We start from the raw sequence: 67,429 nt of genomic DNA, 5'->3' as shown, positions 1-67,429 counted from the left end.
ATCTTTGATCTCTGTAAAGCTAAGTTTGGCAAACTGGTGGATCCCAAGACAAATCTAATCCACAGACCTGCTTAATTTGTCCATAGTTTTGTTTTCATTGAATTGGTATATGTTTAAATAGAGTAGTCAGACTCAAATTTCCCAAATGTCCCTAGCACTCCTGTTATCTTACACTGAGTCCATTTCACTCATTTGTTTTATATGTGACCTTTGCAGACATGTAAGTTTCTTTTTCAATCTGCAAATGTGGATCTACAAATTTATTTATATACTGACATTTGAGTTTTTAACCCCTGACATAAACAGTCAAAATGTACAAGACCTCTTCATCTTTGGAGTCAGAACTTCTAAGTGTTTTTAACACTGTAAGTGGTACAGAAGTCTGACAGACTATGTGTCTTGAAGACTGATGGTTTAGAAAATAATCACCACAGTTAACCTCTAAATCAGTCAATGCACGAGAAGGGAAAGATGCTAAAGCAGAGCGTGTCTCCTTCCCTTCCTCCAAACCAGTCATCCCTACCTCCCCATCTGGTTCTCTCTCCACCCACCCCTTTGGAATCTTTAGGTCTGACTCTTGTTGAGATTAGCCTTGGCTGACATGTGACTGTGACTTTGGCAGGCTAACCTTATAGCGTGTGAAAGAGATAATTAGAAAGCCTGTTATCACATGAACTCTTGAGCATGAGATAACTGTTCCTAGTGGGGGTGGAGCAGTGTTCCAGTACCAGTGGGGAGCTGGAATGGTCATTAGGAACTGTTGTTGGGCACAGACAATGAGATTTGGCATGGAGGCCATATTTTAGTTGGCATAGAGAGTCACAGTCTCCTCTCTGATACACCAGAGAGCAGGTGCCAGCTAGCAGGACTAAGACTAAGCCTACCTGTGGTGGATATTGGGCTTCTGGTATCCTACTTGGCATAAATTTTATAGGCTTTTCATACATAAAGCTGGTAGAGCTCAGCAAGTAGGAGATGACCGTTATTACCCTTCTGGGTGCATCACTGGTACCCAGTCAAAGCATGTTGATTGAAAGGATTTATTGGAAGTAATTCCAATCTACCCAGTAGAAATAGAATTTGGTTTCAAGTTGTGGTTCTGGAGTTGCACACCTAAAAACATTGAAACAACTTCAAAACTTTCAGCATGGTGTGCCACACAGAATATTCTTGAAAACTCTCCAGTGTTATTTGGAAAATTATATCTGCTGTTTGGTCAGGTTTAAAATTTCCTGGGTTTTGAAGTAATGTTGAATCCTAAACAGTGTGCTTTCAAAAGCTTTGACTGTTACAGGGCATTAATGTGATCTATAAATAAGAAGACAGCTGTATTTGAAAAAGGAAAAAAAAGTGCCAAGTTTTTATGTTATAAAAGGTAAGATTCCTTCTCTGTTTTAGCAACAGTTGTATTCCTTAGGAACACAACTCTGAGCAAAGATATCTCAGGACAAGGCATGAGCAGGGAAGCAGGACAGAACATCATCCTGGCTATGCCCCTGCTGTCCTCTGCTGGGGGACTGTCCCAATCGCCTGTTCCACAAAGATAGCATGCTACATAAGTGATGGTGGCAGAAAGGCAGTTCACAGCAGAAATGTCCCCTGGGAGGCTTAGACATATAAGCTCCATGGAGAAAGAACCATGTTTATGATACTGTTCTACACTGTGACTTAGTCTGCATGGCATATGATTGATGCTTATGCAGTGGAGCAAAGGGGGTCCCAATTTCAATTTCATCATCTAGATTCTGAGCAAGTTGAGAAATACACAAAACAGTAAATATGGGCTTTAAAAGATCACTTTCTTGCTGATGGAGGCCATCCTAGAAGACTGAGTTTAATGAGCAAGTGAAATGTGTCTGTTAAATGAACTGTAAAAATTAGACAGACATGCCCACTTCAATATAAGCAGCACAGAACCAGGGCAGGCTGCCCACACAGAGGAGCAGAGAACACCTACTCCCAGGAGTACAATTGCTCCCAAGAGAAAGGAGGACTGTGTTGAGTTGAGCTTGTCTAGTAATCTACCCAAATGTACCCATTAAGTAAGTATTCATCACTTGTGGTGCTCAAGAAATATTCTGTGAAGGCATACATGCATGGTACCTGTGGAAAGTGGAATGTGAACTTGAATTTCAAAAGGTCAGGAGCCTCTGTCCATGGGATTCTCCAGGCAAGAATACTGGAATGGGTTGCCATTTCCTCCTCTAGGGGGACTTCCCAACCCAGGATCGAACCTGAGTCTCTTTTGTCTCCTGCATTGGCAGGTGGATTCTTTACCACTGCACCACCAGGGAAGCTCCCCGTGATAATTGGTATAGCCCAAAGACTGCTCTTCATGTTGGCCTGAATAGCCCTGGGGTAGCCAGAATGGGGTATTGGTGTAAAGACCACTTTGGAGCTCACAGTAAGTTTCTGGAGTACGAGGCTTTGGATCCTCTCACATGTAAATAAGGGCAGATAAAGGCTGCTTTGATTTCTCAAGAGGATGTCATAGGAGAACATCTTTTACCCTGAGACAGGGAAAACTCAACTGGCAGTCAGGGCAAAGGGTTACTGATACAACTTAAATTAGAGGGATCAGCTAATTCTTTCCTCCCATACCAAAGTGGATGAAGAGAAAGAGATTCATTAAGCCAAAGCAAGTTTCAAGTTTTGTTTTGCTTTGGGTTATTGGTAGGACGCCTGTTGATGTCACTCTCTATTTAGCCATGTTTCTCACTGAATTAATCCAAGGCAACAAAAAGAAGTGACAAGAGGCCTCATGCTATTAGAAGGAGATCCTCGGAAGGAGGCTACTTTGTCCGTAAAGACCTCTATGATTGGGAGCCACAGGCATGAAAGGAAAAACATTTGAATCTTCTCCATTTTTCTAAAGTACTGAGTTCATTCATTGAAAATGATACAGAAGACTTCCCTAGTGGTCCAGTGGTTAAGATTCCATGCTTCCAACGTAGGGGGCCAGGTTCACTCCCTGGTCAGGGAACTAGATCCCACATGCTGCAACTAAGACCCAATACAGCCAAGTATATAATAAGTATTTTTTGAAATATTTAAATAAAAATAAATAGTTTTTAAAAAGTGATTAGAAGGGATTGTCATTGTGTGTCCACATTTTTGAGGTCAGAAGCCTAGCAGGTTCTGCACTGGCACTATTTTTCCTTTCAGGTAAGTTGTGTGCAAAGAAGTCACACCGACACCCTGTGCCCTGGTATACAACCCAGAGTTCTAGATCATAGCAAAGCAGAGTTGACAAACTTAACATTCCTTCATGGTCGTCTCTCACATTTCATCAAGTTCTGTTTTTGCTCACAGACTTAGATGAGACCAGCCTTGTTAACTCTAAATGAACTCTGAGAATCACATCTTCCTGGGCCTCAGATTTGCATCAAAAGCCTAATGATTAATGCAGTTTTCTGTCACAACCATCTCTTTTTCTCTTTTTTTCCTCTGACATTTCTTTAATTTTCTACAAAGTACTACAAAAAGTTCTGATTATATTTTCTGATCATTCTTTTGGACTGTAGATAAAGAGTATGGTCAATTTTAATTTAGGGGCTGCCATTATCCAGTTCAGACCTTGAATTCCAGGACATTATTCAGAGTCTTCATCTCTCCACATATGTTCTCATGAGATGGTTCTCTTACTCCATGCTAGATAGCAATAGATTCAGTTTTTTTTTTCTTTACTTGATGACTATCAGTATCTTCTTGATCCTGCTTAAGCTTTAGAGTGAATTAAAGGGACTGCCTTAGTTTTGATATTCATAAATGGGCATTAATTCCACATTTATGGAGAGCCTACTTAACAACACACTTTGGGCTTCCCTGGTGGCTCAGATGGTAAAGCATCTGCCTGCAATGCGGGAGACCCAGGTTTGATTCCTGGGTCGGGAAGATCCCCTGGAGAAGGAAATGGCAATCCACTCCAGCACTCTTGCCTGGAAAATCCCATGGATGGAGGAGCCTGGTAGGCTACAGTCCTTGGGGTTGCAAAGAGTCAGACACGACAGAGCAACTTCACTTTACTTTGTATCAGGCTCCATACTCTTTAAGCTGTTTACATACACTATCTCATTTAACACTTACAACACCCCTGTAAGGTGATGGTATCCTCCCAATTTCCGAGATGAAGAATCATCTCATTAAAGAGATGGAATCACTTGGCCAGGTTCCATAGAGAATAGATGGTAGGATTCACACCAAAGTCTTCTGAGCTGCCAAGCCTCATAAGCTCTTTCTCATCATATGGTCATCTGCTTCCAGCTACCTTTGTGGCCCATCTCCAGATTAGGGGGACTGAGTCCTGCTTTATGCAATATTTACTTTGTTTCTTTTCCCAGTTAAAATACAAGAAGCTGCCCATCACAGTAGGATTGGGCCCCTTAATGGTAAAAGTTGCTCACTGATTTCCTCTTCCAGTAAGAACAGCAGGATCCTCTTTTTGTTATCTGCTTCTTTGTCTGGAAACTACCAAGTGTGAAGAGATGGAACATCATTAAACTACACTTTAAAGCTTCCTTCCATAACTGCTGAAACTAACAAATGGCCTTGTTTGGCAGAGCTTCCAGACACGAACTGAGGCTTGTACCATGACAGAACTTTGGAGCCATTTTAATCTAATCATCAACAAAGCTGTTTTTTGTTATAAATGGAGACTTCAAGGAGCTTCATCCAGGCCTCAGATTCAGAGGGATATCCACAGATCAGAGTTCAGGTCAAGTCCAGTGGCTCTGGGAGTCCTGACCACCCAACTCACCCATCCTGATTTGGGGGGGTCAGATGTCAGACTTCCCTGGTGGCTCAGACGGTAAAGCGTCTGTCTACAATGCGGAAGACCCGGGTTCGATCCCTGGGTCAGGAAGATCCGCTGGAGAAGGAAATGGCAATCCACTCCAGTACTATTGCCTGGAAAATCCCATGGACAGAGGAGCCTGGTAGGCTACAGTCCATGGGGCCACAAAGAGTTGGACACGACTGAGCGACGTTCCTTCCTGTTCCTGATGTCAGGGAAATAGGAGAGCAGGAGGGTTGTGATTCCTTGATATGTGGGTCGAACGTCCCCAAAGATTGCGTTCTGAGGACACTCATCCACACATGTGCATTAAGAAAAGAGAATAGAAGAGTGGAGCATCTGGGGAAAATGAGCCCAGAGTTACCCAGTGGATTCCAGAGTTCTGGCAGAGTCAGCCGTCACAGTTCCAGGTGTGGCCTTCTAGCCCAGCTGACCTGAGATAAATGATCTATTATAGGGTGGCTCTCATATTACCCACTGGGGAGTTTCTGTAACTCTGGTACAAATTGATGTTTTTATTTTTGTAAACAGGAATCTTGTACAAATGTGCTCTCATTAAAAAAGAGAATGGTGAATCCTTTTGTCAGCAAAAGAGATCTTTTGTCATGCAAATAAGCTCCCTCCAATCTATCCTCATTGTTTCTGAGTTTTGTGTTTAGGATTTTCTTAAAGAGGATGTACTAGTAATGCCTCAAATCACAAATGTTGTGTTTACTTATCAGCTATTCATTTGAGAACACAGCCCACCTAGAAATCCCTATCCCATTGTTTCTCTTTATTGTTAATGAGTCTTGCCAAATACTGACTGTATTCTAGATCCCCTTCGCCTTGTCACATCAAGCTTTGGAGACTTTGCAGGAGATTTTCAAAACTAACAAGGACAAAAATCAAGCGGATCATGAAATAAAAGGGAAGGCAGATGTCAAGGATCAGGACAATGACACTGAGATCTCTGGTTTTGCTTTTGTTTTTGTTTTTCCTTTGAAAAAGGAAGTAAGCGGTCTGTGCATTACAAGTAGTGGCACAATGACTTTTCTCTTTCTCAGTTCTCAGGCTGGAGTTAGGGCACCAAAATCTTGTAAAAAGGAATCTTTCAAAATCCAAAAGCTTTGCTTTTTGTTTTTTCAACTTCAAATGTCTGATGGGTGTTGATGCCTCTTTGTTTCTTAGCTGGCTCACTTGCCAACTAATTTATCCTGTGGCTCCCTCAGGATAGCTGAGGCAGAAACCAGGCATCTGGACCAGATGCCTGATATTGAGGGTAAAGGCCTCTGAAAAAGAAAGGAGCAATTTTGAAATGAGATTGGAAGGACAGTAAGTTTGAGCTATAGCATTGATCACTCTAGCTGGGTAGTTGTTGTTCAGTTGCTCAGTTGTGTCTGACTCTTTGTGACCCCATGGACTGTAGCACACCAGGCTTCCCTGTCCTTCACCATTTCCTGGAGCTTGTTCAAACTCAAGTCCATTGAGTCGGTGATGCCATTTAAACATCTCATTCTCTGTTGCCCTCTTCTCCTGTCTTCAATCTTTTCCAGCATCAGAGTGATTTCCAATGAGTCAGTTATTTGCATCAGGTGGCCAAAATATTAGAGCTTCAGCTTCAGCATCACTCCTTCCAATGAATATTCAGGATTGATTTCCTTTGGGATTGACTGGTTTGATTTCCTTGTTGTCCAAGGAACTCTCAAGTGTTTTCTACAGCACCACAGTTCAAAAGCATCAATTCTTTGGCACGCAGCCTTCTTTATGGTCCAACTCTGACATCCATACATGACTACTGGAAAAACCATAGCTTTGACTATACAGACCTTTGTCAGCAAAGTGATGTCTCTGCTTTTTAATATGCTGTCTAGTTTGTCAGGGCTTCCCTGGTAGCTCAGCTGGTAAAGAATCCACCTGCAAGGTGGGAGACCTGGGTTCAATCCCTGGGTTGGGAAGATCCCTTGGAAGAGAGCATGGCCACCCACTCCAGTATTCTTGCCTGGAGAATCCCCAGAGAAAGAGGAGCCTGGCAGGCTACAGTACATGGGATCACAAGGGAGTCGGACACGACAGAGCAACTAAGCACAGCACATAACAGCAATAGGTTTCTCACAGCTTTTCTTCCAAGGAGCAAGTGTCTTTGAATTTCATGGGTACAGTCACCATCCACAGTGATTTTGGAGCCCAAGAAAATAGTCTGTCACTGTTTCCATTGTTTCCCTGTCTATTTGTGATGAAGTGATAGGACCAGATGCCATGATCTTGGTTTTCTGAATGTTGAGTTTTAAGCTTTTTCACTCTATTCTTTCACCTTCATCAAGACGCTTTTTAGTTCCTCTTCAATTTCTGCCCTTGGGGTGGTATCATCTGCATATCTGAGGTTATTGATATTTCTCTGGGCAATCTTGATTCCAGGTTGAGCTTCATCCAACCTGGCATTTTGCATGACCTGGGTTTGATCCCTGGGTTGGGAAGATCCGTTGGAGGGGGGCATGGCAACCCATTCCAGTATTCTTGCCTGGGAAATCCCATGGACAGAGGAACCTGGCAGGCTACAGTCCATGGGGTTGCAAAGAGTCAGACACCACTGAGCGACTAAGCACAGCACAGCACCCTGCATATAAGTTAAATAAGCAGGGTGACAATATACAGCCTTGACATACTCCTTTCCCAATTTTGAACTAGTCTGTTGTTCCATGTCCAGTTCTAACTGTTGCTTCTTGACCTTCATACAAGTTTCTCAGGAGGCAGGTAAGGTGGTCTGGTGTTCCCATCTCTTTAAGAATTTTCCAGTTTGTTGTGATCCACACAGTCAAAGGCTTTAGTATAGTCAACGTAGCAGAAGTAGATTTTTTTCTGGAATTCCCTTGCTTTCTCTGTGATTCAGCATACATTGCCAATTTGATCTCTGGTTCCTCTGCCTTTTCTAAATCTTTTGTACATCTGGAAGTTTTCAGTTCACGTACTATCGAAGCCTAGCTTAAAGGATTTTGAGCATGACCTTGCTAGCATGTGAAATGAGTCCAACTGTGTGGTAGTTTGAACATTCTTTGGCATTGCCCTTCTTTGGGATTGGAATGAAAACTGACCTTTTCCAGTCCTGTGGTCACTGCTGAGTTTTCCAAATTTGCTGCCCTATTAGGCCCCAGAAAAGGTAATGGAGACCAAGTAGATTGTTCTAAGGGTGTGGCATCAAATTATAATTGGTCTTTAAAGTTATTTGTGAATTGAGCTAATGAGTTCTTCAGAGGAAGTGCCTTGCTGACTGAGAGGGTATTTTCCCCAAATTCCTGAGTAGGTCCTGGAGCCCAGAACATCAGGCACAATTCCCTGAAGAAGTCTCTAGACTCATTACATTTGGTCTTATCTTCCTTACCTGTAAACTATATGGTGTTTTTTAGATGCCAAACTGGGTAGGTAATTTTCAGTTACGTTCCTAATAAATTCAAACACAACTAGAAAGTAAGAGGAAACCATTTTGTCCAGATGTTAAGTGAAGTCACTCAGTCGTGTCCGACTCTTTGTGACCCCATGGTCTGTAGCCTACCAGGCTCCTCCATCCATGGAATTTTCCAGGCAACTGTACTGGAGTGGGTTGTCATTTCCTTCTCTGGGGATCTTCCCAACCCAGGGATCGAACCCAGGTCTCCAGCATTGCAGGCAGATGCTTTACCATCTGAGCCATCAGATGTTAAGTAGTCACTAATGACATCTTTGAAACTAAACTTGATGAGAATCCTCAAAGGAGACATTAATGGATGAATTTGTGTACTATGAAATATAAATCCACCCTCACTTACACTCTGCTTTCCTGTATAAGAAAATAACAACTAATTTGGAAACAAATTGTGATCCTGAATTTGGTTTACTTAATTATGAGTCTCTGTGGTTTGAAATAACTGCTCATTTCTCAATGACATCTGCATCATCAAATTTCCTACCTAGGATAGACCTGACAATTTGTGTCTGCCACTTTAGTAATCCAGCCTGATGCTTCATTTTTGTGTATCCATGTGGGAGTGAGGGAGGTTTTTGGGAGGTACCTAAAAAGGAGGGTATCTGGAATACTAAAGAATAAGATGAGCTGCTTGGAGTCTAATCACATTTTGCTTTGGATAATTTGCTTGTTCATTTATTTATATAATTCTATGATTATAATGGTGTCAGAAACACATTTGATAGTGTAGGATTGAAAATGGCTATCATTTCTGAGCCCTTGAAAAGTAATTGTAAGAATAAATTGTAGCTAATGCCTAACTATTAGCCTTCAATAAAAGGCAAACAACATGAAGCCAGCATGAGGACCACATTAGCGATAAGTGGTAGTTAGAAAAATGATGCCTGGAACAGCAAGCAGTTGGGAGTTACCCTGAGATCTGAAGGACCAGATGAACTGTACTCAGTAGGTTCCGCTCAGCCACTGGAGTTTTCAACACGTGGGTGGGTCTGGGAAAAGGGCAAGGGGATGTGTGAAGAATTTGAGGTTGGATTCTGCAACTTAACTATGGTCGTATTATACGGTCAGCTCAAGGGGGAGCAGAGCTGATTCTTTGTTGTCCCAAATCACCTCTAGTTTCCTAAATCTAATGGACATTTTCCCATCCTCATTTTACAGGGCATCTGCCCCAGAGCTACTGTTGATGACCCCCACTTTTTAAAAAATTATTTATATTTTAATTGAAGGATAATTGCTTTACAGAATTTTGTTGTTTTCTGTCAAACATCAACATGAATCAGTCATAGGTATACATATGTCTCCTGCCTCTTGAACCTCCCTCCCATCTCCCTCCCCATCCCACCCCTCTAGGTTAATACAGAGCCCGTGTTTGAGTTCCCTGAGACATAATGCAAATTGCTGTTGGCTATCTGTTTCACATACGGAAATGTAAATTTTCATGTTGCTCTCTCCATACAGCTCACCCTCTCTCCCCTCTCCCTGTGTCCATAAGTCTATTCTTTATGCCTGTTTCTCCACTGCTGCCTTGCAAATAAATTCATTGGTACCATCTTTCTAGATTTCATATGTATGTATTAGTATATAATATTTATCTTTCTCTTTCTGACTTACTTCACTCTATAAAGGCTCCAGGCTCATCCACCTCATTAGAATTGACTCAAATGCATTCCTTTTTATGGCTGAGTAATATTCCATTGTGTATTTGTACTGCAGCTTCTTTATCCATTCATCTGTCAGTCAGTGGACATCTAGGTTGCTTCCCTGTTCTAGCTATTGTAAATAGTGCTGCAATGAACATTGGGGTACATGTGTCTTTTTCAATTTTGATTTCCTTAGGGTATATGCCTAGGAGTGGGATTGCTGGGTCACATGATGGTTTTATTCCTAGTTTTTTAAGGAATCTCCACACCATCTTCCATAGTGGCTGTATCAGTTTACATTCCCACCAACAGTGCAAGAGGGTTCCCTTTTATCCACACCTCTCCAGCATTTGTTGTTGGTAGACTTTTGGATGATGGCCATTCTGACCAGTGTGAGGTGATATCTCATTGTAGTTTTGATTTGCATTTCTCTAATAATGAGCAATGTTGAGCATCTTTTCATGTGTTTGTTAGCCACCTGCATGTCTCCTTTGGAGAAATGTCTGTTTAGGTCTTTTTCCTACTTTTTGATTGGGTTGTTTGTTTTTCTGGTATTAAGTTGTTTGAGCTGCTTGTATATTTTGGAAATTAATCCTTTGTCAGTTGTCTCATTTGCTATTATTTTCTCCCATTCTGAGAGTTGTCTTTTCACCTTGTTTGTAGTTTCCTTTGCTGTGCAAAAGCTTTTAAGTTTAATTAAGTCCCACTTGTTTACTTTTGTTTTTATTTCCATTACTCTAGGAGGTGGATCATAGAGGATCTTGCTTTGATTTATGTCATCAAGTTTTCTGCCTGTGTTTTCCTCTAAGAGTTTTATAGTTTCTGATCTTACATTTAGGTCTTTAATCCATTTGAGTTTATCTTTGTGTATGGTGTTTGGAAGTGTTCTAATTTCATCCTTTTACATGTAGTGTTAGTTTTCCCAGCGCGGCTTATTGAAGAAGCTGTCTTTGCCCCATGGTATATTCTTGCCTCCTTTGTCAAAAATAAGGTACCCATAGGTGCACAGGTTTATTTCTGGGCTTTCTATCTTGTTCCATGATGACTCCCTCCTTGACACCCTCACTTTCCTAGCTCCCAGCCTGCTTTGTTCTTCTTAGCCTTCTCAGTCTGTCCTCTCCCTGACATTAATCTGATCGAGGTGATCAGGGTTATGTCTTCTGTCCTCCGTGCTCACATTCAGTGCCCCACTGAGGAGCTCATTCGTGCCTCACCTTCAATTCCTGCCTCTATACTGAGCTGACAGAATTTAGATTTCCAGCTCCTTTCCTCTAAGCTCCTGATCTATATACGCAACTGTCCACTGCCCTGCTTCCCAGGCATCTCGGTTCAACTCATCTCAAAAGGAACTCCCCGTCCTTCCAGCCCACTCCACACCATCACTTCCCCTGGGGTTTCACATCCCCGTGAATAGCTCTCAGCATCCACCAAGGGTGCCAGCCTGAGAAGGAGTCACTCTTGACCCCTCCTGCTCCCTCACACTCCACATTCAATTCATCGGCAAGGCTTTTCAGTTAGAACTCTGACATCTCTCTCAGATCAACCCATGCATCCCTGCATGCATCCCCTCTTCCCGCTCTCCTCCTCTGAGTGGCTATCACCTCTTCCTGAACAATAGCATCCATGCAGGTCTCTGCTCCCTCACCCTGGTCTGCCTCCCCACCATCCATTCTCTGCATGGCAGCCAGATCTTTCAAAATCCTAAGTCAGGTCATGTCGCTCTCTGGCTTAAAATCCATCAACTGTTCCCCACTGGCCTTTTTACAAGCAAGTCTCCTAATCCTGGACCAAAGACCTTGAGTGACATGGGCCCACTGACCTCATCACCTCATCCTGTACCATTCTTCCTTTTCCTGATTACCCCCAGCCTAACTAACAATCTATCAACTCCTTCAACTTGTCACGAACTTTCCTTTCTTGGGGTCTTCCTTAAAGTTTCCTCTGCCTGTAAGCCTTTCTCCCACATACCACCCTGCCTCCTGCAGTCTCTGCCTAGAAAACTGCACATCCTTTAGTTGTTGTTTAGTCACTAAGTCATGTGTGTCTCTTTCTGCGACCCCGTGGACTATAGCCCACCAGGCTCCTCTGTCCGTGGGATTTCCCAGGCAAGAATACTGGAGCGGGTTGCCACATCCTTTAGAGCTCAGACCAAATGCTACTGCCTTCATGATCCTCCAAGCCGGGCCAAGCCTTCATTATCTACTCTCCTAGCAACCTGGTTCTTTTCTTCCCATCACCTACATACCTAGCCAGTAATTAAAACAGGAAGCATATGGTTTCAATTAGGTGATCCCCTTCACTAGGTTGCAAGCACCTGATTGTCAGGGATGCTGTCTGCTTTTACATCACCAGCACCTCTCTAACACTGAGCATAGGACTTGGCACGAAATTTTACTCAATCCATACTGGTTAAATAAATATGTGAATATTGTTATTTCTTGCCCAGTTGAATATTGTTTGTGATCACTGAGGGCCAAGCCAGCATCCAGCTTGCATACCACTGTAGTCTCTGCTCCCAGTTCCGTGCCTGGCCAAGGAGCAAGTCTGGTTTAGGGGTGGGCATGGCCTCACCTCAGGGACACCTGGACCTGCTGCCAAATGCCAAGCCTGTGGCAGGTCTGGCTCAGTCATCTCTGCAGGACAAGCCACAGCTGGTGAGGAAGATCCCCCTGGAGAGGATTCCTGGGGGCTTTTGGAGCAGGAAAAGTGAAACAAGACTGCCATTTTCCAGAGTCCTCCAGAATAGAGCATTAGTGAGAGTGTTCGTACCACCAGGCCCCGATGGCTCAGCAGGTAAAGAATCGCCTGCAATGCAGGAGACGCAGGTTCAATCCCTGGGTTAGGAAGATCTTCTGGTGAAGAGAATGGCTACCCACTCCAGTATTCTTGCCTGGGAAACCCTAGGGACAGAGGATCCTGGGGGGCCATGGTCCATGGGGTCACAAAGAGTCTGACATGACTGAGGGAGCACTAGTAGGGAGGACCTACTGTCACAGGACCTGGTACAAGCCAGCTTATTTTTATTTATTTATTTATTTATTTATGTTTATTTATTTTATTTTTTAATATAAGTTTATTTATTTTAATTGGAAGTTAATTACTTTACAATATTGTATTGGTTTTGCCATACATCAACATGAATCCACCACAGGTATACACGTGTTCTTTGACCATGCTGCACAGCTTGTGGGATCTTAGTTCCCTGACCAGGGATCAAACCTGTGCTTCCTGCATTGGAAGCACACAGTCTTAACCACTGGATTGCCTGGCAATTCCTGAGCCAGCTTAGAGGGCATGCCAAGCACTGCTGAGAGTTTTTTGGGCATTCTTTAATTTCAGCCTTGAAAAACTCTGTGCAATACGTGATCTTTTATAGGTGAGAAAATTGAGGCCTAACAAGATTAGATAATTTTGTCAGGGTCATATAGCAGTGTCATCTTGAACTCCAGTGTAGACACTTGTTCTCTGGACATAAAATAGACTCCTGCTCATGGGGCCTTGGTGTCCCCAGGTGGACAGTGAAGAGGTTGGACAAGAGTGTCGTCAAGGGCCTTTCTTAGTGTTTCCATCTGGCAGCAACAGCTTGTTTTCCAGGGAGAAGTGGCTGAACTGAGTCCCTTTCAGGGCCAGTTGTCACCTCCTGGGTCTCATTATTCTGTGCAGTCAGCCTGTCCCCGAGATCCCTGCCATGGTACCTTGCATGAACCTCAGCTCCACTCCTGCTGCGAGGAGTGGGGTTGATAGTCATCTGCTGCCCTGGCCCTGCACTCACAGTTCTGCCTCACCCGCCCCCCTCCTTCCCACCCACACACACACAAGCTGACGGAGGTCCCCTCTTCCCTTGGCAAGCCACTTGTCCTGCCTTCATTCTCCCACTCGGGGTTGCTGGGAGGTTGTCAAGGGACAACCTTGCCAGGGGAGCTGACTCTCTCCAACAGTGGCCAGCGTCGCATTTTACAGTCTCCTGGCAGGAATTGCTACCCTGTGTTGTGTGTGTCCTCCGTGCCAGGACATGTGCTGAATACCATCCTCGTGTCTCCACATAGAATCCTTGCCATCACACTGTCAGAGAGAGGCCATCCTTTATACACGAGCAAACCAAACCTCAGGGAAACGACATCACAGAGCTCACCTCTAAAAACAGGCCCCAAGCGTGAGAGGTGGGAGGGAGGTTCAAGAGGGAGGGGACTTATGCAGCTAACTCATGTTGATATATGGCAGAAACCAAAGCAATATTGTAAAGCAATTACCCTTCAATTAAAAATAAATAAGTTAAAAAAAGGAAGTGGCCCCAATGGAGGTCCAAGGCCAATCATTTTCTGCCTATGCTGCTTTCCTGTCACTTCCTCTCCACGTGGGCTTTGGCCAGGGACCTGTCCTCCCTGAGCCTCAGTGTCCTCATGTGTGAAAGGAAGATGATGTGAGCGCCCATCTCATAGGGTTGCCAAGAGGCTCAAAACACAAGCTGTGCAGACCTAGCGCAGAGGAAGTGCTCCATGTGTTGTAGCAATTACATGTGTGGTGGTTGTAGTTAGTGATGTAGCCTTACACCTCTGAGCTGTGCCCACTGAGCTCTTCCAGCCAACCCTCTTCCTCTGAACAGCCAGGAGGCTAGGGTGTAAAAGCCGAGCCGCTTTGTGGCCAGGGAACATGGTGTCTTTTCATCTCTCCACAGTCCCCTTCCCCAGCCCATCCCGTCTGCTCTGGGAGAGCTGGCTTTTGAGTCATGACTCTGCCCAGGTGACGAGAATAATGAGGTGATCCACCTAGTAGGCGACTGAGCCGCTCATGCCTAATAAAAAAGACAAATTCCCAAGGCCAGGCAGCCAGTGCCTTTAAATAAAACTGAAATCCAGTGAAGGAGAGATCTTCACAGTTGTTGAAATCATGGCCTCCTGCACCTGTGGAAGGGAATATGTGGCACTCCCAGGTTGAAATCTAATATGTGGGCTCCTAATCTCTTAAAACTGATTACTTTAATGAATTTTAAAGGTAGAGCTTTAATTAAAACAGGTCTTTGTGGACAGAAAGCATGCTATTTTGTGAGCTTGGTAAATATTGCCTTTTAAACTAGTAAGTTCAGTTACCAGAAATACTACTGCATATAAACAGTTGGTTTTTTTCATCCTGTGCTGTGGAAACATAACTAGATATTGAAGAGAGGCTGGCTGCATTTCAAAGCCTGGCATTTGGCTCTGCAAATAATAGCGACTTAAATGTACAGGACATCTTTCTCCTCTGGAGCACAAAGAACTTTCCAGGCATGATCTCATCCTGTCTTCAGACATTCCCCTCTGAGGCTGGACTGAGGAAGACAGTGTTCATGATGGCAGCAATGCCAGGCCTTTCTGACTCCCCCAAGACCCCTATTGCACCCCCACCCCACCCTGTACATTACAGAGAAGATGGAGACCACCCAAAGGAACATGACAATTTCTTCTCCCTTTCTCCCTACCCAGCTGGTAGGTACCACTTCCTTTTGTTCAGAAGAAAAATAAATAATGTGAGTACTCAGGTTGATGTTATGTGCCAAGCACTGGGCTAAGCATGAAAGTATTATGTCATGTAACACTCAAAACAATCCTGGGGCATAGGTACTAATATTACCCACAAAGGCTCCTCCACTTCACTCACTAACAGCCTTGCTGTGGCCTGCCAGTCCCCCATGCAAGTCCCTCTAGCTCTCTGTTCTCATTCCCTCCCCTTTCTCCTTTGTCTGGAGGGATATCTGAGAGTAGAGGACAGGCTAGAGCAGCATGCCTCACAGTGACAAATTGCTTGCCAATATTTTTTTTTAAAGAGACCCTCTCTTGGGCATCTTCTCTGTGCCAAATTTCATGCCAATAAATTTTAAATTAACTATTTACCTTTCCCAGGAGCTCTGTGAGGAAGGTATCATTATTATACTCATCTTAGTGATGAGAAAACCAAGACTTAACAGAAGCTGAGATCTTCTCCCAAGGCCACAGACTTGGTAAATGACATGTCCTGGCCTTCAAACTAAACTGTCTGACTCCAGAGGCTGCTCTATTTCCATTCAACTCACTGCCTCCCAAAGTCTAGAAATCTGTCTGCAAACATATGTGCAGTTCTGCACCTTTTCCCATTGCACATCTCCCATTGGCCACATTCGTTGTAACTTCCCCTAATAGCAGCATAATTTATAGGCTGAGAGGCAGTGTGTGTGGCTTGTGTCACCTGTCATTCACCTCTAATTACGTGACTCAGCCGTTGAGTGCTTCATTGTCAGAAAGCAGATCCTTTCCATCAGTAGAGTTCTGTCTTCATTCAAGTAACCTCTAATTTGTGAGCCAGCTATTCCCTTTAGATTATTTGGAGAAGGTGTTAGTCATGTCGTGGTCAGTTTCAGGAAACCCACTTATTTTCCTTTTGTCTTTTCTTATCTCCAGATTTATTGTAATGACTTAGGGATTTGCATTCCTAATTGAAAATCAAAGAATGGAGGACTTGACCTTGGAGGATGTTGCAGAGACCCCTAGAACTCACCAATATTCATGTTCTACTCTTCTTAGGCATTTAGTTCAACTGTCGTTCCTAGGCTCCCCTGCAATAAGGTGTGGCCATGTGACTATTCCACACAAAACAAATGTAAATGATGTGTACTTTGTCCAGTTAGCCCAGAACAGCTCCAGGTAATCCTCAATCCCTTTCCCATATCTCAATCAGATTGATGGAGAGAACTCTAAGCATTGGGCTTCCCAGGTGGCTCAATGGTAAAGAATCCACTTGCAATATGGGAGACACAAGTTCGATCCCTCAGTTGGGAAGATCTCCTGGAGAAGGAAATGGCAACCTACTCCACTATTCTTGCCTGGAAAATCCCATGGACGGTCACAAAGAGTCGGACATGACTTCATGACTAAAACAACAACAGCTCTGAGTATGAGAGGAGCCTGGATCCAGGATGACAAGGAGAGAGCTGCCTGACCAGGAACACTTGCACTGGGTTATGACATGGATGGCAAACAACGCTTTTTTCGTTTTGCTACTGAATTTTGAGTTACAGAGGCTAGCTTTACTGACCTTAACTAATATAGAGGAAAGCAATAATTTCTGGATATCCAAAATACAGATGGAAAGGAAGGATGCATAATAAGCCAAGAAAAGCAGAATCATTGATGAGGAGGAATCTGATATACAGTGAATGAATTACCTCCTTTCTCCATGTCCATATATCCTTTTTTAAAAATTTATTTATTTATTTATTTATTTTTAATTTTTACTTTACAATTCTGTATTGGTTTTGGCATAGATTGACATGAATCCACCACATATATCCTTTTATTTCTCTCATCTCCCTCCTGCAAAGGAATCAGCACAACTTTGATCAAGATCATTTCCTCCCCATATAGAGCTGATTAAAAACAGTAAACACCAATGGATGAATGTGCAAACCCATTGATCAACCTCAGCATCTCACCAATTGGTGGAATATACTAGATGGAGATTGTTTGAGGAGGAGTCTAATGTGTGGAGGTCACTGCTAAGCAGAGAGAGGTCTTCCTTTCCCACCACCAGTCCTCATGGGTCTCTGGAGATCAGCTTGTCTTCTTAATCCTCTCAGTGGTGACTCTGACCCATGAGAGTCAGCACAAGCAGAAACATCCCATTGAGGGGAGGGAGTTATGCATATTCAATACCAGAAACCCTCATGGAGCCAGGGCTTTGGGTGGGAATGCAAAGAATCTATATTTTTAACAGGTGACACAGGGGCTCATTGTAACTTTTATCCACTGTGGAGAACTTTTTGTTAGATATGGAGGAGGTTTTTAGTAGATTGTATAGTTGGAGACATGGAGGCCTCAGGGGGTGGGGTGGACATGACCTGTTCAACACCTCCTGGCTGGTCAGTACCAGCAAGAGAACTAGATTAAGGCTGACTGCTCCAGATCCTTTTAAAGCAAGCTTGGGTTTAATCATTTTATAAAAATGAGAAGTAATTTTAATGCAATAAATCTTTTATAGTATGGTAGGCTTGGAGGCATATCTCCTCCCCAACCCAGTGTAAGTTATGGAAATATAACAGGGTGAGTCATCTCTTTGTGTATATACGTTTATTTGAAAGTATCAGAATATTATAAATGTGTTTTTCTGAAATATTAACTTGGAGATTTGCTGGAAATCGTGCAGTTTTTGCCTCTGCTGTGTTATGTTAAAAAAACATGTTCATTGATGAGTGACTAATAGCTGTGTATCTGTTTATCATTATTCAGTCATTAAACATTTACAGAGCACTTGTGGGAGAGTTGGATTAGGTGTTGTTTAGAGGGTTGTGTGGATATGTGGGCCAAAGACATGCCTTGCTCTGGGACACAAGCCCTTCAATTCTCAGGACCCCTCCCCTATATTCCCCCCACAGGAGCCTTCCAGAAAGTCAGAGCAGCTCTGACCACAAAGAAAAGTTCTGCCTTTCCCCTGTCAGCACTGCTTCATCCAGGATCCATCCTTTCAGCTTCATTCCCATAGTCTCCCCTGCTTCTTAGCCTCTTTTGCTTTATTTTTTAAAGTGATTTTAATTTATTGTTATTATTTTTTGACCATGCTGTGCAGCTTATAGGATCTTAGTGCCCAGACCAGGAACTGAACCCAGATCCCTGGCAGTGAAAGCACCAAGTCCTAACCACTGGACCACCAGGGAATTCTCTAGCCTCTTCTATTTTAAATGGTCTCTCTTGCTTTTTATTAAGCATTGAACTTTTTAATTAGTCAAAAATGCCATATTCTTTGTAAAAGGTATATAAAATATAGACAAGAAAATTGAGAAAAAATGGATTAACTGCACCAACCATAAGAAACCACTCAACATTTACTGAACATGCTTTCGTCTTTTTTCCTATGCATATAGAGTCACATGTGTTTTAAATTTATACACATGAAATTATATTTCAGACACTATAACTTGCCTTTTGATCAATTGTGGAAAGATTTCCATGACCACAAATACTTCATTTTTACTTTTAGTGTCTGCATAACATTTTACTGTAAAGAGGAACTATCATGTACTTAACTATATGTTCATGAATATTCAATTATTTCCAATTTTTCTCTGTAATGAATAGTGTTTCTGTATTTATCCTTATATACACACACGTTGTTGTTATTCACTAAGTTGTGTCCAACTCTTTTGTGACCCCATGGACTGTAGCCCACCAAGGTCTTTTGTCCATGGGATTTCCCAGGCAAGAATCCTGGAGTGGGTTGCCATTTCCTCCAGGGGATCTTCCTTACCCAAGGATCAAACCCATGTCTCCTACATTGGCATGTGGATACTTTACCACTGAGCCACCAGGGAAGTCCTATATACACACATTTTTATGTTTATCTTATTATTTCCAAAGAAGAAATTCCTAGAAACTGAATTTCTACATCAAAGGGTATATACTTTTTTGAGGTTTTTAATCCTTATCTCTTTAGCCTTTGAGTCTATGTCCATACCACCCTGAACCTGCCCGATCTTGTGTCTTTAGCTTTTGATCCATCTTCTCCTAAAAATATTGCCTCCCAGATTATTCCATTTGCACTTAAGAAACCTCAGACCAAGTATTGCCCCACCAACCAAGACCTTAGGTCATACAGCCAGCCAGATATTGTCAGAGCAGAAGCTAAAACTTTAATTTTCTGACCCAATTGACTTATAAACATTTGGGTTACCACTAAGGGCTCAGTGTTACCCTGGTGGCTCAGTGTTAAAGAATCTGGCTGTGAATGCAGGAGATGTGGGTTCAATCCCTTAGCTGGGATGATTCCCTGGAGAAGGAAATAGCAACCCACTCCTGTATTCTTGCCTGGGAAATCTCATGGTCAGAGGAGTCTGGTAGGCTACAGTCCATGGGGTTGCAAAAGAGTTGGACACAACTGAGCGAGTAAACAACAACAAAGGGTTAACAATGGCTGCCACTAGCCCACTCTTTCTTGCCAACAGTGATCTGGCTGCTGCCTGGAAGGAGAATCTGGTTTGCAATGGGCCTCTGGCTTATCTTTGAATTTTTACTCATGTCCAAATGGAAATCACATTACTTAAAATACAAACATGATTTAATGATTTTTAAAATGTGTAGCTGTCTCCATTCTAATTGCCCATTAAGGCAAGGAACATGACTATGGAATGATAGGGAAAAAATGATATGCAGATAAATGTGAAGCTGAGAGCAAAGGGATGCAAGAGACGTAGCCTAGTAGAGAAGAGCAAGGAACCATGGTTCTAAGTTTCACTCTGCCACTAAGTCTCTGGATCATTGAGAAATCCTTTTGCAGAGGAGGTTGGACACTGATCTCTAGGCTTCCTGCCAGTTTTAGTGATCTAGGATTAAAAATCAACAGGTTTGAAGTTTACCCCTTTTCCCAGGTTTATAAAGAAGGGGGTGTTTGAGAAGCCTAATAATATACCCTGGACCCAGGGCTTAAAGCTTGAATCAACTGGCCATGAATTAAATGAGCCTTAAAGCACCTTTTTTCACTTTCACTTCACTTTCAAAGCCTGAAAGTGAATAACTTAATGTAGTTCATGGAATCTAAAATGCCATACTAGTAAGATGCTCTCTTATATACCACTAAGAAATGTTTATTTAATGCTTACCATTAAACTACGAAACAATACTATTTTATGTATCAATGATAACTTACATCCTAATCTCAAATTTTAAGATTATCTGGCCTTCACATTCACAGACCCCTCTATGTTGTACAGAGGAAGAAAGCCTGGAGAAGTGACATGAGTAGCCCAAAGCCACAGAGATAGTGTGGGACTAGAACCAAACAGCAATAGAGAGAAGCACTTGCAGAATAGAGGAGTAAGGATGTCCAAAAATCATTCCTTCATGAAAGCAGGGAAAACACTGGCAAATTTATCAAAGTCAACTTGTTCACAACTTTTTCTAGAAATTAACCAAAAGCTTCAAAAATCCATGGAGAATTTTATTCAAGAAAAATAGCTGGACTTTGATAAGAATAGAAGACTTTGCTGTGTTTTATCTTTCCCTACTTACATCCTCCTCTCCCCAACTCAGTGGCGGCCTTGAAAACCAGTAGCCTAGGAAGAGAGCCAGTGTTAAAAGAAAAACAACAGAGCATCAAACTATGTGAGGCAAAAACTAATAGAACTGCCAAGAGACATAGATAAATCTACTATTATAGTTGAAAACTTCAACATCCCTCTCTCAGAAAAGGATAGATCCAACAGACAGAAAATCAGTAAGAACAGACTTGAACTGAACAATACCCATCAGTCAACTGAATATAACTGATACCTCTAGACTACATCTAACAACAGCAGAATACACCTTCTTATCAAACTAACATGGAATAGTCACCAAGATAGGCTACAATTTGGGCCATAAAACACAACTTAACAAATTTAAAAGACTAAGTCATATAATGTCTCCTTTCAGACAACAATGGAAAATGATAATGAAGGAGGACTTTGAACAGCTCTAAGCCCACAGGTTTGATAACCTAGATGAACTAGACCAATTCCTTGAAAGACACAATCTGCCAAAACTCACACAAGAAGAAACAGACAACAGATATGCCTGTATGTAAAGAAACTGAATCAATAATATCCTTCCAAAATAGAAAGCATTGGTCTCAGATTGGGTTCACTGCTGAATTCTACCAATCATTTAAAAAAAGAAATTATAGCAATTCTTTACAGTCTCAGAGAATAGAAGCAGAGGGAAAACATCTTAACTCATTTGAGGGCAGCATTGCCCTAATATCAAAACCAGACAAGACATTACAAGAAAACTGCAGACCAATATCGCTCATGAACATGGAAAAATCCTCATCAAAATATTAGCAAATTGAATCCAACAATGTATAAAAAAGATTATACACCATGACTAATGGAATTTATCCCAGGTGTGCAAGGCTGATTCAACACTTGAAAATCAATGTAATTTATCTTATCAACAGACAAAAAAGAAAAATATCACATGATCATATCAATAAATGCAGAAAAAGCATTTGACAAATCCACACTGAACTCTTAATAAGCTGGAGTGGAACTTCTTCAACTTGATAAAGTTGGGTGAAAGTCATTATATAATTGTCCAAGCCCATAGAATATACAGCACCAAGAATGAACCCTAATATAAACTATGAACTTTGAGTGATTATGATGTGTGAATGTAGGTTTATTAATTGTAACATATATACCACTCTGGTGGGAATGTTGATAATGAGGGTAGATATGCATGTGTGAGGCAGGAGATATATGAGAAATCTCTGTACTTTCCCCTTACTTTTTCTGAAATTTTATTAAAAACTTTTAATGAAAATGATCCAGCTATATTCACTTTACAAAAGGGTCACTTTAATTAAAGAATCATTATAAGGGACAAAGAATGACACTATTTGTTGATAAAAAAAATAGTCCATTAAGAAAATCCAATAATATAAATATATACATAGCTAATAATAGAACCCCAAAATATAGGAGCCAAAAACTGACAGAAATGAAATAGAATAGATAGTTCTCCATAATATTTGAAGATTTAAATACCTCACTTTCAAAAATGAATAGAATAATGAGATGATCAATAAAGAAATGTTATACACCAACTAGACCTAACGGACACTGCATCCAACAGCAACAGACTATACATTTTTCTGATGTGCACTTGGAACACTATCTAGGAGAATAGGCCATAAATTAGGCTACAAAACAAGTCTCAGTAAATTTTAAAATATTGAAATCCTGTAAAGTAATTTCTCTAACTCAACATAAACTAGAAATCATTAAAATAGTAAATCTGAAAAGTTCACAAATATGTGGAAATTAAACAGCACACTCTTAAGCAACCAATGGATCAAAGGAAATCACAAGGGAAATTATAAAACAATTGGAGGTAAATGAAAGTGAAATGATATTATACCAAAACTTAAGGGATGCAATGAAAGCAGTGCTCAGAGGGAAATTTATGACTATAAACACTTACATTACAAAAGAAGAAAGATCTTAAATCAATAACCTATATCTTTGTACCATAAAGGAAACAAAAAGAGAAAACTAAACTCTACTGTAGCAGAAGGAAGGATTGAGCTTAAAGTAGAAAATTTTCAAAGTACACAAGAGAAAAGCAATAGAATCAATAAAACCCAAAGTTGGTTCTTCAGGAGCCAAGAAACACAAAAAGAAGATTCAAATTATTAAAATCAGAAATGAAGTTGACATTACTACAGACCTACAGAAATAAAAAATATTGTAAGATAGTACTGTGAACAATTGTAAACCAAAAAATTAGATATTCTAGATGAAATGGATAAAGTCCTAGAAACAAACTATTAAACCTGACTCAAGAAGAAATAGAAAATCTAAGTAGACTCATAACAAACTGAGATTGAATCAGTAATCAAAAACCTCTTCACAAAGAAAACCTAGGACCAGATGAATTCTACAAAATATTTTAAAAGGCACTAACATAAATTCTTCTGAAACTCTTCCAAAATATGTAATTTTAGAGGGATTGTTCCCTAATTTATTCTTTGAAACCAGCATTCTCCTATCAAGGCCAGACAAAGACCTCACAAGCAAAAAAAACTACAGATGGATATCCATTACAAATATGAATGTAAACATCATCAACAAATTACTAACAACCAAATCCAGCAGTATATTAAGGGGACTCTAAACCATGAGCAGCTGAGATTTGTCTAAAGAATGCAAGGAGTTCGACATTAAGGAAAAGAATAGTCAATATGTATTAGTCTACTAAGACTGCCTTAACAGAATGCTACAGCCTCGGTGGCTTAAATAACAGAAATTTATTTTCTCGGATACAGAGGCTGAAAGTCCAAGATCAAGGTGCTGGTTGGTTTCTAGTGAGCCTTCTCCCTTGCTTCCTTCTTGCTGTGTCTTCACATGGCATTTCCTCTATGCTTATGCACTCCTAGTGTCTCTTCCTCTTCTTGTAGGCATACCAGTCCTATTGGAATAACACCCTATCCTTATTACTTCATTTAATCTGATTACCTGCTTAAAGACCCTATCTTCAGATACAGTCACACTGAGGGTTTGGGCTTTAACATATTTTTTTTTTTGAGGGGGAAATGATTCAATTCATAATTTAATATACCATACTAACAGAATGAAGGGGGAGAAAATTCATATGATTATCTCAACTGAGGCAGAAAAAAGCATTTGATAAAATTAGATTTCCCTATTTATGATAAGAATATTCAACAAATTAGAAATAGATGGGCACTTCCTCAACATGATATAGTGCATTTATAAAAAACTCACAGTGAACATCATATTTAATGGTGAAAGACTGAAAACTCTCTCTGTAAGATCAGGAACAAGACATGCAACTTGCTTTCCCCAATTCTATTCAACATTGTATAGGAAGTTCTAGCCACAACAATTAAGCAAGAAAAATAAAGAAAAGATATCCAAATTGAAATGAAGTAGAACTATCTCTATTTTCAGATGAAATGATTGTATATATAGAAATTCCATGATATTATATATAGAATTTCTAGAGCATCCATAAAAACTATTAGTGCTAATAAACAAATTCAGAAAATTTTCAGAATATAAGTTCAACATAAAATGATCAATTGTAACTTTATATGCTAGTAATAAATTATTCATAAGGCAATTTAAAGTAAACAGTTTCATTCACAATAGCAAGAAATTTAACCTAGGTGGTGCAAGATTATACACTGAAAATTACAAACATTGCTGAAAGAAATTAGAGTTAAATAAATGGAAAAATACCTTGTGTACATGAACTTGAAGATTTAGTATTATCATTATCTAATACTCCCTAACGGAGAAGGCACTGGCACCCCACTCCAGTACTCTTGCCTGGAAACTCCCATGGACGGAGGACCCTGATGGGCTGCAGTCCGTGGGGTCGCTAAGAGTCGGACACGACTGAGTGACTTCCTTTTCACTTTACACTTTCATGCATTGGAGAAGGAAATGGCAACCCACTCCAGCGTTCTTGCCTGGAGAATCCCAGGGATGGAGGAGCCTGATGGGCTGCCGTCTATGGGGTCGCACAGAGTTGGACACGACTGAAGCGACTTAGCAGCAGCAGCAGTATTCCCTAAATTGATCTAAAGATTCAGTGCAATTCCTGTCAATATCACAATAGCCCCCTTCAGTTCAGTCACTCAGTCGTGTCCAACTCTTTGTGACCCCATGGACTGCCATATGCCAGATTTCCTGTCTATGACCAACTCCTGAAGCTTGCTCAAACTCATGTCCATCAAGCCAGATGTGAAATACCCCCCTTATTTTTACATAAATGGAAAAGTTGATCCTAAAATTCATATAAAATTTCAAGGGACTCTGAGTAGCCAAAAACAATTTTATTTTTTTATTTTTTTTTCAAAAACAATTTTAAAGACACAAAACAAATCTGAAAGAGTGTCTCCATCCATTCAGGCTGCTATAACAAAATAATATATACTGAATGGCTTATAAACATCAGAAATTTATTTCTCACAGTTTTGAAGGCTAGGAAGTCCCAGAATGTAGCACAACAGATTTGTCATCTGGTGAGGACCTGCTTTCTGGTTCATATATGGCTATCTTCTCAGTGTGTCCTCATATAGCAGAAGAGACAAGGGAGCTCTTCTGGGTTTCTTTTATATGGGCACTAATCTCATTTATGAGACCTCTGCTCTCATGAGCTGATCACCTTCTAAAGACTTCACATCCAAGCACCATCACCCTAGAGGTTAGGATGTCATCATGTGATTTTGGAAGGATACAAGTATTCAATCAATAGCAAGGAGTCACACTTCTCTGTTTCGAAACTTGACTGAAAAGATACAGTAATTTTAAAAAGTGTTGGTAGGAGCTTCCCTGGTGGTCTAGTGGTTGAGAGTCTACCTGCCAATGCAGGGGACATGGGTTCAATCCCTGGTCCAGGAAGATTCCGCATGCCACAGAGCAGCTAGGCCCATGTGCCACAACTACTGAACCCACACTCTAGAGCCTACAAGCTGCAACTACTGAGTCCATGTTCTACCACTACTGAGCCCACACACTGCAACTACTGAAGCCTGCATACCTAGAGCTATGCTCCACAAGCAAGATCACTGCAATGAGAAGCCTGTGCACCACAATGAAGAGTAGCCCCACCCCCTTACCACAACTAGAGAAAGCCGGGGCACAGCAATAAAGACCCAGCGCAGCCAAAACTATTAAAAGAAAAAAAAATTCCTTCAATAAAGGAATAAGGATAGATACATAGATTAATGGAATAGAACTGAGAGTCTAGAAATAAATCCATATAACTAAGATCAATTGATTTTTCATAAGGATGCCAAGATCATTCAATGGGAAAAGGAGTCTTTTAACAAGTGATCCTGGGGAAAATGGATATGTGTATGTATTAATAAAAGATTGAAGTTGGATTCTTACCTCATATCATATGCAAAGATTAGCACAAAGAGGATCAAAGACCTAAATATAAGAACTAAAATTATGAGACTCTTAGAATGAAGCATAGAAGAAGCCTTCATAAAAATGGATTTGGGAGTGACTTCTTATATATGACACCAAAAGCACAGGCAACAAAAAAAGAATAGATAAACTGAACTTCATCAAAATTAAAGTTTTCTGTGCATCAAAGAAATACTATGAACAGAGTAAAAAGGCAACCCACAATGTCAGAGAAAATATTTGCAAAACAAATATTTAATAAGGGATTAATATCCTAATCTCCTGAAGCTCCAATACTTTGGCTACCTGATGCAAACAGTCAATTCATTGGAAAAGACCTTGATGCTGGGAAAGATCAAAGGCAGAAGAGGTGACAGAGGATGAGACAGTTGGATGACATCACCAATTCAATGGACATGAACTTGAGCTAACTCTGGGAGATGGTGAGGGACAGGGAAGCCTGGCATGCTGCAGACCATGCGATCACGAAGAGTCAAACACGACTAGCGACTGAACAACAACAATATTCTAATAAATTAAAAAAAAAACTCATACAGCTCAATAACAACAACAAAAGAACTAAAAAATTGGCAAGGACCTGAATGTACATTTCTCCAAAGAAGATATAAAAGTGGGTGACAAATATATAACAGATACTCATCACCCAGGTTCAATCCCTGAGTCAGGAAAATCCCATGGAGAAGGGAGTGGCTACCCACTCCAGTATTCTTGCCTGGAGAATCCCATGGAAAGAGCAGCTAGGCAGGCTACAGTTCATGGGGTCACAAAGAGTCAGACATGACTGAGTCACTAACACTTCATTGTCACTATTATTCTGGAGAAAGGAATGGCTACCCACTCCAGTATTCTTGCCTGGAACATTCCATGGACAGAGGAGCCTGGTGGGCTATATTAGGGAAATGTAAATCAAAACCATAATGAGATACTACTTCACACCAATTAGGTTGTGCATGTGTGTGCATTAGCTTTTCAGTCATATCCGACTGTTTGCGATGCTATGGACTGTAGCCCTCCAGGTTCTTCTGTCCATGGGACTCTCCAGGCAAGAATACTGGAGTGGGTTGCCATGCCCTCCTTCAGGGGATCTTCCTGACCCAGGGATTGAACCCACGACCATTACATCTCCTGCATTGGCAGGCAGATTTTTTACCACTAGTGCCACCTGGGAAGCCAAGTGACTAGGTGGAGATGTAAATTAGCACTTATCAATCTATGGCATGCTTTGGAAACACCTGGGCATCCTGTTAAAATGCAGATTCTGATGTAGTAGATTTGGGGTGAGGTTTGAGATTCTGCATTAAAAAAAAAAATTAGCCATGCCACACAGCATGTGAGATCTTAGTTTCCAGACCAGAGATTGAACCTGCATCCCCTGCATTTTATGGGGACATAGTTCTAGGGGACAAAATCTTAACAACTGGACCAGCAAGCAAGTCCTGAGATTGTGCATTTTAAATAAGCTCCCAGGTAACACTGATGTTGCTGATCTCTGAAGAATATACTTTGAGAAAGAAGGCTGTAAAGGAATGATTCTTCACCTTGGTTGTCAGTTAAAGCCTTCATTTAGCAGTTTTTTGAAGAAACAACTGTACTAGAAAGTCATAGAGGCAAGGTTTGTTGGGAATAAGGCTTTGAATAAAGTTGAGTGTGTTTCTGTGTAAAATAGCAAACACTATTTAGTATGTGCCAATCACAATGCTAAAGCATCTCATTGATTATCCCTTTTCAGTCCTTTGAACAATTCCATGAGGAAGTCACTTGTCTTTTAGACTGGGTGGTTTATAAACAAGAAAAATTTGTTTCTCACAGTTCTCGAGTCTGGGAAATCAAAGATCAAGTTGCTGGCAGATTCAGTGTCTGGTGAGGGCATACTTTCTGGTTCATAAATGGCCAGCTTCTTGTGGTGTCTTCACATGGTGGAAGGACCTAGGGGGCTCTCTGGGGTCTCTTTTGTAAGAGCACCAGTCCTGATCAAGAAGACTCCATTCTTAAGACCTAATCACCTCCCAAAGGCCCCACCTCCTAACATCATCACACTGGGAATTAAGTTTCAACATATGAATTTTAGGGGGACACATTCAGTCTATAGCAGTGCTATTATAGCTGAGAGACTAAGCACAGAGAGGTGAAGTGATTTGTCTATGTTTATGTATGTAGAACATGGCAGAGCCAGAAATTATACACAGACAGTTGAACACCAGAGCTCTTTAACCAGGGCACTACCCCAAACTTGCATACCAGTGTCTACCTAGTACTCATACACTTCCCAATGGCAAGCTATCATTTATGTGTTTATCTGTTTATTCTTCTCTACCTCCTATACTTAAAATCATATAAAAATGTAAACCAATGCAGAATTGTAAAGTAAAATAAAAAATAAATAAATTTAAAAAAAAGAAAGAAAATGATAGAAGAACATGCTTTGAGTGAATGCTTATTCTGTGCAAGTTTGACCAGGACCTATAACATAAAATCATCTCATTTAACTTAATTCTCACAACAGTCCTTTCAGATAGTTATTATAACCCCGAGTTTATATACAATCACACTAGATTTTGCATAGCTTAAGGAACGTGTTCAAGATCACTAAGCTAGCACACTTTAGGAGAACCAGGGTGGAAACTCAGGTCACCAAGCCTATCAGTCTGTACTTCTTTTCATCTAACAGACTGTTTTTGCAATGATCTTCATAGACCTTCGGAGAAGGCAATGGCACCCTACTCCAGTACTCTTGCCTGGAAAGTCCCATGGATGGAGGAGCCTGGGAGGCTGCAGTCCATGGGGTCGCTAAGAGTCAGGCACGACTGAGTGACTTCACTTTCAATTTTCACTTTCCACTTTCATGCATTGGAGAAGGCAATGGCACCCCACTCCAGTATTCTTACCTGGAGAATCCCAGAGACAGAGGAGCCTGGTGGGCTGCCATCTATGGGGTCACACAGAGTCGGACACGACTGAAGCGACTTAGCAGTCATAGACCTTGGTGTTGTACTACTCAATGAGCACTTCTTGGCTTTGGGCCATCTAAGCTGTGTAGTCAAAGTTAGTATTTATCATTTATGCTAGCTCTTTCAGGCCAGGTAGTTTCAGAGTGGTTCTTTTTTGTTTTGTTTTGTTTTCATCTTACTTTATATGGCTTCAAATTTTAATAAATAGGGTGAAGGAGAAGGAATGTTACTGCTGCTATTAATAATTTTATATTAAGCTATAGCCAATTAATGATATGATCATTTCAGTTGAAGAGCAAAGGGACTGAGCCATATATATACATGTATCCATTCTCTCCCAACACCTCCCCCCTCCCAGTCCAGGCTCAGAATTGTTCTTCTATCCCAACCTCATCAGTTCCCAAGGCCAGATATCCTGGTTATCAAACTTTGGCTATAATCCTGTTCTCAAGGATCCTGCTACACAGCAAATTTTCAGTGTGTGTGGTTGTGGTTATGGTGAGTGGTGATGGGGTGGTGGTGGAGGCTGGTTAAACAAAAACACCCATCAGCCATATTTGGGGCTTTCAAACTTAATAAGCCTCCACATTCTCTACACACTTTCTCAGTGGATTTGAGAATAGTTATTTTAAATGGTTGTTTTTAAAAAGTACATTTTGAACTTCACAGTGAAGTCTGAGAAGTCAAAGCAACTACACGCCACAGTGGAATCAGATGTGCTAGTTAATGGGTGGACTTGTACTCAAACTTGAGCAAAATATTCTCATTAGGTTCTTTTAACCATTGTCAAGATGAAATGAGTTATGTTACATGAAACAGTTTAAATTCAGAGAAAAGTGTACAGAGTACTAGAAGAGACACAACCATATACCATATCCAGTATTAACAAATGTTAAACTTTTGCTTCAAGTTTTTCCATTTTTTAAAATAAAAAATTATATTACCGAAATTTCCAGTTGTAAAATGGTTGAACAAAATTTTTGAGTTGGGGTAAATAGACCCCTGGGAATACAGAGGTACTCTATATCTATTTCCATATCCTCTCCTTATAGATTCTCTCCTGAAATAGATCAGCCTGAGTAAAGATATTAGAAGGTTTAATAAACTTGCCCACTGATAGATCATTAAACATATTTTTTTATGAAATATGACTAAGTGATTAGGGCATATGATTTGAAAGGAGTTCAGGGCATAGAGTGACTTTGCTATACCAAACTCCTTTTAATACTTGCTTATGTGAACAAAGTTTCCTAGCCCTCAGGCATACAAAAATGTAAAAGAGGGATAGAATTGATGCTGAACGTTGTCTAATTCTATCAGAAAGGCCTATCAGTTAAGAGATACCTAAGTTAATGGAGAACCTATACTCATCCAATGCATTTAGAAATGAATTTGCAATAAAATTTTATTTTTAGGTTGAAGAAATTTAATGGCTTAATAAATAGTAAATATTTTATTTAATGTTATAAATAAAATGATGAATAATTAATAATTATTTAATAAAATAGTTAATAATATTTAATAAAATAGTTAAACATTTTATATTCTTTTTAAAATTGTGTGCCAATAGAAAATTTTTATTTTTATTTATTTATTTATTTTTAAATTTTATTTTTACTTTATTTTACTTTACAATACTGTATTGGTTTTGCCATACATTGACATGAATCCATCACGGGTGTATACAAGCTCCCAATCCTGAATCCCCCTCCCACCTCCCACCCCATATCATCTCTCTGGATCATCCCCATGCACCAGCCCCAAGCATCCTGTATCCTGTATTGAACTTAGACTGGCACTTCATTTCTTACATGATAGTATACATGTTTCAATGCCATTCTCCCAAATCACCCACCCTCTCCCTCTCCCTCAGAGTCCAAAAGTCCATTCTATACATCTGTGTCTCTTTTGCTGTCTCGCATACAGGGTCATCATTACCATCTTTCTAAATTCCATATATATGTGTCAGTATACTGTATTGGTGTTTTTCTTTCTGGCTTACTTCACTCTGTATAATCGGCTCCAGTTTCATCCATCTCATTAGAACTGATTCAAATGTATTCTTTTTAATGGCTGACTAATACTCCATTGTGTATATGTACCACAGCTTTCTTATCCATTCATCTGCTGATGGACATCTAGGTTGTTTCCATGTCCTGGCTATTATAAACAGTGCTGCAATGAACATTGGGGTACATGTGTCTCCTTCCATTCTGGTTTCCTCAGTGTGTATGCCCAGCAGTGGGATTGCTGGGTCATAAGGCAGCTTTATTTGCAATTTTTTAAGGAATCTCCACACTGTTCTCCATAGTGGCTGTACTAGTTTGCATTCCCACCAACAGTGTAGGAGGGTTCCCTTTTCCCCACACCCACTCCAGCATTTATTGCTTGTAGACTTTTGGATCGTAGCCATTGTGACTGGTGTGAAATGGTACCTCACTGTGGTCTTGATTTGCATTTCTCTGATAATGAGTGATGTTGAGAATCTTTTCATGTGTTTGTTAGTCATCCGTATGTCTTCTTTGGAGAAATGTCTATTTAGTTCTTTGGCCCATTTTTTGATTGGGTCGTTTATTTTTCTGGAGTTGAGCTGCATAAGTTGCTTGTATATTGTTGAGATTAGTTGTTTGTCAGTTGCTTCATTTGCTATTGTTTTCTCCCATTCAGAAGGCTGTCTTTTCACCTTACTTATAGTTTCCTTTGTTGTGCAGAAGCTTTTAATTTTAATTAGATCCCATTTGTTTATTTTTGCTTTTCTTTCCAGTATTCTGGGAGGTGGATCATAGAGGATCCTGCTGTGATTTATGTCAGAGACTGTTTTGCCTATGTTCTCCTCTAGGAGTTTTATAGTTTCTGGTCTTACATTTAGATCTTTAATCCATTTTGAGTTTATTTTTGTGTGTGGTGTTAGAAAGTGATCTAGTTTCATTCTTTCACAAGTGGTTGACCAGTTTTCTCAGCACCACTTGTTAAAGAGATTGTCTTCACTCCATTGTATATTCTTGCCTCCTTTGTTGAAGATAAGGTGTCCATATGTTTGTGGATTTATCTCTGGGCTTTCTATTTTGTTCCATTGATCTATATTTCTGTCTTTGTGCCAGTACCATACTGTCTTGATGACTGTGGCTTTGTAGTAGAGCCTGAAGTCAGGCAAGTTGATTCCTCCAGTTCCATTCTTCTTTCTCAAGATTGCTTTGGCTATTCGAGCTTTTTGTATTTCCATACAAACCTTGAAATTATTTGTTCTAGTTCTGTGAAAAATACCGTGGTAGCTTGATAGGGATTGCATTGAATCTGTAGATTGCTTTGGGTAGTATACTCATTTTCACTATATTGATTCTTCCAATCCATGAACATGGTATATTTCTTCATCTATTAGTGTCCTCTTTGATTTCTTTCATCAGTGTTTTATAGTTTTTGATATATAGGTCTTCAGTTTTTTTAGGTAGATATATTCCTAAGTATTTTATTCTTTTCGTTGCAATGGTGAATGGAATTGTTTCCTTAATTTCTTTTTCTACTTTCTCATTATTAGTGTATAAGAATGCAAGGGATTTCTGAGTGTTGATTTTATATCCTGCAACTTTACTATATTCATTGATTAGCTCTAGTAATTTTCTGGTGGAGTCTTTAGGATCTTCTGTGTAGAGGATCATGTCATCTGCAAACAGTGAGAGTTTTACTTCTTTTCCAATTTGGATTCCTTTTATTTCTTTTTCTGCTCTAATTGCAGTGGCCAAAACTTCCAGAACTATGTTGAATAGTAGTGGTGAAAGTGGGCACCCTTGTCTTGTTCCTGACTTTAGGGGAAATGCTTTCAATTTTTCACCATTGAGGATAATGTTTGCTGTGGGTTTGTCATGTATAGCTTTTATTATGTTGAGGTATGTTCCTTCTATTCCTGCTTTCTGAAGAGTTTTTATCACAAATGGATGTTGAATTTTGTCAAAGGCCTTCTCTGCATCTATTGAGATAATCATATGGCTTTTGTTTTTCAATTTGTTAATGTGGTGAAATTAAAGTTAATTTCAATTTACATATGTATTTTAATGTGACTTAATTATAGACATTCAAGTATAAAAATATATTAGGATAAAAATACTGGGGATATGGAATGGATATATGAGGTCAAAGAAAAATAGGAACTGTGTATATTTAAAGGAGATAATACTTCAATGGTTTTTATTTTATTCACAATCTGTGCAAAATTATATTCCTTGTACCTCCTAACACATATAACAAAAAGAGTCAACATTAAAACATGAAAGATTTGAAGAACACTGAAGTAAAGATTTTATTGCCTCCTTCTTTCAGAAATCATCTCAAATTAACCAGTACAAAAAGAAATCAGTATACACACTGTAACCTACAACAAAAATGTATGAAGAAGGGGTGCCAAGTGTAACACATGCAGGTATGAAAGATACCATGTGAGGTTAGGTGGGACAGTAAAATTCAGTTGAAGCTGGCAGAAATGATACATTGAACATTCTCTGATCAAAATGAACTATATGTAGAAAAATTAGAAAACAGTGACAAGAAAACACTACCACTTGAAAAATATGAATTTTAAGATCAGTAGGTCATGGAGAAGGAAATGGCAACATACTCTAGCATTCTTGCCTGGGAAATTCCATGGACAGAGGAGCTTGGTAGGCTACAGTCCATGGGATTGTGAAAGAATTCGACACGACTTAGAAACTAAACAACAAAAGTCATATTTCCAAGGAATTTATAATTCAGTGTTGTGGGGAGAAGGTGTATGTGTAAATAATTAGAATTCCAAAGTGAGAGTGATAGGTGCCCTTAAGGTATTTGTAGAAGTTGGTTGTAGATCTTGCTTCTTCCAGTGTCTTCACCTTAGGCCTACTGATTGAGAACTGGCACTTTAGCAGTGTACCTGGCTGATTCATATATGCCCATTAAATATGAGAAGTACAGCTGTAGATTTCTGAAAAGAAGAAAATTTCTTCTCATTGCAGAATCAGAGAAGTCTTCTTGAAGGAAGAGGAGAATAGAGCCTTGAAATGTCAAACTGATGTTAAATTTTCAGTCTTAAGTGGAATGAGTAAGGTAGCTTGTACCTTTCAATAACTTAATAAATCTTTATTATGAATTGGTTACCTTCTTTTTTGGTTTTATATTTTTAAGGAGTCTTATTGTGTGACATGCTGACATGGCCAGATGTCAGAACTAGTCCTAAAGAAACTGGCAAAGCCCTTGGCCAGTTTCCATTAGGATGGCTCTTTATTATCTTAGTCAAAATAAAATCATGGTCTTTAGTGGATTCTCAGTAGCCTTCCAATTACTCCACTCAAGAGGAGAGGGACAAAAATGGGACTTTGGAGAAGTTTCTTATGTAATGCTGTGGATCTCGGGTCTTGGTTGAGTTCTCATAAATATTACAGTGCAATTCTAACTGCTTTGATTCCTATGATGATATTGTGATCAAGATCTCTGATTCCTCTAATTCTGGGATTTTCTCATTATGTGATACCTTGAACATTATACTTTAATGAACCTAATTTTTAGTCACCTGAGTTTGTAGACATGAACATTACTAAAGTAATACAAAAAAGAAGAAAACAATGAAAAACAAGGAAAAAAATTATCTTAGAAAAATATTCAAGTATTGGAGCTAAAGAAAACTGTCAGAAAGTGCCATGGAATATTGCTAGTCTAGAGCTTTGCTCTTGTCTGTCTCAGAAACCAAGACAAACGAGGTATTACTTGCATGCTTCCATGGTTCTGTGGAACAAAAAGTGGTAAAAAAGCAGATTGTTGCACACAATTTTTGAGGAAGCTTCCAATGTCATTAAGGAAGAATATACAAATGCAAATCAAATAGTGTTTGCCAAAGTTGATTGTGATCAGCATGCTGATATAGCCCAGAGATACAGGATAAGCAAATACACAATCTTCAAATCGTTGCATAATGGGATGATGATGAAGAGAGGATACAGGGGTAGTGATAAGTGAAAGAAGTTGCAGATTACATCAGGCAACAAAAAAGTAACCCCTTCAAGAACTTCATGACTTAGCAGAAATCACCGCTCTTGTCCGCAGCAAAAGAAATATCATTAGATATTTAGAGCAAAAAGATTCAGAAAACTATAGAGTTTTTGAAAGAGTAGCAAATATTTTGCACGATGATTGTGCCTTCCTAGCTAGCTGCATTTGGGGTGGTTTCAGAACCAGAAAGATACAATGGAGACAACATAATCTACAAACCATCAGGGCTTTCTGCTCCAAATATGTTGTACTTGGAATCTATGACAAATTTTGATAAGATTTATAATTGAATTCAAGATAAATGTGTTCCTCTTGTCTGAGAAATAGCATTTGAAAATGGAGAGGGATTGACAGAGGAAGGACTGCCTTTTCTCATATGGTTCCACTGTATGAAAGAAGATACAGAAAGTTTAGAAATGTTCCAGAATGAAGTAGGCCAACAATTAATAAGTGAAAAAGGTACAATAAAATTTTACACACTCTGATGGTGACACATTTAAACATTGTCTTTTGCACATACAGAAAACTTCAGCAGATTGCCTTGTGATAGTTATTGACAGCTTTAGGCATATGTGTGTGTTTGCAGACTTCAGTGATGTAGTAATTCCTGAAAAATTCAAGCAGTTCATATTTGACTTACATTCTAGAAAACTACACAGAGAATTCCATCATGGTCCTGACCCAACTGATACAGCCTCAGGATAGGAAGTCCAAGATGTAGTAAGCAGTCCACTTGAGAGCTCCTTCCAAAGCACCCAGTGAATATAAGTATACTTTATTGAGGGATGGAGATGAGCTTTAAAAACTTAGAAAAACAACTTGCAAGCCTTTTTATTATGAAAATTATATTTTCATAATTCTAAGTTTGTTTTTACTTTGAATAAATTGAAAGATTTGGGGTTTTTTAGTTAATTTATTTTTTTTATTGAAGGATAATTGCTTTACAGAATTTTGTTGTTTTCTGTGAAACCTCAACATGAATCAGCCATAGGCATACACATATCCCCTCCCTCGTGAACTTCCCTCCCATCTCCCTCCGCCCCATTCCACCCCTCTAGGTTGACACAGAGCCCCTGTTTGAGTTTCCCATTGACCATCTGTTTTACATATGGTAATGTAAATATCCATGTTACTTTTTCCATACATCTCACCTTCATACATCTCATCTTCAATTTTGATTTTGAATAAACTGAAAGAAGATTAAAAAAAAAAGATCAGTAAATCAAATTCTATGGAAACTTCTATTGGAGTTTTGATGGGGTTGCAATGTATTCATAGATTACTTTGAATGAACTTGACATCTTAATCATTTTGTGTCTTCCCATCCATGCCTACTTCTTTATTTAAATCTTCTTTTAAGTGCTTCTGTAAAAGTTTATATAATAATAGATTACATATAACTATGATGTACCTATTTTGATGTAATTTATCCCTTACATTTTATAGTATATTTTGTCTATTTTTCCTTATTTATAGATACATTTACTTATTTTTTTATTTATCTTGATTCTTGAATCTTGCTCATATTATTTTTAGTCATTTGTCTTTAGATTTTCATGGATTTTCTAATATAACCACATCACCTGTAAATAATGAAAATTTTATTTTTTCCTTTACAATCCTTATTTTAATTGTTTCTTATCTTACTTCATCAGCCATGATCTCTAGTGAGTGGTGAATGCATTGAGATAATAATCAACTTCTTTTCTTTGTTCCTGATTCAATATCAGTGTTTCTAACATTTTGCTACATAGCATGAAGCTCACTATAGTTTTTTGTAGACATCTGTTATAAGACTAAGAAAATTTCTTTTATTTCCATTTTGCTAAGAATTTTTAAATCATAAATTTGTGGACAATTTATTGAAATAACCTCTGCATTCAGTGGGATGATTTTCTCTTTTCTTTGCTTTTTCTATAATTCCTGGAACAAATTCAACTTGACTTAGTCATGATGCAATTTTTAAAAAAAGTTTGGCCACACCACACAACATTTTAGTTTCCCAGCCAGGGACTGAACCCCCAGCCTCTGCATTGAGGGCACAGAATCTTAACCACTGGACTGCCATCAGTCCCTCTGATGCAGTTTTTAGAAAAACTACCTCATTGGTTGGATTCATCTGGCAGACATTTTAAGAGTTTTTCATTTATAACCTTATGTGGAATTTGCCTATAATTTTACTGTGTTTTTGGTTCTTAACTTTTTTATTGGTTTATTTTGGAATTTAGATTGTAATAGGATCACAAAGGAATTGAGGACATTGCTTCTTTTTCCATTATCTCAAATAGTTTTTAGAAGATAGGAGGAATTTACCTGAACATAATAAATGCCATATAGGAAAAGTCCACAGCAAATGCCATACTCAATGGTGAAAAACTGAAAGTCTTTCCTCTAAGACCAGAAACAAGACAAGCATGCCCACTCTTACCACTTATATTCAAGCACTGGGATCCTAGCCAGAGAAATTAGGCAAGAAAAAGATATAAAAGGCATCCTAATCAGAAAAAAAGAAGTTAAATAGTTGTTTGTGGATGGCATGATTTTATGTATAGAAAATTATTTATATGTAGAAAAGATTCACAAAGAAGCTGTTAGAACTAATAAATGTATTCAGTAAATCTGAAAAATACAGATTCAACATAAAAAATCAGTTGCATTTCTATAATCTAGCAATGAGTTATTTGAAAATAAAATAACTTACAATATCAAAAAGAATAAAATACTTAGAAATAGAGAAAGCTATAAAATATTGATGAGAGAAATTAAAGAAGACACAAATAAATGGAAAGACATCCCATGTTCATGAACTGGAAGACTCAATATTGTTAAAATGTCCATAATATTCAAATTGACCTACAAATTAAATGTTATTCTCATCAAAATCTCAATGGAATTTTTTTTTACGAAACAAGGAAAACAATTGCAAAATTCATATGGAACCACAGAAGACCCCAAATAACAAAGCAATCTTGAAAAGGAACAAAGCTGGAGATATTATACCTTCCTGGTTTCAAAATACATTACAAAGCTACAGTAATTAACAGTATAGTAATGGGATAAAGACAGGTATATAGACTAATGGAACAGAATAGCTGCTGTTGCTGCTGCTGCTAAGACACTTCAGTCGTGTCCGACTCTGCAACCTCAGAGACAGCAGCCCACCAGGCTCCTCTGTCCCTGGGATTCTCCAGGCAAGAACACTGGAGTGGGCTGCCATTTTCTTCTCTAGGAACAGAATAGAGGGCCCTGAATTGACCCAATAAGGTCATGGTCAACTGATCTTCAACAAGAGTGCCAAAAATCTACAATAAATAAAAGTCTCTTCAACAACCAGGAAAGTTTGGAAAGCTGGATATCTGCATTTCATGCAAAACGATGAAATTGGACCCTTTCCTTACTCCATATACAAAAGTCAACTAAAAATGTATTAACGACTTAAGCATGAGACCTGAAACTACAAAACTCCTAGAAGAAAACACTGGGGAAAACCCCCCTGACATTGATTTTAGCAATGACTTCTTGGGTATGATGCACAGGCAACCAAACCAAAAATTGACAAGTGGGAGTGCATAAAAAAACCCAAATAACCTGATTTTAAAATGGGTAAATGTCCTGAATGAACATTTTTCCAAAAAAGGCATACAGATGGCCAACATGTATATAAAAAGATGCTCAACATCACTAGTCATGAGGAAAATCCAAATCAAAACCACAGTGAGCTATCACATTGTACCTGTTAGAATAGCTATTTTCAAAAAGACAAAAGATATTGTGGAGCTTACAATGAGTGATGTAGTAGAGAGGGAAGACAAATGTTTAAAAAAAGATGAAAGTTAAATGTCGGTGAGGATGTCAAGAAAAGTGTTGGTGGGAAGGAACGATCTAGTAATCCAACTTCTGGGTACATATCCAAAGGAAATGAAAGCTGTATCTTGAAGAGATAGCTGCACTCCCATGATCATCACAGCATTATTTAAAATAGCCAAGATATGGAAACAACGAAAATGTCTATTGACATGTGACTGGATAAAGAAAGTGTGGTATTACACACAATGGAATATTATTATTGGCCTTTAAAAAGGAAAAAAGAAATCTATCTCATACAACAACATGGACCGACCTTCAGGATATTATGCTAAGTAAAATAAACTGACACATAAAAACAAATACTGTGTGATCCCATTTATATAAGATATCTAAAACAGTCAAGCTCATAGAAGCAGATAGTAGAATGGTGGTTGCCAAGGGCTGCAAAGAAGAAGTAGGGAGTTGCTGTTCAATGGCTTAAAGTTTTAGTTTTGTATGATGAATAAGTTCTAGAAAGCTTTCTATAACACTGTGCCTACAGTAAATAGTTCTGTGCACTTAAAAAATTTGTTAAGGGGGTAGATCTCATGTTAAGTGTTCTTCTCAAACAAACAGGCAAACAAAATGGAGTCAGAGAAAACTTTTGAAGGTTATGTATGCTTATTACCTCATTTGTGGTGATGGTTTCACAAGTATATGTTTATGTACAAACTCATCAAATTGTAAGCATTAAATATATGCAGTTTTCTGAATTTCAATTATGCCTTAGTAAAGTTGTTTAAAAAAATAATAAATACATACATATTATTTTATTTTTTCCTTTAAAGTTTGCTTTGCAAAATAGGCCGGAAAATTCCTTAGTTTAGTGGTTAGTTTTTTGTTTTGTTTTTTCTTGCTACTATTCAATTTCTCTAGTACTTTTAGTGTGATATTCTTCTTGATTGATTTAAGTACATTTTTAAAGGAAATTATTCATTCTATCTACATTTCCAAATGTATTAGCCTACACTCACTGTTCACAGTATTATTTTATTATCTTTAAATTTCTATAAAATCTGTAGTAATGTCCTCCAATATTTATTTGTCTGTAGAAGGCAATGGCACCCCACTCCAGTACTCTTGCCTGGAAAATCCCATGGATGGAGGAGCCTGGTAGGCTGCATTCCATGAGGTCGCTAAGAGTAGGACACGACTGAGCGACTTCACTTTCACTTTTCACTTGCATGCATTGGAGAAGGAAATGGCAACCCACTCCAATGTTCTTGCTTGCAGAATCCCAGGGACAGAGGAGCCAGGTAGGAGGCCGTCTATGGGGTCGCACAGAGTCGGACATGACTGAAGCGACTTAGCAGCAGCAGCAGCACAGAACCAATTTCTCATGTTGTTGATCATTTCTGTTGTTTTTATTAATGTTTCTTTTTGAGTTTTATTATTATCTTTCTTTTCTTTCTGCTTTAGTACCTCTTACTGTTATTTTTCTTTACTCTTGATTTTAACTTTTACCTCATTAATTTCAATTTTTTTCTATTTTCTACATATGTACTTAAAACTGTAAAATTTCCCCCAAACACTCCCCTTAAACTGAATCCCACAATTTCTATATGTATTCCGTTCAGTGCTGTTTATTGCAAATACTGTATCCATCATGATCTCTTCTTTAATCCATATTTCATTTATAAGTTCTTTAGAGTCCACATTTTTGCTATAATTATTGACTTCTAATTGTATTAGTTGTGGTTAAAGAAAGAAGTCTATATGGCATTGTATTCTTGGAACTGATTGAATTGGCCTTTGTGGTGAATTACTTGTATTTTTTCTCATTTACTTACTCATTGGAGTAATCAAGGATTCCTTATTCCTTTTCTCCCCTCTCCTGGTTTGATATACGTTTTGTTTCTATTCTTTTGATGGTTTTATCTTTATACTTAATACAGATTAAATTTAATCTGTATTTCTCTCCTCCTAAAAAATAAAATGCTTTTAGGGTACTTTAATTCCTTTTTTTTTAAAGATTTCTTTGTCTATTTATTTTTGGCTGTGCTGGGTCTTAGTTGCTGCATGCAGGCTTTCTCTAGTTGTGGTGAGCGGGGGCTACTGTCTAGTTGTAGTGCATGGGCTTCTCATTGTGGTGACTTCTCTTCTTGAGGAGCATGGGCTCTAAGGCATGCAGGCTTCAATAGTTGTGGCCCACAGGCTTAGATGCTCCATGGCATGTGGGATCCTCCTGGACCAAGGACTGAACCTGTCCACTGCATTGCAAGGCAGAGTCTTAACCACGAGACCACCAGAGAAGCCCCTAGAATGTTTTAATTCTGAGCTCATATGTTCCATCTTCTATGTTACTATTGTTTAGATTTTTAGTTTCATTTTATACTTACCATTTTTATTAGTAACTTATTAGAGAGGCAATACAGCAAACTGGTTATGGGCACAGATTCTGTAGCCAGACTTTGCCACTTATTAGCCATGAGACAGTGAATAAGTCACTCATCCTCCCTGAGTCTCAGTTTTCTCCTTTATAAAATAGGATTATATCAGTACCTATCTCTAAAGATTCTTATGAAGTACTAAATATAATATTTGGCTCATAGCAAGTGCTGTATAAGTATTATATAATAGTAGTAGATTTAATATTATTTAAGCATATTGTTTAGCACTTTATATGTTTACAGTGATTTTTGTAACTAAAACTTTCCCTCTAGTTTTATTTCCTTTCTGTGATAATGTGTCATTTAGTAGTTCTGTTACTGATGGTCTGTGAGTAATAAACTCAGAATTTATATGCCTGTAAAAGTATTTTATGCTCCTCCAAGATGAGAGCTTAGCTGTATAGAGCTCATTATATTGTTATTTTCCTTCAGCACTATGAATATATTATTTTTTCTGACATCTCTTATTGGTGATTCAATATCTACAGCAACTGTGGCATTCTTTGTTTTTTCCCTTCCATTTTTATTGAGATACAGTTGAAATACACTATACTGTGGCTTTCTTTCCTTTGCAATTAATCTATCTTTTCTCTGTGGCTGCAATTTCACTATAGTCTATCTAGTTGTGATTTTGTTGTATCATAACCTTCTAGGGATTCAGTTACATTGTATATGCTACTTGAATCTGGGGACACTCACTTTTCTCAGTTGTGAAATTTTTGGCAAATATTATCTAGAAGATTGCATCTACACTGTAATTTCTAGAACTCCCGATGGCTAAGTGTTGGCTATTCTCATGCTATCTTTCATGTCTCTTCACCTCACTTTCATATGTTCTTTTTATCTCTTTGTGCTGCATTTTCAGTGATGTCCTCAGCTTCATCTTCCAATTCATTTAACTCTTTTCAATGATTTCTAATATATTGTTTCATAGATTGAGTTTTTAAAATTTCAATGGTTACATTTTCCAAATTTGGAAGTTTTTATTTGGATCATTTGTAAATCCACCTATTCTTATTCATTTTCTCTCTTTTTAAAAAATAATTTCAAAGAGAGCTTAAATTAAATACATTTTAAATGTCAAATTATTTCTAGTCTTGAGTCCAAAATCTCGTTCACAGTGTTTTGTTTTATTGTAAGTCTTGAATGTGAACTAGTCTTCAGAGGAAGTTATATTCAGTAGGTATCTTAGACCCTTTGGTAGCAGATGAAATCCTGTAGGTCAATTTGGCCCTTTTTTTCAGATCCCTATAGAATCTTCTTGCTTCAAACATATTTTTTTTTTATTTCTTGCTTCAGTTTCCTGAACCATGCAAGTACCATGAATTTGAGTCTCACTTCCATGCATAATGCAGATTTGGGAACCCATTCTTGCAACTGACTCTTTTCTTTACCCATACTGACAAGAGTATGACAAGTTATTCTGCTTCTTCCCTTGGCTCCTAGGTAGAGTTTTGTGATTCTCTGTTTCACATAAAGGACATGTTTTTTTGTGTGTGTGTGGGAGTGGGGAGGGGCATGTAGCTTTAGGCAGGAAGCTCAATTCTAGCTTTCTACATGGTCCTGAGCCCTTATTTGCTATCCTTGAATAGATGTTAAAATACAAATACTCCAAGACCTGTCCTTGTCACCTCTAAGAGCTGTTCTATGTCAATATCTTCTTGCCATTCTAACTTTTGAGTTCCTTCTTGGTTTTTATAAAGATATTTCTTCTTCCTATTTTTAATCTTGACCAGGCATTTTAAAATGATGTTGTCATATTTTATCTAACATCTATTTTGTGTTTGAGGCAGAAGGTTGCTTTTGTGTTCATTTTTACCATTGTCTCAGTACACCATCTTGACAAGGAATACCTTTGGGTTGATATGTACAGGTACCAGCAAGCTGGTAAGGGGGCTTAATGGTTCACTTGATCCCAGATCAAAGCTTAAAAGATAAAAGTCCTGTTAACCTGCTTTTGCTTTACAGTGCTTAGTCCTACTTATTTAAAGCTAAACTCTTATTGTATAATTTGCTTCAAAGAATTTTCCCCAAACATAGACTAATTACATTGCATTGTTACTTAGATTTGAACATTTAATATAGCTTTCTCAGAGGACAATTCAAATGAAGTATACATGGTACAAGGTTCAGAATGAAGTAAAGATTATTTGAGGTTTTACTTTTTGCTGTTGAGTTGTATGTATTCTTTATATACTTTGTATATTAACCCTTTATCAGATATATGATAAATATATTGCAAATACTTTACCCCATTCTGTAGGTTGTCTTTTCACTTTGTTGATGGTTTCTTTTGCCATATAGAACCTTTTTAGTTAAATATAGTCCACTTTTTTTTTTGTTTTTGCTTGTGCTTTAGGTGTGATTTTCAAAAAATCATTACTGTGTCCCATGCCAAAGAGCTTTCTTCTGTTTTCTTTTAGGAGTTTCATGCTTTCATGTCTCATAGTTCAGTCTTTAATCCATTTGGAGTTAATTTTTTGAGTAGTGTAAGGTAGAGATTAACTTTGATTCTTATTCATGTACATATCAAGTTTCTCCAGTATCATTTATTGAAGAGAATCTCTTCTTTCCATTAAATATCCTTGGCTTGCTCGTCAAATGTTACTTGACTGTATATGCTTGGGTTTATTTCTGGGATCTCAGTTCTTTTCCATTGGTCTATTTGTCTTTTTTATTTTTTGCCAATACCACACTATTTTAATTATTATAGCTTTATGGTATACCTTGAAATTAAAAAGTGTTATGCTTCCTGCTTTGTTCTTCTGTTCTCAGAATTTCTCTTATATATAAATGGCCAACAGGTATCTGAAAAGTCACTAGTTATAAAGAAATGCAAGTTAAAACAACAGTGAGCTCTCAACCCAAACCTGTTAGAATGGCTATCATCAAAAAGTCCAGAGATAATAAATGCTGGCATGAATGTGTAGAAAAGGGCACCCTTGTATACTATTCATGAGATTGTAAGTTGGTCCAGCCACTTTGGAAAAACAGTATGGAGGTCCCCCAAGAAATTAAAAATAGAACTACCAAATGATCAACAATTCCACTTCTGGGAATACGTCAAAAGGAAATGAAAACACTAATTCAAAAAGATGTCTGCACTGCCATATTCATAGACGCATTATTTATAATAGCCGAGATATGGAAACAACCTAAGTACCCATCGATGGATGAATGGATAAAGAATTTGTGATACACATGCATACACACACACACATAGATACAGTGGAATATTATTCAGCCATAAAAAAATCAAGAAAGTCCGACCATTTGTGACAACATGGATGGACCTTGAAGACATTATGCTAGGTGAAATAAGTCAGACAGAGAAAGGCAAATAGGATATGATCTCGCTTATTTGTGGAATCTAATTTAAAAAGAAAACCAAAAGCACCAAACTCGTAGAAAAAGAGATCAGTTTGTAGTTACCCAAGGCAAGAAGAGGAGTGATTTAAAGGAAGACAGTCAAAAGGTACAAACTTTCAGTTATAAAATAAGTACTAGGGATATAGTGTACAACATGATGACTATAGTTAACACTGCTGTATGATGTACAGAAAGTTGTTAAGAGGGTAGATCTTAAGAATTCTCATTACAAGAAGGGTTTTTTTGGTATTTATATGAGATGACAGATATTAACTAAACATAATGTGGTAATTATTTCACAATTTATGTAAATTAAACCATCATCCTGTATACCTTAAACTTATACAGTAAAAAATATCAATTATTTCTCAATAAAACTGGAAGAAAATGAAGCAGAGGCATTAGACTTAGCCACCTCCTCTCATTGTTTTCCTGGGTTGTCTCACCACATTTGGTATTCTTGCTAAAATGTCTCTCATGACATTTTTGACTTCTGAATTTTGCTCTTCAAAGTTTTCAAAAAAGAATTAATCACATTGTTCAAATATAACAAAGATTGCAATGAATATAACCAATCTGATTTCAGTGTTGACCATCTGGTGATGTCCATGTGTAGAGTTGTCTCTTGGGTTGTTGGGAAAGAGTGTTTGCAATGACCAGCATGTTCTCTTGACAAAATTCTGTTAGCTTTTGCCTTGCTTCATTTTGTACTCCAAGGCCAAACTTGCCTGTTATTCCAGGTATCTCTTGACTTCCTACTTTTACATTTCAGTCTGCTAGGATGAAAAGGACATCTTTTTTGTGTTAGCTCTGGAAGGTGTTGTAGATCTTTATAGAGCCATTCAACTTCAGCTTCTTCAGAATCAGTGATCGTGGCATAGACTTGGATTACTGTGATATTTAATGGTTTGCTATGGAAACAAACTGAGATCATTCTGTCATTTTTGAGATTGCACCCAAATACTGCATTTTAGACTCTTGTTGACTAGGAGGGCTACTCTGTCTCTTCTAGGGGATTCTTGCCCACAGTAGTAGATATATAAGTCATATGAATTAAATTCACTCATTCCCGTCAATTTTAGTTCACTGATTCCAAATGTTGATGTTTACTCTTGCCATCTGCTGCTTGATCATGTCCAATTTACCTTGATGCGTGGACCCAACATTCCAGATTCCTATGCAATACTGTTCTTTATAGCATTGGACTTCACTTTCACCACCAGACACATCCCCAAGTGAGTGTCATTTCTGCTTTAGCCCAGCCACTTCATTCTTTCTGAAGCTATTAGTGATTGCCCTCTGCTCTTCCCCAGTAGCATATTGGACACTTTCTTACCTGGGTGGCTTTTCTTCCAGTATCATATCTTTTAGCCTTTTTATACTGTTCATGGTGTTCTTGAAGTGAGACTACTGGAATGGTTGCCATTTCCTCCGCCAGTGGACCATGTTTTGTCAGAACTCTCCACATGACCCATCCATCTTGGGTGGCCCTGCACAGCATGTCTCAGCTTCACTGAATTATGCAAGCCCCTTCACCATGAGAAGGGTGTGATCCATGAAGGGGCCCTAATTAATCTGATGATGACTATGTAACAGGCAAAATGTACCAACATTTACCGACTGAGTACTGAATTCCATATACCTGTGCTAATTGCTATCTCATAGCACTATGTGGTTTAATGCAATCTTATCAGACAAGTATTAGCATCTCCATATCATTTCATAACACAGTGGTAAGAGTTCAGATCAAGAATCAGATTTCCAGGGTTTTAATCATGGCTCTAGTATTCACTAGCTACATGATCTGGGGCAGATCACCTAAACATTCAAAGTTTCAGTGTCCCCATATCTAAAGTGTGAAACAATTTAAGCAAAAAGCCTGAATCATAGGATAACTGTGAGGTTTAAATGAGTTACTACATATTAAGGTCTTAGCACAATGTGTAACACATAGGTGATCAAGACTGCTGAGATGTTATTATTGCTACTAGAACAGATTATCATAAATATCTAGTCCCAGGTCACAAAGCTGTCTAATTCTCTATTTCCTATTCTTTGCCTGGTTTTGTGGTGCTTGTGATGGCAAGTCAGTTCTCCTTTTTTGGTTTCAGTGAAGGTCCTCATTAAAAAAAAAAAGAAAATTATTTATTTATTTGGCTGCACCAGGTCTTAATTGTGGCATGCAGGCTCCTTAGTTATGACATGCAAGCTCTTAGTTGTGGTATGTGGGGTCTATTAATAGTTCCCTGACCAAGAATTGAACCTAGTCCCTCTGCATGGGGAGCCCAGAGTTTTGGCCACTGAAGGAAGTCCCAAGAGCCTCATCTTTAAAGTAAGCATTGTGATCTCTTGCTATACTATAAATTTGTCTTCCTGTTCTAAAAAACAAAAACAATGATTTCTGGAGAGATTTATATAGTCTAAGTCAAAAGTTGAGCAAAGTGCATTCCTTTCCTAGAAGCACATAGCATGACAACACAGATACAAGGCTGAAAGGGGGATACCAGTAAATATGGCACTGGGACCTAAAGTATAAGTATCTGCATGATTTATGAATTATTTTGAGTTTTTCTATTTGTTATGAGTATACAGCATCTATGATCTGATACACTCACAAAGCTTATTACTGAGAAGCACTGGGAATGCTCTTCTGTCCAAGCCAAAGGCAAGATAAATTTGGTTCTTGGCCTTCCTCTTTGTAAGGATGGGAAGGGTCATGTCTAAAGAGAGAAAGGCAAGCATCAAAATCCATTCTCATGAGGAAATCTTTCTAGATGATTGAGGAGCTTGTCTACACCCATTAGATCTGTTATAACAGAAATACCATAGACTGGATGACTTAACAACAAACATTTATTTCTCACAGTTATGGAGTGTGGGAAGTCTAAGATCAAGGCACTGACAGATCAATGTTTAGAGAGTGCTCATTTCTTGGTTCATAGAAGGCCATTATCTCCATGTATCCTCACATGGTGGACAGAGAGAGCTCTGGTCTCTTCAACCCCTTACAAGGGCACTAATCCCATTTATGAGTATTTATGACATAATTACCTTCTAAAGGCCATACTTCCAAATACCATCACACTGGAGATTTTATTTCAACGTATGAATTTTAGGGGGATACAAATACTCAGTCTTTAGCAGAGCTCCAAGGAACAATCTTCTCTGTGCAGGATAGGACACAACTTAGTGGCTGAACAACAACACCTTAATCCATTGTTCATTCCATCTGTATCTTGAACTGACTTCACCTCAAACCACCAGTTTATCAAATAATAGATAATATTTACTGAATCCTTAAAACCTGCCAGGTGCTACTCTTAAGTGCTTTGAATGTAGTGCTTTAATCAATATATCATTCCTCTGAGGAAGAGACTGGCATTACCCTTATTTTATTTTTATTTTCTTCCATTCTGGGACATCTTTTCATTTACAATACCCTTATTTTAAAGGAAGGAAATAGAGGCCAAGAGAGGGTACATTCCCCCCATTCTCTGGCTAGTAAGTCGGGATTTGGAACCCAAGCAATCTCACTCCACGGCCTGTTCTCCTAAATGCCATGCTATAAGCAGAAGATGTGTCATAATTAACTCAGTTATAAATGTTTTTCACTCAATTCCATAATTATATGCTAGAGTCCTGGGCTGGTTTTCTCTTTCAAATCTAGTGACTGACCAGTGTGTATTGATTTCCATAATCCTTTAACAGAGAGGGTAGAATAAGTGACTTTTAGAAATAATATCAGGCAAAAGACTTTGTTGAGAGTTCAGGATCTGATTTCTGCTCAGGAACATTTTAACATAATAATTCTGAGATGTAAATTAGTGATTTTTTCCAATGCAGACAGTACAAGTAAAACAGAAATTATGTTTCTCAGCAGTATCTGAATTAAATATATACATGATGTGAATGCTTAAAGGATATTTTAAAATGCAAGTAGAAATGTGATCACTTAAAATATTGTTTGATTAAAACTAATCTTGGAATTAATGATGTTTTAGATTGTCATACCAACTGCACTAGGAATAAAATAAAGGAAATTTCAAAAGGCAGAATTGTATATGAATGTTAAAATACTAGTGTATCTCAAAGTATTGGGGAAAATAGGAAATGTAATTGAGATTCTAGAATGTTGAAATTATGAAGATCAAATTGAACCACCCAAATCTCACTATACTTACATGAAAAGGTCAGGACCACATTTATTAGAGAGCTTACTTAGATGAAGATGGAAAAGATGAGAAATTTACAAAGATGATACATTTATGTTATTCTGTAATATTACTTCTAAACCATACAAGAGATCTGATAGAGACCAAATTTCGTATATTAAAGTATTATTTATTTTTATGATGTTAGCTATACAGCTCATGTATAAAAATGAGGAAAAGCAGATAAGTGAATAGATGAAAAAGTTTAAAACACTCACAATCCTATAATTCACAGCAAGTTCTCATGTAAAACTTGATGTTTATCTACTGCAGCTCATTATTATGCACTGTGTATAAGATAGTTTTACATAAAGTTTACTGCATATATTATTTTTAACTCTTAAAAAGCATATGATATTTAAAATACATTTGATAAACAATAATCTACATTATCGTTTTTAGAGATTCAATTATTGTTGCAGTTCAGTCGCTAAATTGTGTCCTACTCTTTGTGACCCTATGAACTGAAGCACGCCATTCCTCTGACCTCCACTATCTCACAGAGTTTTCTCAAATTCATACCCACTGAGTCAGTGATGCTATCTAACCAACTCATCCTCTACCGTCCCCTTCTTCTTTTACCTTCAATCTTTCCCTGCATCAGAGTCTTTTCCAATGAGTAGGCTTTTCGCATCAGATGGCAAAAGTACTGGAGCTTCAGCTTCAGCATCAGTCCTTCCAATGAATATTCAGGGTTGATTTCTTTTAGGACTGACTGATTTGATCTCCTTGCCGTCCAAGGGACTCTCAAGAGTTTTCTTCAGCAGCACAATTAGAAAGCAACAATTCATCAATGCTGAGCCTTCTTTATGTTCTAAGTCTCACATTGGTACTTGACTGCTGAAAAAACCATAGCTTTGACCATACGTACCTATGTCTCTACTTTTTTAAATGCTGTCTAGGTTTGTTATAGCTTTCCTTCCAAGGAGCAAGCCTCTTTTAATTTCATGGCTGCAACACCATCCGCAGTGATTTTGGAGCACAAGAAAATGAAATCTGTCACTGCTTCCACTTTTTCCCCTTCTATTTATCATGAAGTGATGGGACTGGATGCCATGATCTTAGTTTTTTGAATGTTGAGTTCAAGCCAGCTTTTTTATTCTCCTCTTTTACCCTCATCAAGAGTTTCTTTAGTTCCTCTTCACTTTCTGCCATTAGAGTGGTATCTTCTGCATTTCTGAGTTTTTTATATTTCTCCCAGCAATCTTGATTCCAGGTTGTAATTCATCTAGCCTTGCAATTTTTCTCATGATGTACTCTATATAGAAGTTAAATAAGTGGGGTGACAATAAGGGCCTTGATGTATTCCTTTCCCTATTTTGAATCAGTCTGTTGTTCCATGTACAGTTCTAACTGTTGGTTCTTGACCCCTCTACAGGTTTCTCAAGATATGGGTAAGAATTTAAAGAATTCCCATCTCTTGAAGAATTTTCCACAGTATGTTGTGATCCAGTCAAAGGCTTTAGCATAGTCAATGAAGCAGAAGTAGATGTTTTTCTGGAATTTCCTTGCTTTCTCCATGATCCAACAGATGTTGGCAACTTGATTTCTGGTTCCTCTGCCTTTTCTAAACCCAGTTGTACGTCTGGAAGTTAGTTCACATAATGTTGAAGCCCAGCTTGAAGAATTTTGAACATTTCCTTGCTAGCATGTGAAATGAGTGTAATTGTATGGTACTTTCAACACTCTCTGACATTGCCCTTTTTGGAGACTGGAATGAAAACTGACCTTGTCCAGTCTTTTTGCTACTGTTGACTTTTCTAAATTAGCTGGCATATTGATGCAGCACTTTAACAGCATCATCTTTTAGGATTTGAAATAGCTCAGCTGGAATTCCATCACCACCACTAGCTTTGCTTTTAGTAATGCTTCCTAAGGCCCACTTGACTTCACAATCCAGGATTTCCAGCTCTAGGTGAGTAATTATACCATTGCAGTTATCTGGGTCATTAAGACTTTTGTATACTTCTTCTGTATATTCTTGCTACCTCTTCTTAACCTTTTTTGCTTCTATTAGGTCCTTATCATTTCTGCCCTTTATCATGCCCATCCTTGCATGAAATGTTCCCTTGGTATCTCTAATTTTCTTGAAGAGATCTCTGTCTTTGCCATTCTATTGTTTTCCCCTATTTCTTCCCATTGTTTATTAAAGAAGTTCTTCTTATCTCTCCTTCCTATTCTCTGGAACTCTGCATTCAATTGGGTATATCTTTCCCTTTCTCCTTTGTGTTTTGCTTCTCTCTTTCCTCAGCTATTTGTAAGGCCTCCTCAGACGACCACTTTGCCTTCTTACATTTCTTTTTCTTTGGGATGGTTTTGGTCACTGCCTCCTGTACAATGTTATGAATCTCCATCCATATTTTTTCAGGCACGCTGTCTAGAGTTTCTCTCTTTTTTTGACTGTTTTTATTTATTTTTAAATATAAATTTATTTATTTTAATTGGAGGTTTAATTACTTTACAATATTGTATTGGTTTTGCCATACACCAACATGAATCTGCCACAGGTATACACATGTTCCCCATCCTGAACCCCCCTCCCTCCTCCCTCCCTATACCATCCCTCTGGGTCGTCTCAGTGCACCAGCCCCAAGAATCCAGTATCATGCATTGAACCTGGACTGGCGATTCGTTTCATATATGATATTATACATGTTTCAATGCCATTCAGCCAAATCATCCCACCCTCTCCCTCTACTGGCTGAGGGTTTTTAAAAAATAAATGCTCTATCAGTTTTAGAAATTTCTCTTTTATTCTTATTTCTTGAGAGTTTTTAACTGAATAAATGGTGAATCTTGTCAAATATTTCTGCTGCATGGAGTGAGATAATAAAAAACAGTTCACTTGTTAGAGTGAATTGTCTTATTGGTCTTTGAATTTTTTATTGACATATAGTTGATTTACAATGTTGTGTTAATTTCTGCTGTACAGCAAAGTGATTCAGTTATACATATATACACTCTTCTTTAAAAATATTCTTTTCTATTATTGTTTATTATAGGATATTGAATATAATTCTCTGTGCTATATACTAACACCTCGTTGTTTATCCATTCTATGTATAAAAGCTTACATCTGCTAACCCCAATCCCCTACTCCATCCCTTCATTAACCCTTTCCCCCTTGATAACCACCAGTCTTTTTTCTAATGTCCATCAGTCTGTTTCTGGTTTGTAGATAGGTCCATTTGTGTCATATTTTAGATTCCACATATAAGTGATATCATATGGTATCTGTCTTTCTCTTTCTGACTTACTTCATTTAGTAAGATAATCTCTACTTGCATTCATGTTGCTGCAAATGGCATTTCATTCCTTTTAATTACTGAGTAATATTCCATTGTATATATGCACCACTTCTTTATCTATTGGTCTTTTAATTTTGAACTAAACTTACTTTCTTGGACCAAATTCTACTTAGGTATGATAGTTTATCTTTTATATATTGTCAGATTAAATATGGTAATATACTGTTAAGGATTTTTACATCTGTATTCAACAGGGATGTTGTTTTGTAATTTTATTTTAATGCCTTTGATTTGGTATTGGGATAAAGCTGGCCTTATAAACTGAATTAATTATTCCTTCCTCTTGAGTCAATAGTTTTCTTTGGGGAGGTTTTCAAACTAGGGCTAGAGTCTTGTTTGTGGTAAGGTTTTGACTATAAATTTTATTTCTTTAATAGCCATAAGGACATTCAGGTGATCTGTTTCTTCTTGAATAACTGGTGGCTCGTGATCTTCAAAGAATATCTAAGTTACTAAACTTCATCTAATTTACTAAATGTACTGGCAAGAAGTTATTCATAATATAGCCTTAATCTTTTAAATATCTTTAGAAGCTATAGCTATTACACAACCCATTTTGATGTTGAAAAGCTTGTGTTTTATCTCTTCTTTTATAAACAGTCTTGCTAGAGATTTGTCAGTTTTATTATTTTCAAGGAAACAATTTAATTGATTTTCTCTATTATTTGTTTTCTATTTGATTTATTTCTGTTATCCTTATCATTTCCTTCATTTTGCTTCTTTTATGTTTAATTTCTTCTACTCTTTCTAGTTTTTCGAAGTAGAACTTAGTTGATTGATTTTAGACTTTTCTTCTTTTCTAGTTTATACAATTAGTGCCATAAATTTCCCTTTCAGTACTGCTTTAGTTGTACCCACACATTCTGACTATATTATGTTTTATTTTTATTCAACTCAAAATTTTTTCTGACTCTCCTTGTGACTTCTCTATTGTTTCATAAGTTATTTAAAAGTATATTTCTTAATTTCCAAATATTTGGAGATATTCTAGATATCTTTCTGCTATTGGTTTCTAGTTTAATTCTTTTGTAACCAGAGAACATAGTTTGTATAATTTTAATTCTTTAAATATATTTGGAGGACTTCTACTTTTGAGAAAATGGACATACTTTATCCTCTTTACCCTGCTAAGTGTAACTAAAAGCCCTAGAAATTATATATAAAAGAAATATAAGAAGAAGCTGAAATGTGGAGAGACATGCAAACCATGTATGGACCTCAGGACCTGAGGTACAACATGGTACTGAGTTCTCTGGGTTTTGTTTTTCCTCATACATCCCAGACTTGAAGCTGAAGAAGTCAGTAACAGAAAAATAATAATGGGCACATACCAAGAGAAAAAAAGACCCAATAGAAGCATGATTTCTTTAGCCAAAGGACTAGGAAAGGAGTAGCCTAGGAAGACAGAAACTTTTAGATAATACTGCTCTCCTCCAGCAAAACATCACAGAAAAAACTATGAACCCACCTCCAACTCATATCAACAAAGGCAGAATGGGGAGCATTGACCTCCATCCTTGCAGATTGTTACAAGGTGACCAAAACTCACATCAAGATAATGTTAGAGAAGGCCATATAGGGAGCAGTGTTCATTCCTGATGGCTAATAGTGAGCTCCCCACCTCCTGGTGTCAGTCAAGGTTATTTGGGGAGCAGTAACAAAGAACTCCTACCCCTCCAAGGCAAGAAGGTATCAATGGAGGCCTCATGAGTAGCCAGAAATCCTACTCACCACTCAACAGTAATGAGATACCTCCTCTTGACTGACAGCAGAGGTCAAGTAGGAAAGCTGGATTTCTAACCCCTGTTATCAGCAATGAGGCTGAGTCATCCTCCCTTTGCCAGTGTGGTGTCAGAGAAAGCCTGCTAAAGTTTAAATAAATTGCATCCAAAGCATTATAATGCATTATGAAATTCTTCAGATTTCAATAAAAAATTCACTTCAGTCGCTCAGTTGTGTCTAACTCCTTGTGACCCCATGGACTGCAACACTCCAGGCTTCCCTGTCCATCACCAACTCCCGGAATTTACTCAAACTCATGTCCATTGAGTCAGTGATGCCATCCAACCATCTCATCCTCTGTCATCCCCGTCTCTTCCTGTCTTCAGTCTTTCCAAGCATCAGGGTCTTTTCCAATGAGTCAGTTATTCGCATCAAGTGGCCAAAGTATTGGAGTTTCAGCTTCAGCAGCAGTCCTCCCAATGAACACCCAGGACTGATTTCCTTTAGAATGGACTGGTTGGATCTCCTTGCAGTCCAAGGGACTCTCAAGAGTCTTTTCTAACACCACAGTTCAAAAGTATCAATTCTTTGGCGCTCAGCTTTCTTTATAGTCCAACTCTCACATCCATACATGACTACTGGAAAAAACAGCTTTGACTAGATGGATCTTTGTCAGCAAAGTAATGTCTTTGCTTTTTAATCTGCTGTCTAGGTAGGTCATAGCTTCTCTTCCAAGGAGCAAGCATCTTTTAATTTCATGGCTGTGGTCACCATCTGCAGTGATTTTGGAGGCCAAAAAAAAATAAAGTCAGCCACTGTTCCCATTGTTTATCCATCTATTTGCCATGAGGTGATGGGACCAGATGCTATGATCTTAGTTTTCTGAATGTTGAGTTTTAAGCCAACTTTTTCACTCTCCTCTTTCACTTTCATCAAGAGGCTCCTTAGTTCTTCACTTTCTGCCATAAGGTTGGTGTCTTCTGCATATCTGAAGTTATTGATATTTCTCCCAGCAATTTTGATTCTAGCTTGTGCTTCATCCAGTCCAGCATTTCGCAAGATGTATTTTGCATATAAGTTAAATAAGCAGGGTGATAATATACAGCCTTGACGTATTCTTTTTCCAATTTGGAACCAGTCTGTTGTTCCATGTCCAGTTCTCACTGTTGCTTCTTGACCTGCATACAGATTTTTCAGGAGGCAGATAAGGTGGTTTGGTATTCCCATTGCTTGAAGAATTTTCCACAGTTTATTCCACACAGTCAAAGGCTTTGGCATAGTCAGGAGTAGATGTTTTTCTGGGACTCTCTTGCTTTTTGAATGATCCAGTGGATGTTGGCCATTTGATCTCTGGTTCCTCTGCCTTTTCTAAAACCAGCTTAAACATCTGGAAGTTCACAGTTCACATACTGTTGAAGCCTGGCTTGGAGAATTTTGAGCATTAATTTGCTAGTGTATGAGATGAGTGCAATTGTGTGGTAGTTTGAATATTCTTTGGCATTGCCTTTCTTTGGAATTGGAATGAAAACAGACCTTTTCTAGTCCTGTGGCCACTGCTGAGTTTTCCAAGTTTGCTGGCATATTGAGTGCAGCACTTTCACACCATCATCTTTTAGGATTTGAAATAGCTCAACTGGAATTCCATCACCTCCACTAAGTTTGTTCGTAGTGATGCTTCCTAAGGCCCACTTGACTTCACATTCCAGGATGTCTGACTCTAGGTGAGTGATCACACCATCGTGATTATCTGGGTCATGAAGACCTTTTTTGTACAGTTCTTCTGTGTATTTTTGCCACCTTTTCTTAATATCTTCTGCTTCTGTTAGGTCCAGACCATTTCTGTCCTTTATCAAGCCCATCTTTGCATGAAATGTTCCCTTGGTATCTCTAATTTTCTTGAAGAGATCTCTAGTCTTTCCCATTCTATTGTTTTCCTCTATTTCTTTGCACTGATCTCTGACGAAGGCTTTCTTATCTCTCCTTGCTATTTTTTGGAACTCTGCATTCAAATGGGTAAATCTTTCCTTTTCTCCTTTGCCTTTAACTTCTCTTCTTTTCTCAGCTATCTGTAATGCCTCCTCAGACAACTATTTTGCTTTTTTGCATTTCTTTTTCTTAAGGATGATCTTGATTCTTGTCTCCTGTACAATGTCACGAACCTCCATCCATAGTTCTTCAGGCACTCTGTTTATCATATCTAATTTTCTATTTTGTACATGTAAATCTTCCTTTTACATGTACAAGAGGAAGATTTGAAACTGAATAAAAAATGTATTCAAGAGGTTCCAATTCCAGAACTTCCCTGGTGGTCCAGTGGTTAAGACTCCATGTTTACAATTCAGGGGGCATGGGTTCAACCCCTGGTCATAGGATCCCACATTCTGAGAAGTAAAACCACAAAATAAAAATAAAAGGAGATGCCAATTCCAAGATGACATAGGTGTAAGAAGTATCTGATGAAAATTTAAAGGCAGCCATAATAAAAATATTTCAAGGAGCAGTTTCACTTGAAAAGAATGAAAAAGAAAATAAAATAAAACTCTCAGCAAAGAAACAGACAGTTTCAACAAAGGTATAGAAGATGTACAGAAGAGCAAAACATAAACTTTGCAACTGAAAAATACAATAACTGAAATAGAAAGTTTAGTGGATGGGTTGAATAACAAAAGGAGGAGATAGAGGAAAGAATCAGTGAACTGAAAGATAGAATAATATTTCAGTTCAGTTCAGTTCAGTCGCTCAGTCATGTCCGACTCTTTGCGATCCCATGAATCGCAGCACGCCAGGCCTCCCTGTCCATCACCAACTCCCAGAGTTCACTCAGACTCGCGTCCATCGAGTCAGTGATGCCATCCAGCCATCTCATCCTCGGTCGTCCCCTTCTCCTCCTGCCCCCAATCCCTCCCAGCATCAGAGTCTTTTCCAATGAGTCAACTCTTCACATGAGGTGGCCAAAGTACTGGAGTTTCAGCTTTAGCATCAGTCCTTCCAAAGAAATCCCAGGGCTGATCTCCTTCAGAATGGACAGGTTGGATCTCCTTGCAGTCCAAGGGACTCTCAAGAGTCTTCTCCAACACCACAGTTCAAAAGCATCAATTCTTCAACGCTCAGCCTTCTTCACAGTCCAACTCTCACATCCATACATGACTACTGGAAAAACCATAGCTTTGACTAGACGGACCTTAGTCGGCAAAGTAATGTCTCTGCTTTTGAATATGCTATCCAGGTTGGTCATAACTTTCTATCTCAATCTGTACAGCTTTTCCCAGGTGGCTCTAGCAGTAAAGAACCTGCCTGCCAATGTAGTAGACTTAAGTGACATGGACCTGATCCCTGGGTTAGGAAGATCCCCTGGAGGAGGGAATGACAACCCACTCCAGTATTGTGTTTTTCTTTTATTTATTTTAACTGGAGGATAATTACTTTACAATATTGTGATGGTTTTTGCCATACATCAGTATGAATTGGCCATATGTATACATCTGTCCACTCCATTCTGAAACCCCCTCACACCTCCCTCCCCACCCTGTCCCTCCAGATTTTAACCACTCCAGTATTCTGGCCTAGAGAGTCTCATGGAGTGAGGAGCCTGGTGGGCTACAGTCCATAGGGTCACAAAGAGTTGAACATGACTGAAGCAACTGAGCACACATGCATACAATCTATACAACAACAACAAACAATCTAGTACAAAAATGAATGGAGCCTCAGAACCCCGTGAAACTATAACAAAATATCTAACATTAATGTAATAAGAGTCTTGGAGGAGAGGAATAAAAGAGCTGAAAAATACTTGAAGAATAATGGCTGAAAACTCCTCAGAGTTGGCAAAGACACATAGATTCAAGAAGCTCAACAAACTACAAAGGGGTAAACCCAAAGAAAATCTATGCCAAGACACATTCCAGTTAAACTTCTGCAAAATAAAGACAATGAAAAAATCTTGAAAGCAGTAAGAGAAAAATGACACTTTGCTTGTAGGGAGAAGACAATTGGAATGAGGGATTTCTCATCAGAATCCACAGAGCTAGAAGAAACTGGCACAGTGTTTCTCAAGTGCTGAAACAAAAGAACTGTCAACTCAGAATCCTCTACCCAATGAAAATATACTTCAGAAGTAAAAGAGAAATCAAAATATTCTCAGATAAAGGAATATAAGAATTTTTCACCAGCAGAGCTACCCTAAAGGAAAGGCTAAAGTAACTTCCTTCAACTAAAAGGAAATGATTTTTTTAATTAATTAATAAATAAATCTTGGAGCATCAGGAAGGAAGAAGGAATACACTTAGTAAAAGTGCAAGTAAATAAAATAGACTTTTTTTTCCTGTTCTTGAGCTTTCCAAATTATGTTTGACAGTTGGAGCAAAAATTAAAACACTGTCTCTTGTATTTCTAACTGTATGTAGAAGAACTATTTAAGGCAACTCCATCATAAATGGAGAGAGTAAAGGGATGTCAATGGAGGTACGGTTTCTATACTTCATTCAAACTAGTTTAATGATAACACCAGTAGACTGTAAAGACTTTCCTGGTGGCTCAGACGGTAAAGCATTTGCCTACAATGCTGGAGACCCGGGTTTGATCCTTGGGTCAGGAAGATCCCTTGGAGAAGGAAATGGCAATCCACTCCAGTACTCTTGCCTGGAAAATCCCATGTATGTTTGAGCCTGGTAGGCTACAGTCCATGGGGTCACAAAGAGTTGGACATGACTGAGTGATTTTTTCATTTCATTTCAATGATGTATCTAGAGAAAATACTAAAAAATGCCTATACAAAGAGATACAGTCAAAAACATTATAGATAAATCAAAGTAGAATTCCCACAGGAATGCAAGAAAAATAAAACACAGAAAAGAAAAATACAGAGGATAATTTTTTTTCATTTCAGAGGAAAATGAAAAAATAAAATGGCAGACTTAAGTACTAGCATAGCAATAATTAAGTTAAATGTAAATGGTCTAAATCCACCAATTAAAAGCATAGATTTTCACTATAGATTTAAAAAATATGACAATTGGAAATAAGTTGAAAGTAAAAGGAAGACAAAAAGAAATCAGGAGTAGCTATATTAATATCAGAGAAAGCAGACTTTAGAGCAAAGAAAGTTGCCAGACAATGACAGAGACATTATATAATGACAAAGGCATCAGTCCACCATGAAGATCTAGGGAGGACTTCCCTGGTGGTGCAGTGGATAAGAAGCTGCCTGCCAGTGCAGGGGACATGGGTTCAATCTCTAGTCTGAGAAGATTCCATGTGTCTTGGAGCAACTAAGCCCATGCACCACAACTGTTGAGCCTGTCCTCTAGAGCCTGAGAGCCAAAACTACTGAACCCACGTGGCACAACTCCTGGGCCTGTGCTCCACAACAAGAGAAACTACTGCAGTGGGAAGCATGTGCACCTCAGTGAAAGAAGAGCAGCCACTGCTCACTGCAACTAGAGAAGGTCCACGTGTAGTGGCGAAGACCCAGCACAGTCAAAAGTAAATAAATGAATAAAAGAGAAGACATAGAAACCCAAAGCAGAAATGCATTAAAAAAAAAACAGAGCTATAAAATTTGTGATGAAAAAAGGAGAAATAGCCAAATGCACAGATGTATTTGGTGACTTCAACATCCCTCTCTCAACAACTCGAGAGAAAATCAGGAAGAGTATAGAAGAAGTCAAGAACATTATCAACCAACAGAATTTAATTGACATTTATAGAACCGACAGAGGATGAGATGGTTGGATGGTATCACTGACTCAATGGACATGAGTTCGAGCAAGCTCCGGGAGTTGGTGATGGACAGGGAAGCCTGTCGTGCTGCAGTCCATGGGGTTGCAAAGAGTCAGACCAAACAACTGAACTGATAGAACACTTCCCCTCAGAACAGAATAACTGTTATTTTCAAAGGTCCACAAAACATTTATCAAGATAGTTCATATCTTGGGCCATAAAATATACCTCAACAAATTTGAAAGAACTGAAATAATGCAGAATGTGTTCTCCTATTACAATGAAATCAAATTAGAAATTGATAATAGAAAAATAACAGAAAATTCTCCCAACATTTGAAAGCTAAACAATATACTTCTAAATAAACCATAGGTCAAAAAGGACATCTCAAGGAAATTTTTTAAAATACACTTTGCTGTACATCTGAAACATGTACAACATTGTAAATCAACTATAATAAAAATTTTTTAAAATAAAGCAATTAAATGTGAAAATAATATATTTTGTTTACCTTAATTTTTGCCGTTTTCCACTTATCTGCATATATCCAGATTTCCATCTAATATCATATTCTTTTCAGTCTCTGTGTATGCTAAGTTGCTTCAGTCATGTCCGACTCTTTGCAACCCTATGGACCATAGCCTGCCAGGCTTCTCTGTCCATGGGATTCTCCAGGCAGGAATACTGGAGTGGGTTGCCATGTCCTCCTCCAGAGGATCTTCCCAACCCAGGGATCAAACCCATGTCTATTACATCTCTTGCATTGGCGCCACTAGCATCATCTGGGAAGCTCTCCTCTGCCTTTCAGTTCAGTCCAGTCGCTCAGTCATGTCCGACTCTTTGCAACCCCATGAATCACAGCATGCCAGGCCTCCCTGTCCATCACCAACTCCCAGAGTTTACCCAAATTCATGTCCATTGAGTTGGTGATGCCATCCAGCCATCTCATCCTCTGTCATCCCCTTCTCCTCCCGCCTTCAATCTTTCCCAGCATCAGGGCCTTTTCAAATGAGTCAGTTCTTTGCATCAGGTGGCCAAAGTATTGCAGTTTCAGCTTCAACATCAGTCCTTCCAATGAACATTCAGGACCTATCTCCTTTAGGATGGACTGGTTGAATTGCCTTGCAGTTCAAGGGACTCTCAAAAGTCTTCTCCAACACCACAGTTCAAAAGCATCAATTCTTTGGTGCTCAGCTTTCTTTATAGTCCAACTCTCACATCCATACATGACTACTGGAAAAACCATAGCCTTGACTAACTAGATGGACTTTTGTTGGCAAAGTAATGTCTCTGCTTTTAACATATTATTAATATTTATTTTAAAGTCTCTGTTTAAAAATTCCTACAAGTGGGTTATCTCTGAATCTAGTTCTGTTAGCTATGTAATCGCCTGACAATGTTTTTTTTTAACTTGCTTTTTTGTTTCTTAAAATTTTTTTATTGAATCCTGGGCATCACGGTTAGAACATTAGCCTGCCAGTGAGTACACCTCTTCTTCTGCTAGGCCACTGGGGCTTGAGTCAACTTAGTTGGAAGTTTAGCAGGGTTTGTGTTGTTTTGTTCTTGCTATCTTTACCTAAGTGTGCTACAAGCTTCAAATTTCTCCAGATCTTGGCTGTTGTTACCCCTGTTCTTAGAATGGAACTTGATGCTCATGGGTTTTTCTCAGTGCCTCCATTATCTACCCATAAGAGAATTACAATTTTTTATACACCTGCCCTACAGAAGTTGACTGTCTCTCCACTCTTGCTAAACTGCTATTGCTTGTTACTCGATAGTTGGCTTATGGTAGGGGGTGGACACATTTTCTGTTGTCTTGGTCCAGCCCCTTTCTTAGGCAAGCTCTGTGTACTTGGTCTTCAAGGGTAGTGCTTTCTCAGTGTTCTTGCCCTTCTTCCCTATGGCGCCAGATTCTGCCTTGTTTTCAGCATTGATCTGGTATAAGAATTCCCTTCCCCTCTCCCAGATGATATGGATCTTTGCTTGGGATCCTTGAAAGCCCCTGAGCTTGAGATGGATTCCTGCCCCTCCTTCAGGGAAAGGAAGTTTTTGCTTCTACCTTCCTCCTGAGGCAAGAGATTTCGACTTGGAACCTGGGAGCAAAAAGATATCACCATTCTCCCAGTCACTTAAAGCTTTTGCTTCATAAAAAAAAAAGAAAGAAAGAAAAGAAAAAGAAAAGATTCAGGGAAATAAATGAGACTGTAGTGATCCCCCAGCATCAGTCATCACTTGGAGGAGTTCTTTCCAGTCTCCTGCCTTCCCATCAGTCTTTCAAGAGAACCCCCAGTGAAGGTTTGTGGAAGTGAGTGTGAGATCTGTTTATGTCTGAGCTCCTTAGCTATTTTAAACTGATGTGCTAACCCAGACTTGGCCTTTAAGAATTCATTAAATTGTTAGCTGAGGGGAATTCCCTGTTGGTCCGGTGGTTAAGACTCCATGCTTCCAACGCAGGGGGTGCGGGTTTGATCGCTGGTCAGGGGACTAGATCTCACGTGATGCACAGCAAAGAAAAAAAAAAGTTAGCTGATACCACTTGTGTTGCCAACTCCTTATTCCCTCTGCTCTGCCAAAGATGAAATAGATCAGCTGTCTCATCTCTTCTCAGAAGGTTTGGTGATCCAAGAACTCATTTTACTTGCTTTCCCTCTGACTTCAGAGTTCTGTTGGGATCAAGAAATGTTATGTTTTTATAAATTACTCAATCCTTCTCATTGTTAGGGTGGAAATCACATTCTCGTGTGCCTTTCTACATTCTAAGTGGAAGTTCAGTCTCTGTGCACACATCTTTATTTCTTACTATAAATTCCTAGAAGTGCAGTTGAAACAAAGGATATGAATAAACACATTTTTAAGATTTCTTTCTACATATGGCTAAATTGCTGTTGAGAGAATTTTGAACATGTGCTTCCTTCAGCTGTTGCTATAGTAGTTCCACATTATAATTCCCATATCACAAAAAAGCTATCCATTTACTAAGGTGTGTATATGTTCGATTTAAAAGTTTTGTCTGTGGAACTAAGAAAAGATGTCTTTAAAAAAATTTTATAGTTCTAAACTTCTGGGAAGGACCACATGCTGGATTGTCATCATTAAAACATTTGATAATGAGATTCTTTGAGGTCTTTGATAATCAAGTCTCCTCACAATGTGTAAAGATCAACTTACATCAACTTCTGGCTTGTGGGAAAAAGTGCTTCCTTGAAATGCCAGCATAACGGAGATGAACTAATGCCAAAAACAGTACAGAAAGAGAAGGAGAAATAATGGAAATAACTAATTGATAGCAAGTGAAGAAGAAAGCTCAATTGGTCCCTAGATGTAACAAAGGGTTTGGCCAGAGCCCCAAGGCTACCAACTTTCAACAAGTTCTTAGTGCTATAAGTTCTTGAAGCTGAAATCATTTCCAAAAACACTGGCCCCAGATCCCTATATGATCAGTCCTCCCCTGGTGAGATGGTCTGAATGACACAGACTCTTTTTACCCAGACCAGATGCAGGGTAAATGACTTACTCATTTTCCTCTTTTCCTTTGGAGCCACTCTTCTTCTTTCCTTGCCATCTGAGGACAGAGGCATCCTCTGATCAGGAGATATTCTGGGGCCAGTAGAGAAATATACCTGTACCCCACCCCACCTTGCCAACACCAAGGGTTGTATGGAATGATTAGGAAGACACTGCCTGACATACTCTCCTAGCTCCTGTTACTTTGGGATGGGACTCTCAGTTCAGTTCAGGCCTCCCTGTCCATCACCAACTCCCGGAGTTCACTCAGACTCACATCCATCGAGTCAGTGATGCCATCCAGCCATCTCATCCTCTGTCGTCCCCTTCTCCTCCTGCCCCTAATCCCTCCCAGCATCAGACTCCTTTCCTATGAGTCAACTCTTCGCATGAGGTGGTCAAAGTATTGGAGTTTCAGCTTCAGCATCATTCCCTCCAAAGAAATCCCAGGGCTGATCTCCTTCAGAATGGACTGGTTGGATCTCCTTGCAGTCCAAGGGACTCTCAAGAGTCTTCTTCAACACGATAGTTCAAAAGCATCAATTCTTCAGCACTCAGCCTTCTTCACAGTCCAACTCTCACATCCATACATGACCACTGGAAAAACCATAGCCTTGACTAGATGGACCTTTGTTGGCAAAGTAATGTCTCTGCTTTTCAATATGCTATCTAGGTTGGTCATAACTTTTCTTCCAAGGAGCAAGCGTCTTTTAATTTCATGGCTGCAGTCACCATCTGCAGTGATTTTGGAGCTCAAAAAAATAAAGTCTGACACTGTTTCCACTGTTTCCCCATCTATTTCCCATGAAGTGATGGGACCAGATGCCATGATCTTCGTTTTCTGAATGTTGAGCTTTAAGCCAACTTTTCCACTCTCCTCTTTCACTTTCATCAAGAGGCTTTTTAGTTCCTCTTCACTTTCTGCCATAAGGGTGGTGTCATCTGCATATCTGAGGTTATTGATATTTCTCCTGGCAATCCTGATTCCAGCTTGTGCTTCTTGAGTCCAGCGTTTCTCATGATGTGCTTTGCATAGAAGTTAAATAAGCAGCGTGACAATATACAGCTTTGATGTACTCCTTTTCCTATTTGGAACCAGTCTGTTGTTCCATGTCCAGTTCTAACTGTTGCTTCCTGACCTGCATATAGGTTTCTCAAGAGGCAGGTCAGGTGGTCTGGTATTCCCATCTCTTAAAGAATTTTCCACAGTTTCTTGTGATCCACACAGTCAAAGGCTTTGGCATAGTCAATAAAGCAGAAATAGATATTTTTCTGGAACTCTCTTGCTTTTTCCATGATCCAGCGGATGTTGGCAATTTGATAGGACTATACTGTAGGCAAACAGACCTGAGGAGGCTGCCCAGTTAGACAGAGAATGGATGATTCAGAACAATCTGCAGGATCCATGGCAATAAAGGTTAGAGGAAGCTTGGGCATTTCAGCAGTGGGTGGCAGCAACATCCACTCATGTCTGGGCAAATGTCACCCTACCATGTTTCCTCCTGCCCTTCCATTTAGGGAGCTGACTATCTCTTTCCTCACCCTTTGTGTCATCCTTGTAATTCAGCTTAGAGGGAAGAAGTGGGATGTCCTTTGCCAAAGGATGCACAGGATGAGTTACATGGCCAGTAAATGCCAATTTGGGACTGAAACTGATCAGAGACAAGAAGCAGATCACAGATGTCTGGACCCTATGAAACCATCTGCTGCCCACCTCACATGAGGAAGGTGATCAGAAATGAGGGAGAAAGTATCCTGGATTGTTTAAGTATTTACTTGAAATAAGCATTAAAAAATGACCAAAAATCCAGAAATAATAAGTTTGCTTTGAACTGGTAAGGTTAAATTTTTTGTCTTCAGCATAAATAGGAGGCCTAAGGCTTCAGTTAAGCTTTAGAAAAATGAAGTTTCGTATGTATACACATGTCATTGTTTCCAAAATTCATGTCTACAACACATAACTGAGAATTTTCTGTTCTCTCGACACACACTGCCATCCATTTAGCAGCTGACCAAAGGTTTTTCTACTGTTTCTCGGCAAGTTGCAGACCATGATATTACCTTGGGTTTTTAAAGCTTCAGGATTCTAAGTATGACTATTTGGTGTGAGTTTAGTTTTATATTTTCTTCCCTGCCGCCCAAGAAAGAGCTAAAATCCCCAAAGAAGCATCCTAATTCTGCACTCTCCCTTTGCTGATGAATTTGTGGGAAAAAACCCAAGCCTGGAATTCCTGAAATATACAAGTATGATCAGGGCTTGTCAATTATCTTTAGAGGATGTGTGGGCTTTGCACTCCCCATAGATGATCCCAGGCTTTTCCCTGGTTTATGCAACCATTCTCATCCACAAGGATCATGGCTTTTTTTTGGCTGAGTTTCCCAGTTTGTGAGACTTTAGTTCCCTGACCAGTGATTGAACCTGGGCCCTCGGCATTGAGAATGCAGAGTCTCAACCACTGGACAGCCAAGGAATTCCCACATCTTTCATAATATACTAATATGCAAGTAAAAGATAGGCTTTTTAAATAGAGAAAAAATGAATGTTCCAAGGTAACTTTTGGAGAAAGTAGTTTGTTCTAAACTCTGTGTGACATTGCGTAACTGTTCTTGACACCCATGTGTGCCATGCCACCATAACAGAGAGCTCATATCATTCTCACAATAATTGTACAAAGTAGGTATTGTCATACTCGTTGGACATATCTTTGGGGCAGTCATTCAACCCACTGCACTGCTGAATCACCATCAGTGCCTGGCTTACAGCAGGCATCAATAAAACTGTGTGATACAAGTGGATGCAAAAAAAAAAAAAATGAAGATGCCAGTGGGATCACCTCAGAAGAGAATGCTGAAAGAGAAGAGAACTTAAAGGCAGTCTGGCAGAGTGCTTACGAGCACCTAGCCCAGGGCTAGACTGCCTGGGTTTGCATCCCAGCTCTGCCATTTACTAGCTGCGTGATCTCAGGCAAGTTGCTTACCTTCTCTGGGCCTCTGTTTCTTCAGCTTTACAATAAGCATGACAATACATACTTTGTAGAATTATTGTGAGAATGATATGCATGAAATTCTTAGAATAGTGCCTAGCACATTATCTAATACAACTTACTACCTCTAGCACAAAACAGAGGGCCAGTTGTGGAGAAGGTGCTCAAGAAAGGCACAGACCTTGTCTTTCTGACACTCTTGACTTGGTAAAGATTTTGAGGAAAATTTCAGGATAGCTATCATATCCAGTGCATGTGCATGTTAAGTTGTTTCATTTGTGTCTGACTCTTTGTGACCCCATGGACTGTAACCTGCCAGGTTCCTCTGTTCATGGGATTCTCCAGGCAAGAATACTGGAGTGGGTTGTCATGCCCTCCTCCAGGGGATCTTCCCGACCCAGGGATCAAACCCACGTCTCTTACATCTCCTGCATTGGCAGGTGGGTTCTTTACTGCTAGCACCACCTGGGAAGCCCATAATATACAGAAGAATATGAAAAGTGCCCTAAAAGGAGAAAATGAAGGGTTCAGCAGGATTCTGAGAGGGTACCGTAACATAAAATTAGTGATCTTGGGAAGGCTTTTTCTAAGTACCAGTGTCTGAGATGGGCTTTAATGAACCGGGTGGATTTCCACAGTGGGCACAGGGGCAGTTCAAGTGGAGGATTTTCTTGAGCGAAGGGCTAGGGATAGGAGTGTAAGGGCATGTCTGGTACAGCTGGAACCTTGACAGTGGGTAGCAGGAGAAATGGAGAAGGCAATGGCAGCCCACTCCAGTACTCTTGTCTGGAAAATCCCATGGACTGAGGAGCCTGGTGGGCTGCAGTCCATGGGGTCACTAGGAATCAGATACGACTGAGCGACTTCACTTTCACTTTTCACTTTCATGGATTGGAGAAGGAAATGGCAACCCAATCTAGTGTTCTTGCCTGGAGAATCCCAGGGATGGGGGAACCTGGTGGGCTGCCGTCTATGGGGTCGCACAGAGTCGGGCTCGACTGAAGCGGCTTAGCAGCAGCAGCAGCAGCAAGAGAAAGAAAGAGAAACCTGCAAGGGTTGATTAGGCCCAGGTTGGGAACAACCTGGGATGCCAGGCTCAGAAGTT

The 67,429-nt window shown here is 38.9% G+C and overlaps 1 pseudogene; it reads left to right on the top strand.

The window, feature by feature from the left end:
* The first annotated feature begins 12,432 nt into the window (after nt 1-12,432).
* Nucleotides 12,433-36,071, top strand: LOC120881553 (annotated as a pseudogene).
* The last annotated feature ends 31,358 nt before the right edge of the window (nt 36,072-67,429 follow it).

Source organism: Oryx dammah, unplaced genomic scaffold (genome assembly GCF_014754425.2).
Source record: "Oryx dammah isolate SB20612 unplaced genomic scaffold, SCBI_Odam_1.1 HiC_scaffold_23, whole genome shotgun sequence".
Lineage (NCBI taxonomy): Eukaryota > Metazoa > Chordata > Mammalia > Artiodactyla > Bovidae > Oryx > Oryx dammah.
This window is presented reverse-complemented; position numbering and strand designations above follow the sequence as displayed.